Raw genomic sequence first — 71,027 nt, forward strand, 5'->3', positions numbered from 1 at the left:
CCTGCCCCCTCCAGATTTTACTTTCCCTGCTGTAGCAGTGGGAGGGGGACAACTTCAAGGCCAATAATTAGATTCTAAGCCTGGAAAATTGTAACAAATCAAAAAAATCCATATATTGAATCCAAGTATTGCAGGGTTGTCTTAGTCAGAATCATCTTCTACTCAAGTAGATATGGTAAATCTCACCATATTGTATATAGAGAGAAAAGAACTAGAAACAAAAATGTGAACAAATGAGAGAGAAATATAATTCCAAGACGATCTGAAATAAAGAACGCGGTATAGAAAGAGTGAATGGAAAAAACACAAAGGAAGAGAAAACGGGAAAAAAATGCATAAGCAGACCAAAAGGAAGGAATTAATTATGCGTGCACATGTTTGTGTGTGGGATGGAGGGGTGAGACACAGGCTGAGAAAAGGAGATGAAAGGATGAATGGAGAAGAGAAGGAAGGCCACTCACCTCTCAGAGCCAGAAACAGAAGCCAAATGAGTCCACAGTCTTTTCGAGCTTTCTGGGGCTTGGAGCTGGGATCTCAGCTCAGCTACCAGTCATCTCTCTCTGCCCAAGGTGGGTTACAGTTTCCAAGGGAGGCAAGTACAGGAAATACAACCACAAACCCTGAATATTCTCCACTTCTGGTTGAGGCTGAGTGAGCTGAGACCTAAAAATCCATTTAATGTGATTTTGTGTTTCCTTCTGAATCAAAATATTATCCCCCCCCCTTCTTAAAATTCCCATGAAATTTGAATTTTGGAAAACAATCTCTATCAACATTTATATTTTCCCCATGGGGGAATATTGTTAAAATAAATACAATTCTACGAAGTGCTGGATTTAATGCTTCAACCGGGAGAATGCCTTGAGTGAAAATTTCCCACCATCTCTTATTGGTTCCCCTGGGAAAAGCTCTGCATATATAGATGAACTCACATGGAAGCACACACTCTATCTATACCCACATATGGTAAAATATATTATTTATATTACAGTGCCATCTAGAGGACAGTTATGGAACTGAGAAACACCACAAGAGCACTAGCTACAGCCAGTAAAGGTCAATATCTGTTAATCTTTTGCATGAGAAGAACATGAAACACAGTAACACCAAGAGGCAAACTGGAACCTGAGACCCACAAACCAGACCCAAGGTATTTTTTTACTGAGAATTTGCAAATTTTTTATTAACATATGAACTTTTTTTTTACTGATGTATTTTTTTTTGCTGTCAGTTTTAAAGAACAAACAAAAAAACCCCTTTATCAGCCCTATATAGCTGCAACAGTGATTTTACACTCTGGTTCTTCCACCATAGTAGTCCCATACTCACCCCATGCCCTGAGATCCCTGACTGCACTCCAAACCATGCTGCCCCTCCAATCCAACCCATAACTGGCCCCTTTCCCCCTGTCTTGGCATGGACCCCCACTAACTGCCTCCTCCCCATCATGGCCTGTGGCTTCATCCTAGCCACACAGTTCCCTTCACTGTACTTTCAAGTTAAGCTGCTGTTAGCCATGTGCTGCTACTGGCTGCCTTGGGCCATCTGTTGCATGTAAGGAGAAGGTAGGGGTTTACACAAGCTCCAGTGAAACACAAAGTCCTGACAGAGCTCTGTGCAGGGTGCTGTGCTCCCGTTCAGACAATAGTCAGTACTCCTATGTTCTGTCTTTTAAGGCTACCTTCAGCTCTTCTCCTGCAATGGAGCTTAAAGTTCCAGTGGCTTGGTGTTTTTATGCAATATGTTTTACATATTATAATGGACAGGTGTTTGGTGGGGGGAGTTTACAAAGTGTCTGTACATATATGGACAGTTGGCACCCCTGCAATGGGCTGGGTACTTTACAGACTTCAAGGGAGGTATAGTACCTATTGTGCTATATATCTCCACTGAGATGTGGGGAATAACCATCTTCTCCCAGTGATGCACAGACCCCGACTGAAAACTGCCTCCATCCTGCTGCATGCTGCACAGACGCACTCAGAGTGACAATAGGTTTTCATCCAAGACTTTTGATCTAATAAGCTTTCCACTTGTCTAGTCCCTCTCTCCAGTTGATTTAAAGTGCGTCTGTCTCCCATTGTTACACAAAGTGTACCCCTGGAGACACTGGGAAGATGACATTTCTCTTCTATAAAGGTTGGGCAGAGAGCACACCTAAGCATGGACAGCTGTTTTTTGGTTGGTTGGTTGGGTTTTTTCCTATGCCACAAAGTTGTAGGAACACTTCTCTGCTCCAGATCTCCTAGGCCAGTATCATCAGGGAATTTGCAAGGAGAACAAGAGCAGAAGATGTAGCCCATAACCTTGGAGCCAGGTTGTGATGGTCACTGTGGGCCATAAATCTACTTTTAGATAATGGGTAGAACATTTTCAAATCAATCTAATCTTTTGTTTTAAATAGACATTGGGGATCCATATCCTTTGAGATATCTTGGAAGTGAGAGTGCTGAAATGTCCTACCTTCCCACCCCCCACCAAAAAAAAATTCTCTTTGTGCCCCAGACAGGGGGTGCATGCGCACACACACACGCATGCGCATGCACACACACACACATGGAATACATTTCCTATAGGAGAATGTATATAGAGCAGGGGTTCTCATCTCCAGCAGGGGGTAGCAGGAACACACATGCTCTTACACACACACACACACACTCTCTCTACAGGTCCCCTTCCTCTGCTTGCAAATTCCTATCGAAAGGGCCGTAACTCTCTGCCACTCAGAGATCTCCCTGGATGTGGAAACTGCTGGTTTGTCTGTTACCACCAGTGGCTTGACTTTCATCATCTTCCACTGCTTCCTTGTGAGAAAAGATAACTGGCTTTCCTTGGTGCAAGTAGAGGAGGAACACCAAAAGGATTTTGTTCACTGCTCTGGTTATCAGGGACTTGGTGCTTTCCCAGTGGAAACCCTTTGGATTGCAATTTCTCCACATGATTCTCAATCCTGGAGCAGGTGGATATTTTGGGCGAGAAAAAGTCTGAATGAAAGGTCTCATGAGAAAAGCAATAAATCAGTTTTATCTCAGCTTTCACTTAGAGCTACCTGTTTAATGTGGGATTGGGTTGCCAGCCCTCCTGGATTGCCGATTCTGGTAGACTCCTGGCCATTGATCTCCTGGTGACTATTGAAAACAATCCAGGAGATTTTAATAGGATATTTTAAGAAAATGTCATATTTCACAGATTTCATGGACATTAGGGCTGGAAGGGACCTCATAAGATCATCAGGTCCAGCCCCCTGCCCCAGGGGTAGGAAGTCAGTGAGAGTCGAAGGATTCCCAGCAAGATAAGCATCAAAATGTTTCTTTAAAATATCCAGAGTAGGTGCTTGCACCACCTCTGGGGGGAGTCTATTTCAGGCCTTGGGGGCTCAGACAGTAAAGAAGCTCTTCCTTATGCCCAGCCTAAAACAGTCTTGCAAGTTTGTGACCCTTGGACCCTGTCATCCCTTGGGGTGCTCCAGTGAACAGGTGTTCCCCCAGATACTGATGCGCACCCCAATGTACTTATAGGCTGCCACCAAGTCACTCCTGAGCCTATGCTTCTCCAGGCTGAAGAGTCCCATGACTTGCAACCTCTCTTCATAAAGCCTGTTCTCTTGCCCTCTGATCATGTGCGTGGCTCTCCTCTGGACTCTTGCAAGCTTCGCCACATCCTTCCTGAGTTGTGGAGCCCAGAATTGGATGCAGTGCTCCAGCTGTAGACATTATATCATGTTGGAAAAAAAAATTCCTGTCAGAGTTGGCAACCCTGATGTGGGATGAAAGGTGAACTTCCAGGAGAGGAGAGAAGGCCTTCTGCTTTGTCCCCACACCACGGCAATTTGTGAAGTAGTGGGGAAGCACCGAGACCCTTGTCTGAGCCACCCGTGCACTCCTTGAGGAGTGCACCCCTCCCTCCCCCCACCCAGAACTACAGTGGGGTGTTTGGGTCACTGTGGCCAGAATTGAGGGGGCAACCTTACCCTTACTGAAGCACAGTGGCCTTTGTTTTATCCCTTACACTCCTACAATCACTTGGGGCTTTTCTGTGGAGGTGTCTCTTGCAAGGTCTTGGCCAAGTTGACCTTGCTTTGCTAGTGATAACAGCATGACAGAAACCCACTGCAAAAATGGTGTGAAGTCACTACTTATTGTTGTCATTTGGACATGCCAAGATATATCCCAGAACTGGGCTCTCTGCCTCGCTGCTTATCCTTGCATACCTTTTTGCATTTATGAGTTGAATCACAAGTATAAATAACCTTGCCTTCCTGTGCTTCTGTTTCCCTACCAGTCATAAAGAAGCTATGACTGCCACCTCCCCTCTGGGAAGATTAATGACTTTTCTAACAAGGCTGTTAGACCCTGCAATGTCACTGCTCAGAAAGGGTGGTTAAGAAACTATGTGACACTTCAGATCTCACCACGGGGCTGAGATCTTACTAGTGAGAAGACCCCACAATTGTCCTGAGCAGGTTGTTCTACCCAGCTCTTGTACAATGAAGTACTTTTTCCTGAGATTTAGTCTACAGGTAGGTGCTTTACTGTAATTTGGGCAGAAGCACATTAGAAAGAGGTTGGGGCAGGTCCCCAGGATGTTTTCCTTCACTCTGGAAGGAAGCAGTATATTGTAGTGGTTATAGGCACTGGAATAGGGGTCAGGATGTTTGAGTTCTCTCTCATTCTGGAAATTGAAAGAGTTGGGTACAACAATAGAATGGAAATAGACCCTGGATTCTCTCTCCAGTTGTCACAGCAAGCTCGTCTTCTTGCCGTTTATGGGAACTCCTTCCTCTTTCTTCTATTAGCTGCATGTGGCTTTCCTAATGGTGAATCACGAGGACTGGTTAAAATAGCTGAGTGTCAATTCTTAGGAAACCAGAACAAGATCATTCCCTTAATATTCAACATATTCTGACCTGTGTTCTACGATCTTACGTGCCTAAACTATGGGTCTTGCATTTCCTCTGTTCTCAGAAGTCTTGCGACAATTCAGATTATGTAAATGCAAAGAAATCAGCAGTGAGATACTATGTCAGAAGTTATGAGTGGACTTGCAGAGAGCAGAGGAACTAAATAGAAAGGAATAACCTCATTTCTGCTCACCGTTCAGATAAAATAAGGCCCTAATTTAGGAAGTCAATGTGAATTTTATTGCATGGAGCAATATTACTTATTGCATTCAGTACCCTTAATTTGATGGATAAAATGAGAGAGTGAGAAAATGGGAAATGTGCACTTTCTCCTCTATAGGTGCCAACTCTCATCCAGACCCAGGACAAATTGATTGGCTGGTTGGGAACAGGTGTGGATAGGCCACAGAGCTTTTCCTGTAAAGGGGCCCCCAGAACATCTGGCCCCAGGGCAGGGAAAACAGTTGTTTCAGAATGAATGAGGATTTACAGATCCATGTAGCAGGGACATGGCAGCTGATCAGTAGAAGTGGCTGGATTTCAGGATTTTTAGGGCTGTGGAAAATGTTGGTATTTAAGTTGTCCAGTAATCATATTTTTTAAGTTGCTTTGGAAAAATGGGAGAAGTAGGGCTAAAAGGGACCTCCAGAGGTCTAGTCCAACCCCTTGCTTTGAGGCAGGATCATCCCTGTCCAAACTACTAGCCAATTGCCCATCATGAATGATGGATTTCAAAGGAGTGTTTATGTGACTGGCCCCGAAGGGTGACCCTACCTCTGCCCTGCCCCTGCCCCTGCCCCTGCCCATTCTGTTGCCCCTCACTACCAAGCCAGAGCCCCTCTGCCCAGCCCTGCTGCTGTCCCTCGCTCCCAGCTCACTGACCCCAGCCCTGCCAGTGCCTGTTACTCATCAAACTACAGTACTCTGCCCCCCTGGGCCATGATGGTGCCCCTCACTTTTGATCCATAGCCCCCTGGCACCGCCAGTGCCCCTGCATTCCCATCCCGCAGCCCCCCACCCCCCATCCCTGCAGGTGCCCCTCACTTCTGACCTACAGCCCCCTGGCGCTGCCAGTGCCCCTCACTCACCAAACTGCAATACTTTGCCCCCCAGGCCATGATGGTGCCCCTTACTCCTGACCTACAGTGCCCCCCCACCCCCGTTTCTGCTGGTGCCCCTCACTCCTGACCCATAGCCCTCTGGTGCTGTCAGTGCCCCCCATACTCCTGAACCCCAGTCCTGCCCCCCTGGTGCCCCTCACTACTGACCTGCAGCCCCCTCCCCCTCAGTCCTGCCAGAGGGCTTCCAGCTGTCCCCATCCTGCCCAGGCCAGTGCGCGGTGGCTCCAATTCATGCAGGTAGCAGCGGAGCCTGTCAGGCCCCAGTGCAGGCTGAGGGAAGAGGAGGGGAGGCTTGTGGCATCCTCACCCTAGGGTAGGGTTGCAGTGCTCTGCAGGAAGCCTGGCTACAGCCCCTTTCCCCCTCCCCCTCCTCCTCCCCCCTCCCTGGGCAACTCAGCCCCTCCAAGTACAGGCACTAACACCTGTGCTGCCACCTAGCCACGGAGTGTCCCATTGCCCCTCTACCCCTTTCCCTTGCTGGAGGGGCATACAACCCTCCCCTCCCTCTGCCCTGTCACAGCTGCCGCCCCACTGCCATGACCAAATGTCTGTGTTTTTCCTTTGCTCTGGGGGTGGGAGCAGGGGGAGGCAATCAGAGCCAGTAGGGAGCACTGCGTGGGTCTACTGCCTCCACAGCTGCAGGCAGGTCTGTGTGTACTCCCCACTGCCTCTGATCACCCTCCCCCCGCTCCCACCAGTGGAGCAAAGGAAAACCTCAGATATTTTGGCAGATTTAAAAAAACCTGCCTGGACGGCAATCAGAGGGCTTAAAAAGAGCCAGGATGTGTCCAGGGAAACCCAGATGTATGGTAACCCTATCTTGGTGGTGCATATACACTTGAGCAAAAGCATTACAGACAGACTAAGCCCTTTATTAGATTAAAATAATCTAAATTCTGTATAAGACTACCATCAATCCTAACACAACATAGACTTAACACCCTAGCCTGCCCCAGGTAAAACAGGAGAAACACGGCAGCCAACGTCCTGCTTCTATGAAATGTTGTCAATATGTGCTCAAGAGATCCAAAGTATAGGGCCAAGCTAGCTGCTAAAGAGGAAGGCAAAAACCCTCACAGTCCGTACCAATCTGGCCACAGGTTAAAATTCCTTCCTGATCCCAAATATGGTGATAGATCTGACCCTAAGTGGAGGGGCAAGACTCTCTAGCCAGGAACCTCTGGCTTTGGTTCCAGCAGCAGCCAATTTGTTACTCTTGGGTATGTGGGCATATGTTCTTGGGTACATGGGCATATACGTAGGGCCACCACTCGGTGGGCAGCGAGAGGCAAAACAAGAGCAGTGACTGATTTCAGGAGACAATGAATGGGAAAAGGGTGTGCACATGGACTACAGGTTTTTTAAAAAGTGTACCGTTGGGGGACACCAAGCAGAGCGCCTGAGACAGTACCCACCAACTCTCAAAGGCGGCCAGAGAACCAGTGACTACTGCCCAGTAGTGCTCCACTCAGAGACAAAGTCCCAGCAGCAGCATTAAAATTAAAATTGCCAGCCTTGGCCGTAGCCAACACCCAATGCCTTTGGGAAGACATAAAAGCATGCTTTGTTTTATTTATTTAATTATTTATTTTGGTGTGATTGTTTTGGTGGAACGTTATGTTTGATTTTCTTCCCCGTCTTTTGGGGTGTTATGGAGTGGCTTACGCATTGTTTTTTAGTAAATCAAAATATGCTTACAACAACCTACTGACTGAAAAGAAACTACCAACTGAAATGACACACTGGTTTTAGTGTCTTAGGGCGCTTGTACATGCCACAGCATTTAATTCTCGATAATTCAACGAGCTTTAAACATTTTAACCTGGGTTATTTTGGTGCCTCACATTCACGTTTGCATGCCACAGTCTTTTGGACAAGTTAAGTCCTGTGTGTGATTACCCACAAATTCCAGCACAGGAAGCCAAATACCAATCTAGCTTGGATCACCTTCCCCCTGCTCCCACCAGCCAAGTAAAGCAAAATCCTTGACATTTGGTCAGGATGGGGGGGAGGGGGCAGGGGTGAAGGCTGGGGCTGCTACAGGGCAGGAGGGGTGGGGGTTGCCTCTGAGGACAGCCAGGAACTCCATGGCCAGCAGGGGCCAGTGCTTGTGCTCTCAGGGGCTGAGTGGCCAGGAGATGCTATCTGGGGGGAAGAGGGACTGTAGCTAGGCTGCCTGGCACAGCACGGCAGCCCCATCACGGGGCAGGTGGTGCCACAAGCCTCCCCTCCGCTTCCCTCCAGCCTGCGTGGGGGCCAGACACACACTACCACTGTCTGCATGAGGTGGAGCCACTGTGCTCCGGCCCAGTCAGGACGGAAACAGCTGGGGCCCCTCTGGCAGGGCTGGGGAGCAGGGGGCTGTGGGTCAGCAGTGCGGGGTGGGCACCGGCAGGGCTCTGGTGGAAAGAAGCTGCAGGTCAGGGGCAAGGGGTACCAGCAGCGCTGGGGGGGGGGGAAGAGGGCTGTGGGTTGAGAGTGAGGGCCAGCAGCAGGGCTGGGGGGCAGGCTGTGATTTGTCAATAAGGAGTAACAGAATGGGCAAAAGCAGGGCACCTGCATGTCACTGCCCTCCCCACCATCATCTTCCCCCTGTCTGATAGGACTACAGTTCCCAGCTGTCCAGGGTTGGTGCAGTTTCCAAGGGGACCCATGGATTGCTGTCTCATCTCCGGGACTCTGGGTGCATAGTGGAAATGCCTGCCTCTGGGTGGGATGGAGGTTGGGGGGAAAAGGAACAAAAAGCTCATAGCCTCTCTTGCTCCAAGAGAGGAGAACAAAAGAGATGGAGCTTGGCATGAAAGAGGTGATAATTGCCCTCTTTGAAATGTAAAGGGTGCCTTCCCTGCTATTCTGGTCTTACAATGAACTAACAGGGTATCACAGAGCATTACAGACTCAAAACGATGTAACCAGGCTACTGAAGAGCTAATGCTTCACAGCACTTGTAAAGTGCTTGGGCAAATTTTGATTTCATACGTAGAGTTCAATCCTTTGGCAAGGACGGATCCCATGTACAGTCACAAATTTTTGTTAGGCATGGTATACAACCGATTTCCTCCCTGCATTCAGCCACAAGGCAGGGCTACTGCTGTATGATTCAGTCAGCACTGACATTAAAAATACTGGAAGATGGACTGTCTGACCATCAAATCCAGTCTGTTCCTGAAGTAAGAAACAATATCAGATGATCCCTATTATAGGTGGATCATACTGTACCCCTAAAAGAAGTTGCATTTTTTTGCTCCTTCTACTGGAGTCTGCTCTAGAACTTCACTGTTTTGATAGAAACTTTCTTCCACTCCCCAGCTTAACTTTATCCATAGCCAGATAATACCCATTTCTCATTGTGCCAGTATTGGAATGCACATCTGAAACAAAGCTTTGTTTGGTAGTATCCTTTACTGGATTAGTCTTATAGTTGGGAGGAATGTTAGGCAAACTTTTGGGCCCAAAATGCTTGTCCTGAAGCTTGGGAAAGAGGTAGATAAAATGACTATAAATACTAGGTAAAACAATGACTTTAGTTTAATTGCACTCTGTAAATGAGAATGTGCCCTTGATAAGGACTGATATATACCTGGCTTGTGTCACGGCCTGTCCATGATAAGAGGAAATCTTCTAAGTACAGGCATACCTCGGAGATATTGCGGGTTCGGTTCCAGACCACCGCAATAAAGCAAGTCACACAAATTTTTTGGGTTCCCAGTGCATATAAAAGTTATGTTTACACTATACTGTAGTCTATTAAGTGTGCAATAGCATTATGTCTAAAAAAACAATGTACATACCTTAATTAAAAATACTTTTTTGCTAAAAAATGTGAAGTGAGCAAATGCTGTTGGAAAAATGGCGCCGATAGACTTGCTCGAGTCAGGGTTGCCACAAACCTTCAATTTGTAAAAAACCGCAATATCTGCAAAGCGCAATGAAGTGAAGCGCAATAAAATGAGATATGCCTGTATGGGCCTTGCAGATGTGGAAAGAAGGCAACAGAAAGGTATTTTCAATTCACATGTGGCTACCAGAAAACCCCTAGCAAACAAGCTAACATCAGGAGTTCTTTCTGTTTATTTTAGTTTAGTTATATGCAGTGCTCTTTTGGGGTTTTTTCAGTGTAGGAAGGAGTTATTCATGACGGAGATAATATATTTGTTCTCCTTATGTCAGTGTTTTGCATAAGACACAGGCAATAGATAGGGCTGGCTGGCCATGGAGTTCGCCTGCTGTCCTCAGAGGCACCCCCCGCCCCTCCTGCCCTGGAGCAGCCCCATCCTCCACCCCCTGTGGCAGCAGGGGGACAAGGGAGGGATGAGCAGGAGCCAGAAACATAAAATAAAAATGACAGCAGGAAATAACAGCCACACCTAGTGGCCAAAGGCCTGAACTACAGAAATAACACAGCACCACCAGAGCGCCCCAAGGGATGACGAGGTCGAATGGTCATAAACTACTGTGAGACCATTTCAGGCTGTACATAAGGAAGAATTTCTTTACTGTCCGAGCCCCCAAGGTCTGGAACAGCCTGACATCGGAGGTAGTTCAAGCACCTACATTGAACACCTTCAGGAGCAAACTGGATGCTTGTCTTGCTGGGATCCTATGGTCCCAGCTGACTTCCTGCCCTTTGGGCTGGACTTGATGATCTTCTGAGGTCCCTTTCAGCCCTCATGTCTATGAAATCTATGAAATCTATGAACCACCTGATGGCAAAAGGAGGTAATTGCAAGTCTTTGAGTCACTTGGTGTTTACACACCACAAATCTATAAATATGACAACGTAATTGGTGGTGCCACAAACCAAACTATGTCTGAGCAGTTTGAGTTTAACACACTGAAAAGACTTTTAAAGTGGTGGGAAACCCTGCTTATGCAAACACAAACACAGTTGTGGTGGCAGAAACAGGCAATCTCATGTTGTGTACAAATGCCCATAATGTTAGTAATTTCAGAGCCATTGGCTGTATGCCCTTTAAGAACTCATGGAGGTTGATTTCCTGGCTGGCTAGAAAAGTGAAAATAGTATCCATCTTTAAGAAAGGGAAGAAGGAGGATTCAGGGAAATACCGGTCAGTCAGCTTGGCCTTGATATCTGGAAAGATCATGAAGCAGGTCTTCAAGGAATCCATTTTGAAGCACCTACAGGAGGACACGTTGCTTGGAAACAGCTAACGTAGATTCACCAAGAGCAAGTAATGCCTCACCAACATGATTTCTTTCTAGTGTGATGGGCTGGCTGGCCGTGACCTGTCCCAGGGGGTTTGAAGGGGCAAAAGATGATTGGAGAACTTGGAATTCCCTTTCCTCACCAATCTGGTAATGATTTGGCCCAGGAGTTTTGAAGGGGTAAAAGATGATTGGTGGATTTGGGATTCCCTTTCCACACCAATCAGGCCCCAGAGACTCACCCCCACCCTCCGTGTCCCGATTGGCCCCTTGGGTCACCTGGAGGGGGATAAAAGGGGCAGCGTGGGCTGACTCAGGAGAGACCAGTGAGGGACAACAAGGAAGAAGCTTCACAGAGCTGGCAAGAGCTGAGCCAGTGGGGCAGGAGCAGTGCCCCAGAAGATCCTGAAAGAGAAGGTCCTGCAGGCAGCAGTGGGACCCTCAGCACTGCAGCATGCGGCTGGCAGGAGAGGCTCCCCACTGGGCTCCAGGATCCCCAAGGAGAGGCTGCAGCCAGCAGGAGAGGCTCCCCAGCTCTAGCAAGGATCTGAGCAGCAACCTGAGGGGTTCCCAGCTCTCCAATCAGAGGCCAGGTAGCTTGACATGAGGCTGGGGCTCCAGGAAGGTCAATACCCCTAGCAAGTTGGAGTAGTGGTGGCTGGGTGGCAGTGTTCCTGCTCACCATGTGGGAGCGCTGAGTTCAAGTCCCAGCTGAGGGGACTTGGGAAGAGTGAGATGATAAGAAACAAATCTTCTTGCAGTGGAAAGGGGCCATTGTGTTTTTCTCCCTCTCCAGGTACCAAGGGCCTATATTTCCTTGTCATTTGATATTTTGCAGTTTGTGCCTTTTTATATTTTACCAACCCATATTGTTTGTTCTGCTGTTCGTATTTTATATTTTGTTAACCCTGTTTTTTGTCAATGATTGTAAGTGTCTAACCTTTGTTGAATCCTGTCTCCTTGGAGCATTGTAGTGTCCACTATACCTTCTGATTTATGCCTGTTATGTTCCCAGTATTAAAAGGTATATGGTTAAGTCCCCAGTGGTGGTCTGGCTCTGCTCTGTAGGGGGAGGAGAGTCCCTACACCTCCCACAGCGCTTGTGCACTTGCTCTGATCCCTTCAAATGGAGAGGGGGTACCTCTTGGAGTACCGCCCGGGTTATACTAGTATACGTTGACAGGATCTGCAGATGGAAGCAAAGCATTGGATATGATATATCTTGAATTTAGCAAAGCTTTTGACACTGTTTTCCATGATAGTCTTATTAAGGAGCTATGGAAATATGGACTATATGAAAGCACTGTAAGGTGGATATATAACTTGTTGGATGCTCATACTCAACAAATATTCATCAATGGCTCAATATCTAGGTAGAAGGAGGTATCAAGTGGGGTTCCCCAGGGATCTGGCCTGGGCACAGTATTGTTTAATATCTGCATTAATGATTTGAATGATGGGATTGACTGATCAGTTAGCAAATTTCAGGCCAACACCAAATTGAAGGATGGAATGACCTGGATAGACTGTAGAAATGGTCTGCAATCACTCAGATGAGATTGAACAAGGGCAAGTGCAGTCCTACACTTGGGAGAGAATAACCGTTCCCTAATCTTAGCATCAGACTTCAGGTGGTAGCCCTGAAGTCATGACAAATGTCTTGGACAAGAATAGTCATTTCTTTGAAGACAGTATTTATTGAGTAGAACAATTTGCAATTTTAAGCATAAGACAATGAAACAACAGAAAACTTTGCCTAAGCTAATATTCAACAAAATAATACAAAGCAACAACATACAGCTTTGCCTAAGTTAAGACACAACAAAAACCTTGCGTAAGTCTTATGTAGGCCCAAGGACAGAGTGTCTCCCTGCAGCCAGGTCTTCAGAAATTTTCTTGGGAATCCACAATTTTTCTTGGCAGGTCAACAGAGATCCCACAGGTTTCATCTTTGCCTGCACTTTTATGGGTGATCTTCTCCCCTTCTCCTCTTTGGTTGCCTTGACAATTGCATGTCCTTTGCCCCTCTCAGGATGTTTTCCTGGTCTGCTGGTTATGCATTCATCCTATAGTGTCCCTGGTTTTCACAAGTTTTATCATGTTTATGGTATGGGTGGTACTGTTTACAGGGTGCCAACTGCCAACCTTGAAATCTAACCTGTTGGAGTCTCCTGCTTTCTTAAATCACATCAGCATGTTTAACGCCCACTTAAGCAGTTGGGCACCCCCTTAGATTATTTACTGGGGCTGTGTGAAATTAAGGCACCAGTTTTGTTTCAACACTGTTTTGACCCGTTTTGAGGTCAAAACAGCAAAATTGAAATGAAACTGCTATGGTCAAAACAGCTTTGAAACAAAATGAGGCAAGTCGAAATGTTTGCTGTTTCGACGCTGTTTTGCTGTTTTGCCCATAGGCTATAATGGGGAAGGTTGAAAAAGCCTATAACTTTGTCACTTCTAGACATATTTGGATGAAACTTGCAGGAGTGGTATCCCCTTCTGAGGGCATAAAGCATGCCAAGCTTCAAGAAGATAGGTGCAGGGGGTTCAGAGAGCCTGCACCCCAAAATCTTGAGAGTAAAACTTGTGTCATATGTTTTTGTTATTCCACAGTGGGGTCACAATCACAGGGATGGTAGCCCCTGGTGATTCCACAAAGCCTGCCAAGATTCAAGGAGATAGGTGCAGGGGATTTGGGGAAACTGCACCCCAAAATCTTGAGAATAAAACTCATGTTGTGTGTGCGTGTTAAGCCACAGCAGGGACAAAACTGCAGACATGCTAGCTCCTGCTGAGGCCATGAAGCCTGCCAAGTTTCAAGGAAATAGGTTCAGGGGCTTCTAGGTTCTGCAGCCCTGCACCTCTAGCTGCTGACAGGCAAAACTAATGACATGGGTTTTTGTGCAACTGTGTCTGTCTTGGAGTACAGGGGGTGTGGAGGGGACACCACTGCAGGCCTGGCTGCTAGGCCCTGCTGTGGCCATGAAGCTTGCCAGCTTTTAAGGAGATCAGTGCAGGGGGCTTCTGGGGCCCAGCACCCCTATCTGCTGACAGGTAAAACTCCCGCCTCTGCAGGGGCTAGCATGCCTGCAGTGTTGACCCCACTGTGGCTTAACATATACACATGACATGAGTTTTGCTTTCAAGATTTTGGGGTGTAGTTTCCCCAAGCCCCTTGCAATATATCATATATCCTATGAGTGAAATGTCAAAACAGGGTCGAAACAGCAAAACATTTTGTTGGTCCAGGACGGAACAGCCGTTTTGACTCAAAGCAGAAGTGGAAACAGAACACCCCTCCGTCAAAACATCCTAACACTGGTCGAAATGGCACACTGCCATTTCACACAGTCCTAGTACTTACCCAACATCCACTACAAAATTAGTTAGAGGGCCAGAAACTGCACATTTGTCAACATAACCACATGCACAAATACAGTCTAGGGAAATGGCTGGTAAGGCTGCAGTACTACATAGAAGGATTTGGGGATTGCAGTAGACTATAAGATGAATATGAGCTAGTAGTGTGCTGCTGTTGCCAAAAAAAAGCCAATAGCATCCTGGGTTGCATTAACAGAAGTGTCACTTGCAAATCAAGGGAAATGATTCTTCCATGCTACTCAGCACAGGTGAGGCCTTACCTTGAGTACTGTCTACATTTTTGGGACCCACACTTCAAGAATATTGTGGACAGTTTGGAAAGAGTCCACTGTAGAGCAACAAAAATGGTGAGGGTCATAGCAGGTATGACTTGAGGAAAGACTGTATTAGGGTTTTTTAGTCTGGAGAAGAGAAGACTAAGGAGGGATTTGATAGTAGTCTTCAAATACATAAGGGTGATGGACATTCATTTGTGGCTATACAAGATAAAATTATGAGCAAGGGCCTCAAGCTCAGCATAGAAAATTTAGATTGGAGATTAAGAGGAAATTTCTGACTATGAGCGTGGTCAAGCATTGGAACAGGTTATCTAGAGAAGTTGTGTATTCTCTTCTACCCTTACAAGTTTTCAACAACAGGTTAAACTATCTCTTGGCTCTCTAATCAGGGAAGATACTCCCTTGCACATGGGGGCTGGATCATATGACTTCATGAGGTTCCTTTCAGCCCTATTTTCCTGTGATCTTATGAACAACAAGTGTTCCATCTGCTGGATTCTGTAGCAATACAAACAGAATAAAATTTCTCCAAATTTACCCTGCTTCATCAGCAGTCCATAGTAAGGTAGTTTACTTCACTTTATCATTGCAGACTCAAGAGATGTAATAGTTGCAGAGTGTTTGTGGGCTTTGGAGTAAATGCTACCCTCCCCTTTGGAAACCACTCTAAATGGCCATTTGTCCTTATCTTAAGACACTACTGCAACACTATTGTAGCATGACAGTTATCAAAATTCACTGCTTAAAATGGAAATGCACAGCACAAAGGGGCACCAGAAAGTCAAACTAAACAGTGACCTACTAGCTAAGCTCATGGCAAGAATCAAGCCTTCACCCCAGAAGATCTACCTTCTCCAACAGTCGGGCTAACACCCGTAGCTTTAAATACACTACACAGCTCTATAGAAGGATGTCAGAAAAGCTATATAGTTTCATAGTTTGTAGGGTCGGAAGGGACCTGAGCAGATTATCTACTCTGACCCCCTGCCATGGCAGGAAAGAGTACTGGGGTCAAATGACCCCAGCTAGATGTTAATCTAACCTCCTCTTAAACACCCCCAGGGTAGGAGCCTGCACCACTTCTCTTAGAAGCTGGTTCCAGACCCTAGCCGCCCTGACTGTGAAGTAGCGCCTCCTGATATCTAACCTAAACCTACCCTCTGCCAGCTTGTGACCATTATGCCTGGTCACTCCTGGCGGTGCTCGGGGAAACAGTGACTTCCCCAATGCCTGCTGATCCCCCCTGACTAGTTTATAACAGGCCACAAGATCCCCCCTCAGCCTTCTCTTTTGGAGGCTGAACAGCTTCAGGTCCCGCAGCCTGTCCTCATAGGGCCTGCCTTGTTGTCCCCTGATCATGTGAGTGGCCTCCTCTGGACCCTCTCGATGCTGTCGACATCCCTCTTGAAGTGCGGCGCCCAGAATTGGACGCAGTACTCCAGCTGTGGCCTGACCAGTGCCGCATAGAGGGGAAGGATCTCCTTGGACCTGCTCGAGATGCATCTGTGGATGCATGCTAAGGTGCGGTTGGCCTTCCTGACTGCCTCCCCACACTGCCGGCCCATGTTCATCTTGGAGTCAATGATGACCCCAAGATCCCTTTCCGCCTCCGTGCTGACAAGAGGGGAGTTCCCTAACCTGTAGGTATGGTGCCGGTTGTTCCTCCCAAGGTGCATCACCTTGCACTTGTCTGTGTTGAAACCCATCCTGTTCTCGTCCGCCCACCCTTGTAACCTGTCTAGGTCTGATTGTAGCCTGTTGCATCCTTCCAATGTTCCCACGTCCCCTCACATCTTAATGTCATCAGCAAATTTGAACAGGGTGCTTTTTACCCCCTCGTCCAAATTGCTGATGAAGATGTTGAACAGTGCGGGCCCGAGGACCGAGCCCTGGGGGACCCCACTGCCCATGTCCTTCCAGGCTGAGAAGGACCCATCTACTACCACCCTCTGGGTGTGGCCCTCCAGCCAGTTGGCGACCCATTTGACTGTGTGGGTGTCTACACCACAGCCCCCCAGTTTCTTAATGAGAACAGGGTGAGAGACAGTGTCAAAAGCCTTCCGGAAGTCCAGGAAGACTATATCCACTGCTACCCCTGCATCTAATGATCTGGTGATCTGATCGTAAAAGGCCACCAGGTTGGTCTGACAGGACCTGCCACTGATGAGCCCATGTTGGTTGCCCCTAAGCATGCAGTCTCCTGCTGGCCCCTCCTGGATGTGTGCCAGCATAATTTTTTTGAACAGCTTGCCTAGGATCGAGGTGAGACTAACCGGCCTATAGTTTCCCGGGTCTTCCTTCCTGCCTTTTTTGAAGATGGGGACCACGTTGGCCCTCTTCCAGTCCTCCGGTACCTCACCAGAGCACCACGAGTGCTCGTAAAGCCGTGCCAGGGGACTTGCAGTGACCTCGGCCAGTTCCTTTAGAACTCTAGGGTGGAGATCATCTGGGCTGGCTGACTTGAATACGTCCAACCCCTCCAGAAGCTCCCTAACTAAATCCTCGCTAACCCGTGGCCCAGGTGTGCCTCCCCCGGGGCCCGAGGGGGGCCCAGCAGGGAGGTGGCTGTTTTGGTCCCTACTTAGGAAGACGGAGGCAAAGAAATCGTTAAACATGTTAGCTTTGCCGTCTGGTGTGACGACCACGTTACCCATGTCATCCTGCAAGGGCCCCACATTACCCGGGACCTTCTTTTTACCCCCTACATATTTAAAAAAAGACTTCTTATTGTCCTTAATATGGGAAGCCAGTCCCAGTTCCATCTCTGCCTTGGCCTTCCTAACTGCCCCCCTACATCCCCGAGCAACTACAGAATAGCCCTCCCTGGTGATGACCCCTTCTTTCCACTGGGTATAAGCCTCCTTTTTAGCAAGGAGACCTTCCTGGATTCTTTTGGTGAGTCACAGAGGCTTGTGTGCTCTCCTGCTCCCTTTGATCCTCGTTGGGATTATCTTCCTTTGGGCTTGGAGGATCATCTCCTTAAGGAGCGACCACTCTCCTTGGACACCTGGCTCCCCACCCCCCCGGGACCTCAGCTCTTCTCCAACTATCCTCCTTAGCTCACTGAAGTCTGCCCTCCAAAATCCAGGGCCGCTGTCTTACTGCATGCCTTTGCCACCTTGCACTGGATGGTGAATCCCAGCAGGCGATGATCGCTGTCGCCCAGGTGGTCGAGCACTTGCAGCCCCCTCACCAGGTCGTCACCTGTGGCCAACACTAGGTCCAACAAGGTATCCCCCCTGGTGGGGCTGTGCACCTCCTGGGTTAGATGGAGGTCCCGCACTCTGGCCAAGAACCTATGTGAGCGTTCAGACCTGGCTGACTGCTCTTCCCAGCAGATGTCCGGGAAGTTCAGGTCCCCCATGACTACCACATCTTTAGCCTTCACTACCTCTGTGAGCTGACCCAAGAATTCCTGGTCAAGCTCTTCTCCCTGGTTGGGAGGTTTGTAGTAGACTCCCACCATTAAGTCCCTTTCACCTCGACTATATGACACTACCCCACTCAGGCATCATGAGAAGCCAACTGGCTTGGAACTTTTGAAGTCCTTGGTCCTTAAATCCTGTGACAGTTTGCCCAGAAAGGCTGCTTCAGACGTCTGGGGACCCTGGACGCTCTGAAAACCATGGACTTCTTGGGTTGCTCTACTGGCCCTTAGAGACTATCCCAGTTAGAGCTGGCCTTACAGGGGTTCTAGACTCCATGGCTTAGAGCCTAAAGTCATGGTATAGCAACATTGTCCTGGAATTGCATAAGCTGAAAGATCAGGTTCCTTTTCAAGAAAACAGTCAAAGTTGTCAGAACCCTGAGTGTGAGTCAATGGACAGCCTTCACAATGAAGATGTTCCTAGGCTCTGCCAGCTAGCAATTTCTGAGAAAACTTTTGCTTACTCATCAGATCTCTGACTTCTTGTCTTGTCTGTCATTCCCATTTCTTTGGAACCTGAGAGAGATGTGACATAACAGAAGTAGAGAACAACTGCATACAATGCTAAGGGTTGCAGCTTCTTTTTTCTGGGTCTGTGGCACAGGGTAGTTGATGTCTCTTCCTATTCTGTGGCTTCTTTTTGCATCTTTTCCACCAAACCCTGCTTTCACACAGAGAAGGCATTCTTTCCTCCCATAAACCAAACTGTTCCCACAGAGGAAACAGACATGCTAATGTCTCAATTTGCAAGAGAATAAGCTTTGTGGATGGCTCTAAGAGCAGCAGGTCTACATGATCAGCATAGACGGATGAGGAATGAGCTGTTCTGACGCAAGATGCAGCACCACTTTCAGGTGCTAAATTAGTACCTAATTTATTAGCATGTCATTATTGTTAGATGTGATTGAAATTGTTTACAGCAATTCCATTGGGTTTCAGTTCTGTGTTTGTAGCTGTATTTTATTTTCTGATCAGCAGCAGCTGTCCTGGTCTGCAGCCTCTTGTGACAGCTTTTACCATTTGTTTACACCCTAACTTCTGCTTCCGCCTTCTGCTTTGCCAGCATAGGACATGAAAACATTACCTCCCCTGAGAACCAAGGTCAGAGCCTGGAGGTATATCTTGGCATGGACTTTGCCCTCCATCTGCTTCAGATGAGTGTGTGACCTGCTCCTCTCTGCATTTCCTGAGCACCCTACCCTTTGCATCCTATTTTCTTTTTCACTTCCGGCACATTCCTAGAGCTCTCATTTCTCTTTCAGCCGCCCTCCAGATCTTTCTCTGTGAAAGATCATTGGCAGGTAACCCTGACTCCAGTCTTTGCTGAAATGCTGCTGGTGGGCTGGGGGTATCTCTGGGAAGCCACAGATGTATGTTGGTTTCTGGTGTCTGTGCTCAGTGTCTGCCTTGGGAACTAGCAATGGACATTTTTCAGCTTCAAATATCTCATCTGGAGATATATCTTGGGATCTATGGGTGCCTCTGGAAATGACTTTGTCCTGTTTCTTGGAAGGTATGGGAGTCTTGAGCTGAGGTATATCTCAGGGACTTTGGGTGCCTATGGGATGGGCTTGGGGGTTATGGGTGACTTTGGGCTAGGAGTGTATCTTGAGAGCTAGAAATATCTTTACTCACACTGCAGCTTCTACATCCCAGCCTTGGGGTGTGGAGGATGGCATTCACACATCCATTCATTTATCAAGGTCAGTGGATTTGTAGACTCATGCTCTCTTTTTTCTCCAAGAACGAGAGCTCAAGGTTTGATCTCAAAGCTTCTCTTTCTTTCTTTCCCCCATCTGCTCAGAGAAAAATGGCTTGTGACTTCAGGAGCTCATTGTATTTAGCTTAATAAAGGTAGAGAGCCATGGGTTATAGCCACAGAGGTACCTACATCCAAGATCCATTTAGGCCTAGCAGCTTATCAGGAAAGGACACATAGCCAGTGACATGCAAGAGGGACAGTGCAGCTAATATTATGTCTGAACAGCCTTTGATCTCTCCCAGTTCCAATGAGTTGAGCAGGGGTTGCCCTGAGCATAACACTTAGGGAAGGTACTTTTGGAGGAGCTACTGTCCCTGCCCCTGCCCCAAGGGGGAAGACCCAGCTCTTTGGGACCCGATCCAGCCCGCAGCCTTGTGCCTCCCCAGACCCCACTCCTGGACCTGTCTGTGCCCTTCCACTTGTCTAACTTTGCCCCCACAGCACAGAAGGTTGGGGGAAGGGACACTGATCCTGGCATGCTGAAAGACTGCAACGTGGGTGGCTCATCTGTGGAGAGGGGGCCACACATTAATGGAACATGAGCTGCATAACACTGATCAGAGATAAACCTGTCCTGGAGTGGCATAACTTTAAGCCACCTAAAATGTGCTTCAAACTAGTTTCAGGTGTTAATGTGTGGATAATCCCAGGGTTAAGAACTTCAGGAGCTGCCTAAAATGAATGTGTAACAAGGCCCTTAGGCATCAGGTAGAATAGCATCTAGCCAACTGTGGTCAAGTTACTTCCCTTCTTAGGCAAATCCTAATACAGGGGTGTCCAACTCTTTTGGCCTCGGGTGCCAGATCTGGCCACACATTAATGGAACATGAGCTGTATAACACTGATCAGACATACACCTGTCCTGGAGTGGCATAACTTTAAGCCACCTAAAGTGTGCTTAACAGTAGTGTTGGCTGTTAATTGGTGCATCTACTCATTCTCAATTAAGGCACATTAACCATTTTTAAGGCTCATTAAGAGCACAGGTCTACACGTGTGTGCCTTAAAAATATCAATTTTAGGCTATTCATGCCTAAATTTGATACCTGCAAAATCAGGTATCAAATTCAGGTGCAAATAGCTAAAGCATCTTAATGCACGTTTAGCCGTGCTAAAGTATATTAATACTGTATATGTCGAGTGACTTGGAACTAACTTTAGCACGCAGTAGGCAAAGTTTAGGCATGTGTAAAAACACATTCATATACACCCAATATATGGACAGTCTGGGGGTTAAGAGCTCCAGGAGCTGCCTAAAATTAATGTGTAACAAGGCCCAAATGCTACAAGCATAATGGGGCAGGGGATGGAAAGCCTAGTAAGAGGAGACATGGAGAGGATTGGCAAAAAGAAGGCTGAGAAAGGGTTATAGTTGCTTTCTAAAAATTCATTTGTTGGAGGGAGAGTGGAGGAGAAACAGCAGGGAGGAGGAAGAGGTGCCTAAATTAAAGGGGTGCAGTAGATTAGTCTAATGGGCATTGAGCATCACACAAAAAGCATTCATCTGTGCTAATGCGCAATAGCTTTAGTCCAATGGGCATTAAGTGTCACACAAAAAGCGTTCATGTGTGCCAATGCTCAGTAGTGCCAATTACAGAACATTAACTTAGTACCTGTTGTTATTACAGGTACTAAACTTAATGCACTGAAATTGTGATGTATTAACAAACATGTAAATATGCCACGCTGTTAGGAACCAAGTGGATTAGAACTGAGGTTTTTTGGGTTTGTTTTTATGAAAAGTCCATTTTCCAAAAAATGGACTATTGGAGGGATTCGAAGTTGTTATGGACTTTGTGTTGAATCTGGCAAATATTTTCAAAGTTAAAAAGATACCCAAAGGAAGTTTATTTTTTTTTCCAGATGAACCCATGGCTCCATCGCTGTCCATGAGTCTCTGGCACCAAGCACACCTTCCTGGAGACTCTGTTGGGCTTGTGCGTTCTGTTCATCCTTCCACAGAAGAGTTAAAGAATTTTACTTCTTTGGAGGCAATGACATGGCTATCTCGGCTCTGGTTTCATCCAGAAGCAGCTACATCTACAATGTGAGTATGTCAGGGCCAAAGGCCCTAGGATTGTACACTTGTGCATACTGTGTATGGCTTTCTGGATGGACTGTCTGATCCAGGAGGAACAATTTAGTTTATATCCATGTAGTAAGTGAGTCCTGCATAGTCCCTGTGCACTCCATCCATCCATTCTCTTTGCCAGTCTGTTGATCCCTCCACCTCTCTCTCCTGTCCATCAGTCCTTGTGTCTATTTATCCCCATACAAACCATCTCTCTCTGTGGCTGCCCATGGAGCCCCTTCCCTCCATCCATCCAGAAATTCCATTACTCTGTTTCCCAGCTGGTGAGATCAATCTTACATCAACACAATTTCCTCAGCACCCTGGAGGGTGCCATTCTCAAGCACACCCAGCTCATTTGCTCCTCTACCAAACCAAAAAACAAAGCAATGACACTGGGAGTGAAACAAGTGCAGAGGAAATCATCCATCATCCCTCCTATGAACCTGGATGCAGAAGTCTCAAGAGCAGCAGTGGGGAACATTTTCAGTGTGGCATCACTATCTCACTTCTGCCTTTGGTCCATGTGGAGCTGCCAGCTATATAGCTCCCAAAGATGGCCATCCAACAGCCAAAAGAATGATAACTCAGGATAATTGTATAAAGGCCAACCATCTAGTGAACAAAAAGCACTGCTTACCTGCTACAATGGCTTCCTGGATAGACTCACAGTTGCCTACTGTCAGCCTGGCAGCTCAGCTTTCTACAAGGTGGCCTTAAGTTATGGCCCCCTTAGAAAGCATCCCAATAGCCAATGTCATAGTAGCCAACGTGGTGGCCTGAATGCATCTAGCATGGTGAGAACATGGCTGCATTCTCACTGACTGGAAAATGCTAATGGGATCATCTTGTGATCAGTTAGTTTTACGAGAGCATGGGGGCTCAGATACTCAGGCCCTCAGTTAAAGGAGGGGACGCTTAGTCAAAGGTTCTTTCTTCTCCTCAACTCTAACGCTAGACTAGCCATGACTTAGTATTTTGTTGTCGTCTCCTGAGATTACTTAGAGCAGTTCTCACTTTTCCCGAAGGGTGGAGCAAATACACACATAATTCCAATTATTAAATCACCACTGATTCATTCTTGTCTCTAGCCCACAAAATCAATTGGAACTGGAAAGTGCTGGTGAATGGCTTTTTCTTCAGAATTAATGGCCTCATCTTCCTTACCTCGCATTTCTGAAGAAAAGAGAAGGTAACTAGCTTATTTTGTGGCAAGCACTGAGGTGACTAGTCATGTCTGTCAGACAAAAAGTGGAGCAGGGTGGCATCTTAGAGATTAATTGATTCAGAGGGGCTTGAACTTTCATAAGCAACAACCTACTTCATAAAATGTAGCTGCCAAATAGGTTGTTGCTTATGAAAACTTATGCTTCTCTGAACCAATTAATCTCTAAGGCAATAATTCACAACCAGGATGCCATGACACCCTTGGGTGCCTTGAGATACCTCTGAAGGTGCTGCAGTGCCACACAATATTAGCGCTGTTAGGTGGGCAAATACCTACATGATTCACAAGATAAATCTAAAGATTTCAAATAGGAATCTATAGGGCCAAAATGTAGCCTTCTTGAATTCTTTGCAAGAGAAGAATTATTCTATTAGCTTTTACTTTATTTTTCTGTAGTAAAAAAATAATAAAGCTAAGATTTGACATTTTCTTGAGTGCCTTGATTCTAAGAAGGATGAGGACCATTCCTTTAAGTGGCCACTCTGCTCTACCTTCTTCTGCATTTATGGCAACAGGTTCCAGATTCCTGTTTCCATGTCCAAAAACTCACTTCAGGTGAAGTTTCTCCTGGTTGATTCAATATTTGCATGGTGCTAATGCAGAGGGAAGGTCTGAGATATATAGACTGGAACTTCTTTGGAGTGAATAAGCCAGATCTCACAACTGCTGCTAATCAGATATCTTCTCCTATTAGGTGTAAATTGACCATGGTTTCTTTTGAGCCATGGGCCAAATCCACACCGGCCCACAGTGCTAGCAGAATCAGTGGTCCTGGACTCCCAGCTGGATCATTATCCTCACTGTTCTGCTGGAGTGAATGGGGCCAGATGTTCAGCTGGCCTGGTGGAAAGCAGAACCTTGCATAATACAGCAGCCCAATCACTGCTTGACAATTTGGAGGATAATCTCACCAGGGCTTGTGACAGCAGTTGGTTCTGTCAGTAGCTGCAACCTTTTCTATCAATCTTCCATGTAACATCCACAACATGTCTTTGACCTTTCCTTAGGACATGTAGGAGACGCTTGGTTTGTATGTGCTATGGGGAAGTTCCCCATGTAGCTCTGTGCTTGAAATGGGGCCAGCCTTGATGTCCAAGGGGTTCACCTCAGTATGAATCCCTCTGTCCTTTTGCAGATATGTATGTGCTGTAAAAGGACACAGCATTCTTTTGGCATCCTTTGGCTCAGGTCCTCCACGGCAATAAACTGGACCTGATCCCAGGATGTAAATCAGCTCTATTTTCAGTAATATTAATGGGTATGTATCTCATGTAAACAATCTTTATTATAGTACAAGTCCAGTTCCCCTAGTGGGTATAGGGAAGATGGAAACTGCTGACCCTTCACATCTCAAAATTGTATGGCTATGAGGCATGAGGCCAGCCACTAAGACTGTGACACTGTCAGGAGCTGCAGCTGTTCTCAGCTGCTTGTTGTACAAACACCCCCTCCACCTTCTTGGCCACGTGATGAAATCGCTGGGTCGGCACATGCTATGAGGAAGCTCCCAGAGCAGAGAGAGGCTACAGGCTGGGCAGAGAACACAGAAGTAAATGTCAGTGTGATCAGGTCAGAATGAAATTCATTTTCTTCCTGTCTTTACTGGGTAAGTGTCTTTCCTCACTAACTTTGGAGTGCGTAACCCTACATCCAGCATCTTGTCCTAGCACCACAGCTGACATCAACTCCTCCATTCATTCATATTTTGGGTGGGCCCAGCCCCAGAGGTTCTCACATTGTATTTTCTGTCTTTCAGCCTTTTTCCAGACTTTCCCCAGGCTGGCATGCCCCGCAGGTAAGGCTGGTTCAAATCAGAGCTAAGATGCTGCTAATTCCTTTGGAGGTAATGCTGAGGGAGGGGGACCTGTGGGTGTCATGGGAGGAGACATCTTCTGGAAGTTTGCGTAACTTTCTGGGCTGTGCATAAATCTCTTTGGGGGTGGAACTGTGGGTGTACATGAACGTGAATTCTTTTCTAGGGAAATCTTGGTGCTTGGAGACAGGAAGGGGACTGTGGGAAGGAGAATCTGGTGGTATCCTGGTGGTCCTGGATATCATTATGTGGGTGCCCCTGGGGTGGAGTTTCTCTGCTCTTTGCTTCCAGGGTATATCTACATGGCTTCTCTCCCAGCCAGTTTATGGCTGACAAAATTTAAGCCTGAACTTTGTGCTCCCATGACAAGTCAGCAAAGACCAGCAGTTAGAGTAGATGACTCAGAAGTTTTAACCCTCTGGGTTAAAATTTGTGGGGAACACAACACAAGGGACATAATGGTGGACGTATACTACAGACCTCCCACCCAAAGTTAAGAGCTTGACCAGGAGTTCGCCCGGGACCTGGCTGAGGCCACATGCTCCAGGGCCATGGTTGTCAAGGGTGACTCCAACTACTCAGATATCTCATGAGAAGTGGTCCCAATGCTTCCTCTCATGCATGGATGACCTCTATCTGAAACAAAAGGTTGGGGAAGAAATCAAACTTCTCATTGTGTTTCAGTATTAGAAACTCAGACTGGGTCTGTTCATTATTGGAGCGATTGCAGATTAGAGCGATTAGATTCCTAAACAGAACTCCTCCCTTCTACAAGTTATCATACCTTTTTATACCTAAGACTGTGAAAACAGACACATGATTTAAACAAAGCAACCTTGAAAAAAAAAGACAGAAAGAGGTAGATCATTCGGTTGTTACACATAACAGTTGCTTGCTCAGCAACGCATTTTGTTTTGAGAACTGTTATCACCTTCTTGTTGATTTTAGGAAAGGGGGAAACATTTGTTCACAAAGATTTGTAAAAGACATAATAAAGCAGCAGGGTTTTTCTCATCTTAGAGTGTTCTTAAACATACAGCATCAGCATCTTTTTCAAAAAAATTTTCCTCACTCTCTTTTCTTAGTCAAGTTAGAGCTCTGGATAAATTTATTTCCACAAGGTCTACAGGCCAATGGGAGGTAAAGTGCTGCTTGACCTGGTACTGGCAACCAGGATGACCTAATCAGCAACCTAATGATCAATGGGAAACTGGGTGACTGTGACCATGAACTGATCACCTTCATTATCCACTGTAAATCTGGAAAGTCAATCAGCAATACAGAAGTCCTTGACTTAAGGAAAGCTGACTTTGACAAGCTCAGGAGGCTTGTCAGTGAGGCCCTAAGTGACCACAGCCCCAAGGGGAGGGGGGCTCAGGAAGAATGGTTGCTTCTTAAGGGAGTGATCCTCAATGCACAAGCTAACTCTATCCCATCTCGGAGGAAAGGCAGCAAAAGGACACAGCAGCCTCCGGAAACTAGCAGACCTCCTGCAGCTAAAAAGAAAGGCCTAGAAGGATGGAGGATGAGATCCACCTCCAAGGTAGAATATTCCACGCTGATCCAGACCTGCAGGGAGCAAACCAGGAAAGCCAAGGCTGTGACAGAACTCCAACTAGCTACAAGTATCAAGGACAATAAAAAGTCCTTTTTTTTAGATATGTGGGGAGCCAGAGGAAAAGCAAGGGCAATGTTGGACCCCTGCTAAACCAGATGGGGCAACTGACAACTGACGCCCAGGAAAAAGCCAACCTATTAAATGGGTACTTTGTGTAGGTCTTCCATCAGTCCCATGGGATGCCCCTGCCCATTATGGGACAGGGAGGCCTGGGTGATAGAGATTTCCTGCTTTCCATCAATGCTGACCTTGTGAAGGAACACCTTGAGAGGCTGGACATCTTCAAGTCAGCCGGCCCTGACAATTTGCACCCCAGGGTGCTCAAGGAGCTGGTGAGCATCATAGCCCAGCCCCTGGCACGGATGTTCGAGAACTCCTGGTGCTCTAGTATAGTGCCTGAAGACTGGAAGAAGGCCAATGTGGTGCCTATCTTCAAGAAAGGGAGGAAAGTGGATCCGGCAAACTACAGGCCCATCAGCCTGACCTCTATTCTGAGGAAAGTCTTAGAAAAGATTATTAAAGAGACCATTCTTAACAGAGTGTCTGACGGCAACATCCTGAGGGATAGCCAGCACGGGTTTGTTGCGGGTAGGTCTTGCTTGACCAATCTCATTTCCTTTTATGACCAGTTAACCTGTCACCTGGACAAGGGGGAAGAGATTGATGTCATATCTTAACCTTAAAAAAAAATTTTCAAATTTGGTATCCTATGATCACCTCTTGGCAAAACTGGCCAACTGCAGCCTTGGGTCCACCACAATCCGCTGACTGGGGAATTGGCTCTGTGCTTGGACCCAGAGGGTGGTGGTTGACGGAAGTCAATCGTCATGGTGCCCTGTGACCAGTGGGGTCCCCCAAAGTGCTTATAGGCTCAGCAGTGCTACACTGGTTAGCACTACAGATGAAAGAGACTTGGGGGTCATGATTGACCACAAGATGAACATGAACCTTCAACGTGATGCTGCAGCTAGTAAAGTGACCAAAACGCCAGCTTGCATCCATAGATGTTTCTCAAGCAAATCCTGGGACGTCATTCTCCCATTGTACTCGGCCTTGGTGAGGCTGCAGATGGAGTACTGCATCCAGTCTTGGGCTCCACAATTCAAAAAGGATGTGGAGAAGCTTGAGAGAGTCCAGAGAAGAGCCACGTGCATGATCAGAGGTCAGGAAAACAGACCTTACGATGACAGGCTGAGAGCCATGGGGCTCTTCAGCCTGGAAAAGTGCAGGCTCAAGGGTGATCTGATGGCCACCTATAAGTTTATCAGGGGTGACCACCAGTACCTGGTTTGTTCGCCAGAGTGCCCCAAGGGATGATGAGGTTGAACGGTCGTAAACTACTGCGAGACTGTTTCAGGCTGGACATAAGGAAGAAGTTCTTCACTGTCCAAGCCCCCAAGGTCTGGACCAGCCTGCCACCAAAGGTGGTTCAAGCACCTACACTAAATGCCTTCAAGAGAAATTTGGATGCTTATCATGCTGGGATCCTATGACCCCAGCTGACTTCCTGTCCATGGGGCAGGGGGCTGGACTCAATGATCTTCCAAGATCCCTTCCATCCCTAATGTCTATAAAATCTATGAATTCCAGCTGTGGTGACCCTAGCACGAGTGAATGAGAGGGATTCATATTGCCAGCAGTGGACTCAAGGACAGGAGGCACATCATATTATAAACATTCCCAGTTCAGGTGGCAACCTAGCTACACTCTCGGTTCAGTCCTCATCACAATGGACTCCAACCATACTGTCCAGTGCCTGTCTCAGCAAAGAAGCTGAGAGATGGAGAGGCCCCAAGTCACAGCCTACACATAGACAGTGGGTTCTGTGTCTAGCACAGGGAGGGGAGTGGGGCCTAGTGGGTTACAGAAGGTGGAGAATGGGAGCCGGGACTTATGGGTTCTACTCCCAGCTCTGAAAGAGAAAAGTGTGTTTTCCAGAGCAAGGAGTTCTGTGTGGGCTGCCACATTCTCAGCTTTGGTTTGCTGGGATGCCACTCTTCAGGAGCTCTTCTGAAATCTATAACGAATAGTCATTGTGGCTTGTAAATGCTGCACAGACCCCTCCACAATTGTCCTTGTCTCCTTCTCTAACTGACATTCTCCATTTCTCTTTTAATTCTTTGGCAACCAATAACCATGCTGGACTAAGCATTGGGGCCTTTCCCTGCACCTTTCTGGAGAAAGAGAGCTGTTAGCTATATTATGTCCCCTGAAAATTCCTTCTAAGCTATGGAGGGAAGTGTCCTAATGCAGTCCCTCAGCTCCCTTCTTATCCTTTTTCTTGTATAAGGCATTCAGGGCCCAACCAGCTAGATCAGTGGAAGGCCAATCTTTTTTGGCAAGCATACCACAAATTAGCCATTCTGATCCCCTTCCATTGCTCAATAGGCACATCTACAAGAGACATTTACTGCATTGTAGACTGTTTAGCACAGTAAATACAAGTACTATCCTGCTGCAGTATAAACAAGTACAACAGCAGCATATGTGTAGATGCTGTCCCAGATGGCTGGGACACAAGGATGCTACAGTTCAGGGGATGCCTGATGGTTAGCCCCATGCTGAAGCTCCCTCATGCTCCATCCAGCCCTTCTGCAGGAGATTTTGCTTGGGGGAGCAGTCCCAGACTGTTAGGCTGACCCCGGGGCCCCTCTGCCAGCTGTGGCTGCTCTGCCCAGGCTCCATGTGCTATGCCTAAATAAACTGTGGAGCTTACAGCTCCAGAGTTAATTGCTCCCAAGTGCATTGTGGCCATGTGGGGGTGAATAATGAAGTCTCTCTGCCATACCTTGGAATAATGGAAGAATAAGAAGTAGGTCTGTGAGAATAGGGAACTATTCGATTCAGGTTCAGATTCAGCTGATTTGGATGCCAATTATTCTATTCAGAGTTCTGAATTGGTTTCCCACTTTTATTTTGCTGAATCGGCTCCGAAGCTTCAGAACCAATTCAGAGAGATTCGGCCATAGGGTATAATGGGGAATCAATGAAGTATCTATAAATTTGTTGTTTTTTGTCCAATTTGGATGAAACTTCCAAGGATGGTAGCCTCTGATGAGAGCATGAAGCCTGCCAAGCTTCAAGGAGATGGATACAGGGGTTTGGGGGAAATTGTACCCCAAATTCTTGAAAGCAAAACTCATGTCATATGTATGTGTTAAGCCACAGCAGGGTGAAAACTGCCTGGGTGGTAGCTCCTGGTGAGGCCACAAATCCTGCCAAGTTTCAAGGAGATAGATGCAGGGGCTTGGGGAAAACTGCACCACAAATTCTTGAAAGCAAAACTCATGTGATGTGTGTGTAATACCACAGCAGGGTGAAAACTAGAGGGGTGGTAGCCCCTGCAGAGGCTACAAAGCCTGCCAAGTTTCAAGGAAATAGGTGTAGGGGCTTCTAGGTTCTGGGGCCCAGCACCTCTAGCTGCTGACAGGCAAAACTCATGACATGAATGCTTGTGCAACTGTGTCTGTCTTGGGGCATGGGCAGCAGGGCACAGGGGTGGAACTACTGCAGGTCTGGCTGCTAGGCCCTGCTGTGGCCACAAAGCCTGCCAGCTGTTAAGAAGATAGGTGCAGGGGGGTTCTGGGGCCCTGGACCCCTAGCTGCTGACAGGCAAAATTCATGCCATGGGTGCTTGTGCAACTGACTGTCTCTGTCTTGGGGCAGTTGATTGTCTGTATTGATTCTTTCCTCTCCTTAGTCTGTGGTTTTGTAGGTGTTAATCCTTGCTCATTAACTCATTATCTAGTAGCTAGCTACTGTGTATTGAGCTGGTCTCCAAGTAAACTGTGATTGATTGGTAACACAGTAGCTTAGTAGCCAGACCTGTAGTAGCTCCCCGCCACCCCCTGCCCCAAGATGGGTGCTTGTGCAAATGTGTCTATCTTGGGGCAGGGGGTGGCGGGGAGCTACTACAGGTCTGGCTACTAAGCTACTGTGTTACCAATCAATCACAGTTTACTTGGAGACCAGCTCAATACACAGTAGCTAGCTACTAGATAATGAGTTAATGAGCAAGGATTAACACCTACAAAACCACAGACTAAGGAGAGGAAAGAATCAATACAGACAATCAACTGCCCCAAGACAGAGACAGTCAGTTGCACAAGCACCCATGGCATGAATTTTGCCTGTCAGCAGCCAGACGTGCAGGGCCCCAGAACCCAGAAGCCCTTCACCGAGCTCCTTGACAGCTGGCAGGCTTAGTGGCCACAGCAGGAACCAGCAGGCCCGCAGCTTTCACTTTGCTGCGTTTTAACACACACAGTGTCACCCATGTCACGAGTTTTACTTGTCTGCAGCTTTAGGTGCAGTTTCCCCCAAACCTCTGCACCTAACTCCTTGAAACTTGGCAGACTTTGTGGCCTCACCAGTGGCTACCATCCCTGCAGTTTTCACCCCACTGTGGATTAACACACACATATGACACGAGTTTTGCTTTCAGAAATTTGGGGTGCAATTTCCCAGAAACCTCTGCATCTATCACCTTCACACTTGGCATGTATCATGCACTCAGTAGAGGCTATTATTTCTGCAAGTTTTGTCTGAATCAGCCAACAGACAACAAAGTTATAGCTACTTAATTGATTCCCCATTATACCCTATGGCCAAATCTCCAGATCTTTTCCATATTGATTCGGAAGCTCTGTATCAATTTGGAAAGCCTAAAGCTTCCCATGATTCAATTTGGATTTATAGATTTGGCCTCTGAATCATCCCAATCATCTCTGAATCATGAGCCAAAGCTTTGCACAGCCCTAATAAGAAGTTAATTCCCCAATGAGAGAGGGTGTAGTAAATCACCCCAGAAGTGGGATAAAAGAAAATTGGTTTATTAATTAATTTGCCATGGGTTGTGGGGAACCCTGGCTGTTCTCACAGCTCATGGTCTCCCTTTCACCCTCCACCATTGTGCAACCTACTCACCTGTGGCAGTCAGCTTGACTCCAGGCTCTCTCTCTTTCCAGAGGATCAGTACAGTAAGTCTCTCCTCTTTCTCCCTCACCTCTTTGCTTTGCCGGTCACTGTGGTTACCTCCACCTGGTCAGCTGGTCTTATCAGCAGTCTGTTCCAGCACTGGATTTGCCACTCCTGGCTTTCCCCACTGAATCTCCTAATGCTGTGCTCTAAGGGGCAAAGAAATCCCCCCTGGCATGGACTTTAATAGCTGCTGGCACCTAATTAGGCAACATTCACGCCGGATGCAATCCCTCTTCCCAACTGTGGCTACTAAGTAATTATCTTTACCGGGTCCCTGACTCTCCCCTACACTCGCAACTTTGTAATACCAAAGGAACAGGGCTGCCCATGCCCTGTTACAAACATGTTCAAATGGCATGACTGGGAGCAATTAACTCCAGAACAATAAGCTTCACAGTTTATTCAGGCACCACAATTGCATGTGTAGACTTGCCCAATCTGTTCCTTTGCTTTCTGCTCCCTGTCCAGTCTTCTACTGTGCCCCTTCCTGATCTACCACATGCCACATATAGAGGTTTCCTGTGCCACTTGTGGCATGCATGCCACAGGTTGGCAGCTTCTGACCAGTCAGTGATGGAGTGAGGTCTCCCCACGGCCAATCTCGCTGATTAGTGGTCCCCCTTGGCCGATCCCACCGACTGGCAGATTGCTATGGCTCACCACTGAGGCTGGTGCTTGCAGGGGGACCACTGGTGCTCCCACCTGCTCCCCCTGCCTGTTGCTTAAGCAGCAAGTGCAGCTAATCAGGGGGTGTACTGTTGCTCTCAAGAGGTGCATGTGCACCCGCGAAATGTCGCCACTGATTTGACCCCAGCAGTCTTTCCTGCCCAAGTTCAGGGGGGCTGGATCTGATGATCTCAAGAGGTTCCTTCCAGCCCCTAACATCTACGAATCTATGAATCATGGTTAGGAAGGAAACACCTTTGGGGCAGGGTCTAATTTCAGGATCTAAAGATTTGGTCAGGGGAAAAGCCAGGAGGCAGAGCTGGGATGAGTGTGGGGTCTAGTGCATCAAAAGAGGAGGATGCTAGTAGTTAGGACTTTTCTTTTCTTTTCTTTTTTTACCACAAGTGTGTAGAAGACCCATCCACAGCTGGTTGAACATGGTCTTTAGGAAAATTATATCCCTTCTCCTCAGTCTCCCCATGTGTGAAATGTGGGCAGTGAGTCCATGTGAACCATTCCTAAGTGATTACCACCACATATGTACCAAGCTGAAAGGCAAATCACTGTATGTTCCAGGCCTCCTACCTGCCCCTCACCTCTCCCTGGAGCCTGTGTTCCCAATTTACCTTCAGTGGGAAGAGGTCTCCCTCATCTGCTCCCCTCCTCAGGGAGAGAAGGCCACAAGTTACAGATTCCTCAACAGCGAGATGGGAGAAATCTCTGAAGAAGTCTGCAGTCAGAGTGGGAAAGGCCAGCTGGTGACAGCAGTTCAGGGTGGGAATGCCGGAGTCTACACCTGCCAGTACTCAAGAGAGGAATCTGGGGAGCAGATCCTTTCTGGAGACAGCAACTCCATCCAGATACCAGTAGCAGGTGAGTCCCTGGGAGATAATTGTCCCTCTTCAAGACCACACTCTCAGTCAGATGGTTTCCTTGCAAGCTCCTCTGTCCCCTTTCTCCTGTGTTGAAGCAGGAGAATATATGCCCATGAACAAAGGCAACAGTCAGGGATGCTGATCCCTGTGTAAATATCATGAAAAGTCATGAAAATATGGAGTTGGTGGATTATGCTCTAACAGTTCCCTCTGTGCACTTCCATTGCAGTTCTTGTATAGCAGAACTCTTAAATTCACAGTGAATTAGCTCATCTGCAACATGCAGACAAGACAGTTGTGATGTAACAGCTGAAGTGGAGCAGCTCCCCCTTGCTCATTAAAAGGAAAAGAAAGCCATTAAAAGGAAAGAAATAGCTCTGCAACCTTGCAGACACAGTATTCTATGGATTGAAACATTGCTTTCACTATAAACATATGTACTGGATGCATCTACATATGCATTAATGCACCTTTTCTATTGCACATAAAATTTAGTACTTCCAGGCATTTATGCATATGCTCCAGGAGTGAGGGAGGGGGCTTTAATTACAGAGGCTCCAAGAGCTAAATTACTAAATTAATGTGCTCCATGAGCTAAGGTACTAAATTAATACGCATTAGGCTGTGCCAATACACAGCAGAGGATTTGTACTTTTTTTTAGTGATGCTCAATGTGCAGTAGACTATTTTATTGTGCATTAGCATAATGTATTTTTTTACGTGACACTTTAATGCACAGTAAAATAGTCTACTGTGCATTAAAGTGCATGTATAGGTGCACCCACAGGGTGTCTTTGGTCTCTATCTCTATAAGTACCAAGAGTCAAAACCAAAGAGGCTGTAAAAATAAATAAATAAACCACATGAATTGAAACAAAAGCAGAGATAAAGGTTGGGGGGAGAGAAATGACTGACTCACCAAATGGGGAAGAAACTAGAAAGTTTATATGGAAGTTCCACACTTACAGAAAGTTTCTGCTTCTCTGTTCACATGGGTCTAAAGGTATTCAGAATCTTCCAAACCCTAGAAAAAGGCCTTAAAAAGTCAGGAGAAAAGTTTTCAGAGAAAAAAGTGGCATTACCACAGAGAAAGGAGCTAGGTGGTCCCAACTCAAAGATTCAGGACAAACCAGACCTTCTTCAGCTATGTACAGAAAGTCTGAAATTAAAGAAGGAAATAGGCATTTAGCAGAGCGGAGTAAATAGTTGGTTTTCTGGTTGTCTGGACAACCCAAAAGGAAGGATTTAAAGACTGGAATAGTTTCAGGATAAGCCACAACAAAAGCTTTTCAGGTTTTCCTTTTAGTGAAAGAAGTTATAATTTAGAGATGCTCCCTAACAGGAAATGAAGAAAATTGGGACTTGGGAGATGGTCTGTCAGTCAGGGAGCAGCTACCTAGTTAGTTAGAGAAGGACCAAAGGTTAGTGGGGGTTGCCTAGTGCTCCATGATAAAGATCATTGTTTAATTCTTCTCATTCACTTCTGTCCATGTTTATTGAACCTGGTGATCACTACATTTCTTACCAAAAAAAAACAAAAAAAGAAAAATCAGGACAGTCATTCCATTTTAATATGTTTTTTAACACTGTGCTTCAGCATTAACTTAATTAGATGTCAAAATGAAACATCAGTACAAAAGAAGCTGCTGAAATGCTCTATTTGGCAGATGAAACATTTAGATTTTTCCAACGTTTTTATTTTGATCAACTGTTGTCACAAGCCTCTTAATCAAGTCTGCTTTGACTTGCTGTAGTTACAACACATTGGAGCACGCTTGCTGCACATGTATAGGTGCCCAGGATGATTATGTCAAAAGCAGTTCCCAATCTGAGTGGTTTTATTTCCACTCCTAGATGAAAAATTTCAAAATAAAATGAAAGCATTATTTTTTCTCTCATTTTTGTCCATTCATAGCATAATTAAAAACAAAGAAAAGTAAAGGAAATGGAGAGAGGAAAGATAGAGAGTTGGGTTAGGGTGCTATGTGGAGCAATGAAGGCTACAATTTAAATTCTGGTGTGGAGATTTCTTTTGGTATGTATCTGCTATGGGGTTTGTCACAGGCTGGGGAGGTGGGAGCTAGGCAGGGTAGCGAGGCTAAGCCTTTCAGCATGTTATGGATTCACTGTCCTGCCCTTAATTCTGCCTCTCTGCCACTGTTTCAGAGTCTCTGCTCCCCCCCAAGCTCTTGCTGGACCCTCTCTATGCCTTCTATTTCCGAGGGGAACAAGTGACCTTCAGATGTTCAGCTCCTCTGGGGCAGAGGGCAGAAGGATACAGATTCTTCAAGCAAAGTGGGGAGCAGATTGTTGAGGTTTTTCCAAACCACAAAAGTAATGACCAGTTCTTTGTGACAGCTGAGATGGGGGATGCTGGTATCTACATCTGTGAGTACTGGAGACGGGAATCTGGGAGAATAATTCCATCCGGGACGAGTGACTCTGTTTCTATATCAGTGTCAGGTGAGGCATCATTTGTCATGTGCCTACATGATGGCGGTGGGAGAGGTATGTCTCATTAGTAAGACAATAAGGAACCTCTTGATATCATCTAGAGATACTGGCAACGACCTGATCATTTTCCAGGACTTGGAGAAACATTGCCACAGTTGCCTATTAGACAGTGACAAGGGCACTACTGTAGGAAAGCTCACAGCACTGGCATTCCCAACTGGTTAAAGACAGGGCATTCCTTTGGCCACTGAAGTCCCTTACTGGGCATTGGAAGGGTACTGCTTTTGAGCAGTTTACGTTACTGGAGATCTTGGTTGGATGCTTACAGGGCACTGTTTTGGGGAAGTTCATGCTGAATGACTCTTCTCCATAAATACTTTATGACACCCTATATTAGTGTTTGCCTGTTGATTACCAAGGAGTGGTTGCCCTGAAGAAGAGAATCTGAAAACAAAGATGGGAGACTCTGAATTTGGACCTAACCCCACATTACTGAGGTTCAGTCCCTCACCAGTTGGGTATGGACTACTAAAAGCCATTTCACTCTTTTCCAGACTCCCCAGGAAGACCCCGGCTCACTGTGACTCCAGACCATCCTATCTACATGACAGGAGAATCCATAACCCTAATGTGCTCAGCTCCTACAAATGCTACTGTGTTAGGGTTTAGATTTTTCAGGGATGGACAAACCACTGATTCACCTCTGGGCAGTGGCTCTGCTCAACTACCTCTGTTGAGAATGGAGACAGAGGATGCTGGATCATACACCTGTGGCTTCTGGGGACCAGAAGCAGTCCAGGAGATCCCGCTGGAGCAGAGTGCTCCTGTACGAATCACACTGCTAGGTAAGCTTTGGCATCTCCTTGGTGGAGTGTGTAAAGAGATCACAGACCAATGGTTAACTTAAGTCTTTACAGATGCCTCTACAAACACACACACACACATTTGTGCATGTGCATACACACACTCACACACACACACACACACACATCTCTTGACTATCATGAGGACTTCCTCAGTTATCTAGGAAAACTAGATGAAAAACTGGGGGGTGGGGTTGGTTCACTGGTGGTTAAAAGAGACAAAAATAAGCATCTGTTTTAATCAATCCTAACGTTCTAAAAATGCAGGAAAAATGTATGTTGAAAGAAGTGTTAAGTCCAAGCAAAGTGCTTGGCTGTTGATTTTTTATAAATATATTTTTAACTTTGAAAGAAATGAAATTGAAGGACATTTTGAAATGAAAAAAGTATTTCATAGGGAAAGCCCCCCCCCCCCATGTTTTGAGAGTTTTGTTTTTCAGCATATTTTGGGGGTTTTTTTCAACTCAGACATTTGGGCAAAACTAAAGAGAATTTGCTCAATGTTTCATTTTTACCAAATATGTGATTTTTCTTTAAGCTCTGGGTCTTTCCCTTAGTATTGACCACTTCTGCCTCCATCATGGATCTTCCGAATTCCCTGCATTTCTCAAGATCCCTTGATCACTTGTGATCCCAGAATCTTTTGGGACCAAATGGACAAAATTATAACTGAGAGAGGTAGCTGGCCATGTTAGTCTAAATCCAGGGAGAAGGCAGGGTAGATACTTACTTTATAGTAAGTCTATAAGGTGCATATTTACCTGCCTTCTCAAAATTATAGCCACCATCATTGACCAAAAAAACCTCATGTCTACCCTACATGACTACCCAGTCATGCTTCCAAACTGAATAAGAACATGGCTATCTGAAATACCACTCATTGCTCACTATAGTTATCCAACATAATGAGGACAATACTGACCTAATACCACACATTATGGCTGTTCTACATGACCTATAATAGTATTATCCATAAATGACTATGTAGTGTACCCAAAAATACAACATGGTCTGCCTGATGGGGTGCGAATGTAGTTTTGCACTCTGGTGTCCCAAGATAACTAAGGATGTCACAACTCATCATGGTCATCCAAACTGGATACCTAGCCTGGGTCCCAACAAGAACTATTATATGGCTACTCCAAGAGACACCAACAATATGGATGGCCACCCATTACACACCTATCCATGATGGAGGCCCACTGTCTACCACCATCTAATAGTAGGGTCTTGATCAGTCTGACTGCCGTCTTTGTTGTCTTTTGGTCTTTCAAAGGCTAGACTTCCTTTGATTCCCTTTCCATTTCCCACCCATGGAAATTTCCATAGCTATCATGAAGCAGAGCCATGGAGAGGACCAAATAAGGAAGACTGGTGGGGTCCCCCCATTGCCTTGCATGCCAAGTTTCTTGAGAACCTCCATTAACCCAACCACCTGAATATAATCAGAGAAAAAACAGACAAGGAGAGTGTCTGAATGAAGTGGTCCCAACAACCTGCAGAACTTGGGGGAAGGTAAAAGTGCTGGAGTAAATTCAGCTCAAATTCAAATACATCAAGTTCTGAATCTCTCCACTGTCCTGCCCCTGTTAATGCTGTCTTTCTGCTACATCCTAGGGCCCATTAGGCAATATAGCTGCCCCTTCCCCATCCCTCACTCTCTGGTGCCCTCCTGTGCTCATTAGGTGGTAAAGCTCCCTCTTCCCCTTGTAGTTCCCCACCTAACCTCTCTCATTTGCTGCTCCCTCTCAGATGCCCCTACCCCACCACTGCTGATCATGGATCCTCCATCTAAAGTGGTGAGTGAAGGGCACCCCCTGTTCTTCACTTGTGTAGCTCCTTGGGAGACTGAAGAGACAATTTTTCACTTCTACAAGGATGGAACCAAGATTGTCCCTGGAAATATAAGGTCTGAAATGAGCAGCACAGAGCCCTGGCCCATAAATTTGTTTAGCATCCCTGAAGCAGGTCTCAACTTTAGTGGAGAATTCACCTGTGTGTATGAGGTGAACATGAGTGGGAGATGGATCTCATCACCCTGGAGCCCAGCTGTAAATGTCACTGTGATTGCCTCCAGCAGAGGTGAGTAATTCCAATTTCCCCGCGCTAAAACAAACAAACTAACAAAAACCCACCTCCCTCTAACAACGTCATGTTTCCATGGGAACACCTCATTTCACTGAAGAAATTAAAGGGAGGTCACACTTGCTAATGACCACTCCTGTCCTTCAGAGGGAGACATACATGTGTATGCACCAACACACACATACACAAACACATGTCACTTAGCACAGTACAATTTCATAAAAGTGTTTCCTCTCTTTGCAGTGCATGCACTTTTCTGGCTTCAGTCGCTGGTGGTGGGAGCATCTTTCTTCATTATCAACAGTTTCATCTTCCTCATCTTTCACTGCTGCCTATAGAAATAAAGCCACCAGTGAACTTGAGGACAAGAAGTTCCCTATCTTGGAAGTCCAAACGTGTGGGTGTTCCCCACAGAAACCGGAATCTGTGGCCTGGAAGATTCACATCTTAGAGCAGCTGGTTTTGAATGTTTTTGAGGGCAAGGCTTGTTGCAGTTCAGCAGCTTGAGTACTTTTAGTGACTTGTTGAATGGTACTCATCTCTGGGATGGGTGGTGGAAGCTATTTATAACAAGACAAGAATGCTATACCTGAGAGCTAGGCAGAGAATCCTGTTAACTGCTGAAGTGGCAGAAGCTCAGCTCTGTGATGGGGTACTGGGGTCAGCACTGACTTCCAGGGGATACCACCTTTTATTAAATCCAACCCTGTACAGCACAGGGCCTCCTGGCACCACTCTGGTGCATTTGGAATCAGCACTGACCCTGAAAGCACTAACTACTGAGACCTCTACCTGGTGCCCAGCAAAAGAGTGCTCCCTAGGACCATGCCAGGGTACTTGGGCCAGCAAAGGTCACTCTTAGACCCTCCTCGTTCCCCGCCCCAGCCACGTAGCATCCCCCAGTATTGTACTGAGGCAAGGGGGAGCCCTGAGTGCAAGGGAAGAGTGCCCCTTACTGAGTCACTTCAGTTCCATGGGACCTCTTTGATGTTCCATTTAGTGACTGGAATCAAATCACTGCAACCCACTGGAATGGCTGAACCCTGGGAGGTTCAATTTGTCAGATGACATTGTTTTTAGAGCCGGGTGCATCTCTATCAATCGGGCTTGACTGAATGGGCATTGCTTTTTGTTGTTTTAGGTTTCCAAGACCTGTTGGAAATGTTTAGCCAGCTCCTTTCCCTATGGTAATAAGGCAATAAAGCATTCTAGAAAATACTCTCTATCTAAGCATGTGCCTTGTGTTGCCTTGTAAGTGACAGGCAGAAAATTTTCTCCCCTGGAGTGTGTCAACTGAAGGTTATAATGTGGCAGTCACCAGAAGAAGACAAGTTGCGAGGATGCCTGGATTCTGTTCCTGAATCTTAGAGGACGTTGACATCTACCAGACAAGGGCTGGGGACAGGACTCCTATGTTCTCCCTGGATTAGGGGAGGGGTTGTTGGTTAATGCTGGGAGTCAGAAGTCCAGGGTGCTATTTCCTTCTCTGTTACTGAGTTACTTTTTTGACCTTAGGAGAGTCACTTGGTAGGACTCTGCTTTCACCTTAATCTTTTCTTTAACTTGTCTAATTAGCTAATCAGCTCTCCAGGGTGTTCAGGACTTCTCCTCATTCTACATTTTTAGAAAATAGGGGTAGAAGGGAACTGTCTGAGTCATCGTGTGAGTCCCCTGCTAACCCCAGCAACTGCATCACAGGATCCTTTTGGTGAGCAGTTCCACATTAAAACCAGTAAGGGTTGATTCCACCCCTCCCCCCCGAGTAGTACTACATGCCAGGAAAATACCAAAAACAGTACTTACATTACAAAGGAGAGGGAGAAGAGACCCAGAAAACTAGATGCCTGTTAATCTAACCTCAAAATTATGGAAGGCAAAAGGAAAAGGAGAAATATGATGTGGATTCACCAAAGGTAGCTAGTTCCAGACTATCATGATACTTTTCCTAGAGAAGGGAACTGAGCAATCTAGACAAAGGAAAAGTGGTAGATCATATCTCTCTGGGCTTCAGTAAAACATTTGATGTGATGTTATATTGGGTAAGATGGAGAACATGGAAATTAGAAGAAGAACTGGAAGGTGGTCAAGGAGCTGTCTAATGAGGAGACAACAGCATGTTGTGCAGAATGAGGAAGCAGCAGCTTGGTTAATAATAAAGTTCCTCAGTTGTTGGTCTAAGGACTTGTCTTATTTAATATTTTCACAAATGACCACACAAAATCTAGGAACCAGCTAAAGAAATTTTCATGTAGATACAGAGTGAGGAGGTATTGCCAGCACAAATGAAGACTGGGAGAAGGCTCAAGAGATGTTGAAGGAACTTAACACCTGGACTAATAGACATGGAATGAGATTCAATGAGACAAAATACAAACCTATGCTATGCAGGCTGGGAAAAATACCCAGAACTCCTACCCTTTTGACAGGAGGTCATCAGATGGAAATGATGGGGAAGAAGGAGGACATTAGTGTCCTACTTTACTATAAGACAGCTGAGCTACATGCCTCACCTTGCTGTCAAGCAGGTAAACGTAATCTTAGGCTACATAATTAATAATAGGCAGGATAATTATTGATTATTAATCTGATTGTATGAAGCAGAGGTGGGACCTCATATGTGTATCATTTTAGTCACCCATGTTTAGGGAAGATGGATTAATATGAAAACAGGTTCAGAGAAAGGCCGACAGGGTCACCAATGGGGTGGAGAACCACAAAAAGAGTGGGGCTCTGTTTGTCTTAGCACATGGAAGGCTCAGGAGGGGATGGGAGGGCCATCTATAAATAGACCAAGGACTGACAGTAAACACAAGAGAGAGAATAAACTGTGTATGCAAAAAAAAGTAATGGGGAAAGGAAGGTCATGCATAAATCCTGGAGGCTGGAGAAAGTACCAGGTTCTGGAACAGGGTCCCAATAAGGAGCCATGAGAGCAAAAGCGAGTGGAACTTGAATGGTTCCTAAAAGGGATTATATGAGTAGAAAGGGCTGGAGTAGATGAACTATGGGAGCCCTTCCACTCCTTTGTCCATATATTCCTCACCAGAGGAGGAGTAGATGTAAGGATGCTTTGGTTCTATCCAGTGGCAGATATAGAGTTAGTGGGACCCTGTGCACAGCTTCATTTTTGTCCCCCCACCCCTGGGGGCCCAGCCAAGAAAAAGAACATTCAAGACAGTGAAAAAATGATGAAGGAAATTCTTTGCTAGACTACTTCAAAAAAACATGTTTAAAGCACAGTGTGGAGCAGAAGTTTGCAGAATGCAGAACATCTGGACTGGTTTGCAATGTGCAGCATTTATTAAATTCAGTTATTTGTCAGATTTGTCCTGCGTTTTGGGGCCCCCTGTCATCCACATGGTTTGTCTCATGGTAAACCTGCCACTGGTTCTATCCCTCTGGGAATAAAGTGGTATCTAGTAGGCTGGAGCACTGGGGCTGGGAGTCAGAACTCCTGGGATCTGATGCTGAGTGTGAGGAAGGGGTGGGTATTCATTGGTTATAACAGGGGGTCTGGGATCCAAGAATCCTGAGTGCTATTTTTGGCTGCAGAAGGGGCACAGGGTCTATAGGATGGCAACAAAACAGCTGGGAGTTAAGATCCAGTGGGAGAGGGGCAGGGAGTAGAGTCCAGTAGATTAATGCAGGAAGGACTGGGACCTAGGGCTCTCCATACCAACAGAGGGAATCGTTTGGAAAAGGTATGTCTGTCTAGCATTTTGCAGTGGTCTTGATAGCCTTGCAGTGTGCCCTATCCACCTGTACTTGTTCTGCCTCTGCCAAATCTGGAAATGGGGAAGTGATGCCTTTCCAGGGCTTCCTGGGTGGGGAAGGTTTCTCAGTGGCTGTTACAGATAGTCATAGCTTGCTTATGGGTAAAGCACATCAAATGGTATTTCCATAGCAGCATGAGAGTACCTCCAGGTAGACAGAGTTTAGATTCTTTCAGATGAGGACAAAGAAGAATCAGCATCTGGAACCAGGATCCGAACCAATGCTCCAACAAGAATTTAGTCACACATTAACAGTGAGGGTGATTAGCCACTGGAAGTCCCCCGGGAAGTGGTGGATTCTCCACCTCTCCGTGTCTGGACAATGTGGCCAATGCCTCCTTGGAAGAGTTGGCCTCCAGATGGGAGGATGTTTCATGGCACTTGAGGACCCATTCTATACTCTGATTGTGTAAGAAATGGGTTTATCCACATACAAGGATTGATGATGCTGGCATTCCAATCTTCAAATGTTGAAAGAGGATCATGGAGATGGAGCAGCCAGAGAAGGTAGACAAAAAGGCTCTGGCTGAAGCAACCAGGGTGTGTGGTCTAGGCATGGCTGGTTATGCCACTGCAGTCAAAAGTGCAGGAAGGAACATGGAAGATGGAGTCATTGTGGCATTTCTTGACACTTATGAGTCTGAGCCTGTGTCATCTCCCAGCTCATGTGATGGAGGGAGGAGGCACTAAGGATCGTGGGCTTGTCCAGTTGCTGGTAAGAGCAAATAGGAAGGGCCAGTTTGTGTTGGATACAGACAGAGCTGGCAGCTCTATTTCCAACCTATTTCTGAGTCCCACGGGTCTGCTTATCATGGAACTAACTCTTCTTCTGCCTCTGCTGGGTGAGTGACAGACCATTTCCCATCAGTGCTTTTCTTTCTTTTTTTTGCCTTCTTTCTTTCCTTATCCCAAACTCTCTCTTTGTCCTCTCTCTTTTTCTGGGAGAGGGGGTTTCAGTCTTTGGTGACATAGTGTTTTTTGTTGCTAACAAGTATTTCATGCTTGGCCCCTGGGAGAGCCACATACCTTTGCATTTTCACCATGTGTTTTTAATACGTGTATTATAAAGGTTCTTTTAAAGTCAAAATGTCTCTTTCTGGTTTAGCTCCAGATTTTCTTTTGCCGTGTTTCTCTCTTTGGTTCATTTCTCTATATGTAAATTTTTTTTTTATCTTAAACTTTTCTTCTTTCCTTTCTATCTCAATCATGTTCTTTCCCTTTTTTAAAGCTTTCTTTCCATCTCTCTCTGCTTCCTTCTAGGCTGTTTATCCCTGCCTTACCCCTATCTCTTCCCTCTCTCTCTTGGTCTGATCAACCTCAGCTGCCTAGAGAGTACTCTCTTTTTTGAAAGCACCCATTTTTTCCACAGATTCCGCCCTTGCCCCCACCCCCTGCTCCTTTTTGCCCCCATATCTCTCAGTTCTTCTTTTTTTTCTTTCAGCCTCTCTCCAGATTCAGCTACAGCTGGTGTCATCTGCAGGTAATGTTGCTGGGAAGGCATGGGCAGGGCTGTGCTGGAGGGAACTTTTCCTCCCTGCTCTGGCTATGGGGTATGGCAGCATTGGGAACAGGTCTATATCAAGAGCCCTTTGTAAACCCCATCCCTAACAGAATCAAATATCTTATTTGCCTCTTACGGGTTAAAAATATCAGCCCAGGTCACCCATAGTCCAAGGCCATGCCTATGCCAGAGTGGAGGGCACAAGACAGCAGAGTTTTGGGCAGTCTCTTTAACTGGGTAGCCCCTCACCCATGACTCCAACCAGAGCAGAAACTTATTAATAGCATGAGTTTGGCAGGGTCTTGGCCATGGCCCTCCTCCTTGGATCCCTCGAGCATATTTTAACAATCCTTGCAGTGGGGGCATACTGGCAATCTCACCCTCCTGCTTTACCTGTGGCAGGGTCAAGTGATTTTGTTATCTTTGGGGATTGTGTATTGTAGCTGTATGACAGAGTTGACTGTGGCAGTTTTAGGAACAAATTAAGCATGATCCTATGTAGGATTGTTCAGACAGAAATAGCAAAGGGGTTGGATTAAATGACCTCCAGAGATCTCTTCCAGCCCAACCTTTCTATGATTCTGTGTCTCACCACAGAGAGCTGGAACAGACCATGAAAACATAGCTCTCTGCTCCCTATCAAGCAGAAACATAGGTGGAGGAAGCAGACGTTTGTGTACCCGGCAGGATAATGTGGCCAATCACAGTTAACAGGAACATCTGCGGTATTAGAAATTGCTGAGCCAGCATAGGAGGAAGGGGGGGAAGTGGAGAAACCATCAAAAAACACTTAATGCGGAGAAACCACCCTCACTTCCTCCTCTCTCCCAGTCCACATCCTTCTGCAGTTTCTCATTCCCCTTTCAGAGTTAAGCCATGTTCTCCCCATATAGTGGACAGATGTCAAAATGGTAGGTTTAAATCTAAGCCCCATGTCCCTGTCCCTGTCCCCAACTAGCCATACTTTTACTCGACTTATTCCTTGTCCTGAAGAGCCCAGCAGCATAACTGCTCCCAAGCAGCAGTTTCCATATTCTCTGAGCAACAATTTCAGGCTCTCTGAAGACTTAGGCAGCATTGCACCACTCAGAGAAATTCTCTCGAGCTCCCTGAAATTATGGCTAATTTTGCTGTCTCAGTTCCAGCCAGAGCTCAGGGTTTTTGTGAACGTAGGCATGCATCACTGTCTCATCACACCCAGGTCATGTTCCTGATAATTTCTCCTTAACCACAAAGGACAGAACCACCCCTCCATCTGCCCCCTCCCTGCTTTTTAAACGCAAGCTGAGTTCCTGCTGTCATCACCAGAGCTGTAAACATGGATCTGTGGCCTTGGGGTTAAATGAAGGGCCAACTGGAGTGTCTCTATTGGTTGCTGGGTCTGTATGAACAGTGCTTGATGCTAATGGGTGTTTTTGTTTCCCAGGTCCTCCCCCAGCACCCTCCCTCTCCCTGAGCCCTGTGAAGCAGGAGTACCTCCTTGGAGATACCATTTCCCTTGAGTGCTCTATCCCTGCATCAGCTGGGTTGGTTAAAGGATTCCAGTTCTATGGAACAAATGGATGGGCTGTTGACATAGCAATCGCCACCAGGAGATTTTCCTATGTATACAGATTTAACCTCACAGGGCTGAAGGATGGAGGGTCACACACCTGTACATATTCAGCCCGCCAAGCTGGAAAGCTGATTCGATCCCAGATCAGCAACAGCATCACCATTAAACTTAAAGGTGAGCTGTGAGTTCTCTTTCCCTCCCCCACCTCAAATTCTTTCCTGAATCTTTCTTCACAATCTTTTTCTCCACAAATCTCCTTTGCAATTACTCAGTTCTAGCCATTCATCTACACCACACTTTCCATCCACCTGTATTCATCATGCACCTCTATATACCCATCCATCTCAAATGCGCATCTTCACACACAACTTTGCTCCATCCCACAAAACATTTATTTTGCTAGCTAGCTATCTCTCCTCATATGTATTTGTATATCCATCTATTGCTCAAGGTATCATATATTCATTAAGGGTATGTACCTTGCATCAGTTGTTGTGAAACCTTTTAAACACATGCACATACAGAGCTATTTTTTGAAAGCTATACTGACTGACTCAAGGATGATACTGTGGAAAAAGCAGTATCTTCCCATTTTGTCCAGCAACTTCTACACCATAGTTTATTTGCCAGAAGACATTTCTCAGTCATGCTACTCTCTAGAAATGGGCCACTGAACATTGTTCTACAAAATAATTGCTCTGCCATTAATATGGTCACTTGTCATGGCAACAGGGTGAGCATTAAGCATGGCTTCCCAGTTGCCCATTCAACATGACTCCTGACACCACCTTGGCTACTGAAATGAATAATACAGTTAACTTGCATGGCACTCAGCTACTAGCAAAACCACTCAATATGGCTGTCTAACAATCAACAACATGATAATTCAATTTGTTTAATCAAGTGTCCACAACTTATCAGTCCAACATGGCTTCCCAACAACTCACAACTGCCTGCCCAGTATGCCTACTAAACTTTTAACAATGCCCAACATGGTTACCCAATAGAAGCTGGGAGATCACATCTAGGAACACACTGCCCAAGGTGGTAATACAAAGGATAGAAACACCTCAATTTAGCACCAAAGACAAAAAGAATTAACTTGAGGTCTTATTTAGTGTTCCCTCCATAGCCTGGCATTATTAAGTCTTTTCTTTTTCTGTCCCCCTCAGATCCCCCTCTACCACCTAAACTAAGTGTCGATCCTCCATCTAGAGTGGTGGCCAAAGGGTACCTTCTGGTCCTCACCTGCACAGCACCAGAGAATGTGGCAGAGCGGCGTTTTTACTTCTACAAGGATAGAAATGACTTTGTTCCTGAGGATACAGGATCTGATATTAGCACCATGGAATCTGGAACTGAGTCCTTGAAGGCTGCAGTGCTCAAGATCCCACAAACCAGTCACAACATTACAGGGCAATTCTCCTGTGGGTATGAGGAAAAAATGATGGGGAGATGGATCCCATCCATCCACAGCCAGGCTCTAAATATCACCGTGACAGGTGAGAGACCCCTTTTGTTTTTTCCACCACTTATCTCTAACAAAGGATGCCAAACACAAGCACACACGCATGCATATATGTGCAGCTTTCCTTTTCAAGGTTCAGTAACCACCCAGATGATGCAAATAATGAGGAAAAGATGTCTCTCCATGTGGGTTTCAGAGCTTTATGATTTATCTTAAGATTTATCTGCCATGTGGCACTTCCATCCCACTGAAGGTAGAGAGTTAGATGGCGAGATGTTAAAAAATATGACTACCATTAAGCCAAAGACACATTTACGAGCTTGCATCCCATTTCCAAAACTCTGTCATTCAGTGTCAGTGTCTGTTATTCAGTGGCTGCCCAAAAGCCAATAACATAGCTTGCCAGTTCCCATCCCTCCCAACTCTATAGATGCCCTGATAAGCTCTCCTGTGTTCTGCTCTCCTCAGATCCCCCTTCCCAGCCAACACTGAGCATGGATCCTCCCTCTGGTGTGGTGAGTGAAGGACATCCCGTGCTCATCACTTGTATAGCTCCCGAGAAGGAAGGAAAGTTTCACTTCTATAAGGATGGATCTGAGATTGCCCCTGAAGATGCAGGGGCAGAAATCAACATCACAGACACAAGGACTAACCCTAAGAACAGCTCTGTGCTCAGCATTCCCGAGGCCAGACACAGCAATGCTGGAGAATTCTCCTGTGGCTATGAGGCTGATGTGGGTGGGAGGTGGATCCCATCCCCAAAGAGCCAGCCTGTGACCGTCACTGTGAAAGGTAAGGCTGTCCCAGAGTCTAAATTCTGAAATACAAAAGGTGTCCTGAATCTGGAGTGAACAAAATAACACACACACACACACACACACACACACACACACACACACACGCACAGAGCAATTCTCAAGTCCTTCAGGAACAGCAGGGAACAACATAGACATGACAGTGTCTATTGGAAGACAAGGAATTTGCATGCCATACCATTGCCGTACGATGGAGGTTTTTTCCACTGAGTTGCAAAGGTGTAAGCCATAATTCACATGCTTTAGGATTATCCCCACATGAATAGGTGGGAACTCACAGCAGGGAGTGGGTTGGTCATTGAGTAGGGCAATGGCAACCAAGCAGCCAACAACACAATTGTCAAGTCTTAATGCCCATCCCTCTGCTACTCCCCAGTAGCTCATTTTGCAATATAGCACATCCTTCTCCATCTCTTACCTGTTCCTTCCCCTAATGCCCATTATATAGTACAAGTGTAAGAAACTCAGCCTTGTGTTTCATTCTGCTGACTTCCTCCTGCTGGGTCTTTCCATCAGATGCCCCTCGACAGCCTACACTGACAATGAATCCCCAATCTGGAGAGGTGAGCAAAGGGCAGAAGCTGGTTATCACCTGCCTGGTTCCTGGGAATGCTGAAGAGAGGAAGTTTCACTTCTACAAGGATGGAACAGAGGTTGTCTCTGGGGGTGGAGAAAAAGAGAGTGTCATGGTGCTGGAAGACAGCTCCAGGAACAGCTCTGTGCTCAGCATCTCCCAGGCTGGGACAAGCAGCACTGGAGACTTCGCCTGTGCCTATGAAGAGAATGTGAGTGGGAGGTGGATCGCATCCCCCAGGAGTCAGACTGCGACTGTCACCCTGACAGGTGAGTTGTCCCCAGCAGAAGCCTAAAATACCTGCCCCCTTCCCTCCCCATACACACATGGAGAGACTCTGAAGCTAAGCCAGAGCTTTGAGGAGCTTCTAGGGACTGACAGAGGGACATGGTATCTTTGGCAAAACCTCCAATTTACCACTGGGTGGCAGCATAAGCCCCCATTTAACAAAGTACCTGTACTTGCAGTTTCAGAACATGGGCAGTGCCCTCACGTCCCTGCTTTAGCTATGGCCAGCTAGGGTATTCTCTGTGTTTTGCGGCATTGTGCTTAGTAGTTGCATTGCAAGGTTGCCTGTGCAGGTTTAAGATCAGATTAGACAAACACATGCATTGGATGATTTAGACGGGGTGGGGGGGTGTCTTGGCTTGAGCAGGGGGTTTCACAGATTCACAGAAGTTTAGGGCTGGAAGGGAGACCTTGTGAGACCATCAGGTCCGACACTCTGCACTGGGCAAGAAAGACTGCTGGGGTCAAATAACCCCAGCAAGGTGTGCACCCAGTCTTCTTTTGAAGATCCAAGGTAGGTGCCTGCACCACCCCCATGGGGAGTCTACTCCTGAGTCTGGTCACATGAACCGTGAAGAAGTTTTTCCTTATATCCAGTCTGAAACCTTCTTCCAGGAGTTTATGACCACTTCCTCTTAGGCACTATTTGGTGAATAGTTGTTTGCCTAGCCCCCAGTGCTCACCCCTGATATACTTGTAGGCTGCCACCAAATCTCCCCGAAGTCTTCTCTTTTCTAGGCTGAACAGTCCCATATCTGTCAACCTTTCCTCAGATGGCTTGCTCTTCAGGCCTCTAATCATATGAGTGGCTCTTCTCTGGACTCTCTCAAGCTTCTCCACATCCTTTTTGACATGTGGCACCCAGAACTGGATGCAGTACTGCAGTCATGGCGTCACTAATGCCAAGCAGAGCAGAATAACTTAGTTTTGCATCAGTTGATGCATGCCAGGATATTGTTTGCTGTGCTCACTGTAGCACCACATTGATGATTCATATTCATTTCATAGTTAATTATGACCCCCAGGTCCCTTTAGGATATAAGTTTGTTACAGATTTTTCCTCCCCAGATGGAGCGTTGGACTAGATGTCCTCTTGTGGTCTATTTCAGCCTTACTTTTCTGTGATTCATGTGGTGCCAAGCAGTATGGCATGCAGAAACTTCTGCCTCTTAAAGGGGAGAACATAGATTGTCCTCCACCTCTGGCTGGATTAGAGGGGCGGTAGTATGTCTCTTATGCACTGCCCCACCCCACAATAGTTTATAGCTAGTAACACATTGCATTTTGTCCCTTTCTCTCTAATAGTCTCACCTGTGCCAATTGCCCTGCTGGCTGGGTGTGCTGCTGCTGTGGCTCTGCTTCTTCTGATCCTGCTGGTCGTCTATCTTTTCAGGAGGAGATCAGGTGCATGGGGAGGGGAAGGAAATGAGAGTCTGATGTCTGGGACACTAGGACTCATTCTTAGAAAGTCCCACAATGATCCTAGCCCTGTGAGGAGTTACCTGGAACAGCAGGACCATACTGAAAAGATGTGTGGATAATTTAGCTGAACAGAGTAACTGTGCAAGGAATGTGTCAGCTGGTTCGCATCCCCCAGAGCAACACTGCACAGGGGCTGCTCACCTGTTTCTGACATGCACCTCCCTCCAGTGTGGGGTGGCCATTAGGGGTGCACAGGGGCCTTATCCTAGGGTTACTTACCCCAAGGCAAGATGCAGCCACCTGTGGAGTGCAGCATGATACTCAACAGCCTCATATAATTTGTGATACAATGTAGGGCAGGATCAAAGGAGGATTCATAGATCTTAGGGGCTGGAAGAGACATTACAAGATCATCAGGTCCAGCCCCGCTGCACTTGGGCAGGAAAGACTGCTGGGATCATATGACCGTAGCAAGGTAGGGATTGAGATACTTGTTGAAGATCACCAGGTTGGGTAACTGGACTGCCTCTGGTGGGAGCCTGTTCCAGACCTTCAGCACTCGACTTGTAAAGAAGTTTTTTCCTTATGTCCAATCTGAAGCGATCGTCAGTAAGTTTGTGCCCATTGTTTCTTGTCTTCCCCTGGGGCGCCTGGGTGAACAGATGCTCCCCAGTAGGGCTGTGCAAAGCTTCAGGTGCCATTTTGATTCGGAGGAGATTCAGCCTGATTTGGTGGCCGAATCCCCAAATCCAAATTGAACAGGGGACCAAAAAAGCTCTCCAAATCGATTCAGAAAAGCTTCGGAGAGCTTTGATGATTCGGGCAGTCCCTAGTGGCTGCAGCAGGGAGCTGGACCCAGTCTCTGAGCTGGTAAGTAGGGGGTGGGGGAGGGAAGGCTAGAGAAAGGGGGAGGGGACCATGGGGGGGACCCCCACCAGGCCCCATCCCCTGCTTGCTCCCCCAGCCCCCCTGGTCCCCCCAACCCCCACATGCTCCCCCAGCTCCCCCCATGGCTGCCCCACCCACCCCAGCTCCCTGCCCTTTAAGAAAAAAAAACATTCCCCCGGCCCCTGGGCTCACCGGTTGCTGCAGTGGCCTTGGGGCGTCAGGGGGCTCGTGCAGAGCCCCTTCATATAGCACAGGGCAGTGGCGCAGTGGGGATCGCCCCCCCCCCGACACACACCAGGCAGCAGCCAGAGTCAGGGTTTTTGTTTTTTAAAGCGCCAGGAGCTGGGGTGGGTGGGGCAGCCATGGGGGCACTGGGAGAGCTGGGAGGGGTCAGGGAGCTCATAGCAGAGCCCTCCACGTGGTGTGGGCCAATGAGTGTGGGCTTTTTTTTTTCAAAGAGTTGGGAGCTGGGGCCGGGCAGAGCAGCCATTGAGAGTGGGAGGGGATGGGGCCTGTGTGATTCAGAGATTCCGCTGATTTGACAGCAGACAAAGCTCCAAATCAGATTAATCCAAAATGATTTGGGACAGTGATTTGAATCACCAAATCGAATCACTGTCCCCTGAATCGGCCGAATCTGAAGCAAATACTAGCCATTTTGCACAGGCCTACTCTCCAGGCCCTGACGTACGCTCCTAAGATACTTACTGGCTGCCATCAAGTCCCCTCTGAGTCTTCTGTTCTTCAAGCTGACATGTGAAACTGTATAGAACTGTTAAGGGTCCTGGAGAGATCTGAAGGGCGAAAAAGAAATCAGTAGAAAAAATAGTCGACCTGTGGTTTGGGTACAGACTCTAGGGCAAATTGCTCAAGGGCCTTCAAGGAAAATATGGGGCAGAAAAGGAGCCCCCACTTCACTCCCTGTAGCACAGAGCCCCTTTGGAGCCATGCTGGAGCTCTGTATTTAGTACAGAACGCAAGAACCCTTTATAGAGCACCCTGCTGCAAAGGGAGAAAATTCCCCTATTGAATCTCAACCTGCTGTCCCACTTCTCGTATCCAAATACTCCCTGTAAATGACCGATTTCAGCAGATGTGTGAAACAGAAACAGACTGTGTGACAAACTCAGTATCTGGGTGGGAAAATTCATTGCTTTTGTTTTTTCTTATTGCCAGGTGCCCGGTGGAGAGGACTCCACAATAAAGATGATCCCAGCAGCTACTCACCTATATTTATGTCTCAGGTTAATCAAGTCACCCAATAAGCCACTCAGGAGCAGGTCAGCTTCCCTCCTGCTGACAGTGACAGTGACAGTGACATGCCCCATTTTCTTCCTTGGTCACACAAGGATCAGGAATATGAGGAAGAGCTCTGAAGTCTAAAATGTGTGCTGTGACTGCTCTATTCAAGCCTGTTATTTGCCCATAGACTTGCTCAATGACCGGTCTACCAACTCTTCAGTCGAGTAGGGGTTAGCAGAAAAAAAAATATTACCAGGAAAATAAAAAGTATGTTTCATGCATGCATAAATGGGTATGTTTATACATGCATTAATGAGCATGTTTGCAAAAGAAAGAAGATAGAGAGAAAGAAGGGAAGTGTAAGAGAGGTCAAGGAAAGAAGGAAGTATGTTTTTATTCTTCTTACTTCTCAGAAAAATCTCTCCTTTGCCTTGCATGTTTAAATCAATGTAAATTTCTATAATTCCATGTCATCCCCAGTTTTTTATTCAATTCTCCTAAAAGTCTCATTTCCTTCACTATGGTTGTTTCATTCTCCACCTGGCGTGAGTCACTGGAAACCTTAAAACTCTGAATAGTCAGGCCTCCCCACACTGAGCACAGCTATAGCTGACTATTTCCATGAACTACTTGGCCCCTTTGGTCATCACCAGGGATCCTGGTTTTCTCTGTTTAAAAACTGCAAGTTTCATAGTTTCATAGTTTCTAGGGTTGGAAGGGACCTGAGCAGATCATCAAGTCCGACCCCCTGCCATGGCAGGAAAGCATACTGGGGTCAAACAACCCCAGCAAGGTGTTCATCTAACTTCCTCTTAAAAACCCCCAGGGTAGGAGCCTGCACCACTTCTCTTGGAAGCTGGTTCCAGACCCTAGCTGCCCTGACTGTGAAGTAGCGCCTCCTGATATCTAACCTAAACCTACCCTCTGCCAGCTTGTGACCGTTATTCCTGGTCACTCCTGGCGGTGCTCGGGGGAACAGGGACTCCCCCAATGCCTGCTGATCCCCCCTGACTAGTTTATAACAGGCCACAAGATCCCCCCTCAGCCTTCTCTTTTGGAGGCTGAACAGGTTCAGGTCCCGTAGCCTCTCCTCATAGGGCCTGCCCTGCTGTCCCCTGATCATGTGAGTGGCCTCCTCTGGACCCTCTCCATGCTGTCCACATCCCTCCTGAAGTACGGCGCCCAGAACTGGACGCAATACTCCAGCTGTGGCCTGACCAGTGCCGCATAGAGGGGAAGGATCACCTCTTTGGACCTGCTCAAGATGCATCTGTGGATGCATGACAAGGTGCGGTTGGCCTTCCTAACTGCCTCTCCACACTGCCGGCCCATGTTCATCTTGGGGTCAATGATGACCCCAAGATCCCTTTCCGCCTCCGTGCTGACAAGTGGGGAGTTCCCTTACCTGTAGGTATGGTGCTGGTTGTTCCTCCCGAGGTGCATCACCTTGCACTTGTCTGTGTTGAAACCCATCCTGTTCTCATCTGCCCACCCTTGTAACCTGTCTAGGTCTGATTGTAGCCTGTTGCATCCTTCCAGTGTGCCCATGTCCCCCCACATCTTAGTGTCATCAGCAAATTTGAACAGGGTGCTTTTTACCCCCTCATCCAAATCACTGATGAAGATGTTGAACAGTGCGGGCCTGAGGACCGAGCCCTGGGGGACCCCACTGCCCACATCCTTCCAGGCTGAGAAGGACCCATCCACCACCACCCTCTGGGTGTGACTCTCCAGCCAGTTGGCGACCCATTTGACTGTGTGGGTGTCTACACCACAGCCCCCCAGTTTCTTAATGAGAACAGGGTGAGAGACAGTGTCAAAAGCCTTCCGGAAGTCCAGGACGACTATATCCACTGCTACCCCTGCATCTAATGATCTGGTGATCTGATCGTAAAAGGCCACCAGGTTGGTCTGACAGGACCTGCCACTGATGAACCCATGTTGGTTGCCCCTAAGCATGCAGTCCCCTGCTGGCCCCTCCTGGATGTGTGCCAGCATAATTTTCTCAAACAGCTTGCCTAGGATCGAGGTGAGACTAACCGGCCTATAGTTTCGCAGGTCCTCCTTCCTGCCTTTTTTGAAGATGGGAACCACGTTGGCCCTCTTCCAGTCCTCCAGTACCTCACCAGAGCACCGTGAGTGCTCGTAAAGCCGTGCCAGGGGACTTGCAATGACCTCGGCCAGTTCCTTTAGGACTCTAGGGTGGAGATCATCCGGACTGGCTGACTTGAATACATCCAACCCCTCCAGAAGCTCCCTAACCAAATCCTCACTAACCCGTGGCCCGGGTGCGCCTCACCCGGGGCCCGAGGGGTGCCCAGAAGGAAGGTGGCTGTTCTGGTCCCTACTTAGGAAGATGGAGGCAAAGAAATCATTAAACATGTTAGCCTTGCCGTCTGGTGTGATGACCAAGATTCCCAATGTGTCCTGCAAGGGCCGCACATTACCCGGGACCTTCTCTTTACCCCCTAGGTATTTAAAAAAGGACTTCTTATTGTCCTTAATCTGGGAAGCTAGCCCCAGTTCCATCTCTGCCGTGGCCTTCCTAACTGCCCCCCTACATCCCCGAGCAACTACAGAATAGTCCTCCCTGGTGATGACCCCTTCTTTCCATTGGGTGTAAGCCTCCTTTTTAGCAAGGAGACATTCCCAGATGCTTTTGGTGAGCCATGGAGGCTTGAGTGCTCTCCTGCTCCTTTTGATCCTCATTGGGATTACCTTCCTTTGGGCTTGGAGGACCGTCTCCTTAAGGAGCGACCACTCTTCTTGGACACCTGGCTCCCCTCCCCTCCGGGACCTCAGTGCTTCTCCAGCTATCCTTCTTAGCTCGTTGAAGTTTGCCCTCCTAAAATCTAGGGCCGCTGCCTTACTGCATGCCTTTGCCACCTTGCGCTGGATGGTGAATTCCAGCAGGCGATGCTTGCTGTCGCCCAGGTGGTTGAGTACCTGCAGCCCCCTCACCAGGTCATCACCCGTGGCCAGCACTAGGTCCAACAAGGCGTCTTCCCTGGTGGGGCTGTGCACCTCCTGGGTTAGGTGGAGGTCCCGCACTCTGGCCAAGAACCTACGTGAGCTGTCAGACCTGGCTGACTGCTCTTCCCAGCAGATGTCTGGGAAGTTCAGGTCCCCCATGACTACCACATCCTTAGCCTTCACTACCTCTGTGAGCTGACCCAAGAATTCCTGGTCAAGCTCTTCTCCCTGGTTGGGAGGTCTGTAGTAGACTCCCACCGTTAAGTCTCTTTCCCCTCGACTGCCTTGTACTCTAACCCAAAGCACTTCAGAGTGCCCCTCCCCTGACTCCTTGCTAATTGACGAGGATGTGTATTCCTCCTTAATATAGGGTGCCACGCCCCCACCTCTCTTTCCTATCCTGTCCCTCCTGTACAGCCTATAGCCCTTGACATTCGCTGCCCAATCATGCGTTGAGTCCCACCACGTTTCCGTAATCCCCACTATGTCCGGGCTGGTGTCATTCTCTCATTCAAAACCCCAAAATCTCCAGTTAAAATAAAACACCACTATACATATAGGTATCAGTTGAACACAATACTTTAGTGATATATTTACAATTTTAATGCAATTTGGAAGCCTCCCAGTGTTTCAATCACTATAATAAAATCAATTCTAAATACCTATACATTTGGACGTTTGAATTTTGGGGTTTTTTACATGGAAAATCAGAGCTCTCCCTGCCTCCTTTGCTCAACAGGATGCGGGTCCAGCTGTGGCTGTCCCACCCACTGCTTTGTGGCAGTGAGCAGCCCCGACATGACAGTGCTCTGCTTATGCCATTGGCCCTCACTCCCAAGCCACAGCCCCCCAGCCCTGTTAGTGCCTCTCACTCCTGACCTGCAGCCCCTTTCCCCCAGCCATGCTGGTGCCCCACACTCCCAACCCACATCCCCCTAGGTCCTGCCAGTGCCCTTCACTCCCCACCCAGAGCCCCCCACTCCTCCCAGCTCCACCAGAGGAGGCCCTCAGCTTCCAGAGTGATGGGGCCAGGGACCCGGATCCACAGTCCTCTGCCCCCCACAGCAGCACCCAATCCCCAACTGCCACCCACAAGAGGTAGTGGCTGGTGTGGCGGAGCAGTGTGTAGAGCCTGGCTCCCCCCCACCCACAGGCAGCATGGCTGGAGTGAAACCTGTTGTGGGGGGCAGGTGTGGGCTGCCCACTGCGGGGTCAGAGCTCCCTGCCTTGCTGTTGGGAACTCCACAGCTCAGCAGCTGGAACCCAATTGTGGCAAGATGGAGTGGGGCTGCGGGGGAGGCTTGTGCTTCTGCTGAGAACCCTGCACTGCCATGCTGAGGTGCCCCTTGCCTGACCAGTAGCAGCGAGGGGCACAACTCCACGTTGCCATCCCCACTACTGCTGGGCGGGCAGGGGGTGCCTTGCCGTAGCTTCACAGGGCTCCCAGCAGCAGCACAACCTTGTGCAGGCACACAGCCATGTGCAGGTGTATGCATGCACATGCACATGTAGCTCCCTGCTGATTGCCCTCCTCCCACTCCTTCTAGCCCCTTGCAGGCTAGAAGGGAAAACCCACAGTTTCCTGCAGTTTTCTCCTTTAAAGGAGAAAATCTGGGTTTTTCTGCTTAAAATGAGAAAAGCTGCATTTTACTGCATTGTTCCATGGTGAATGGAAAACCCGGATCCCTGGTTATCAAGAAGAAACTGTCTTGGACTGAATCCATGAGGCTAAGGAGAGACGGTGAACGCACAGGATGTCACCACAGCTGTACTTCACCGACTGTAGTCATCAAAGCTGCCCCCTGATGTCAATTGTTCTGCCCCTGAGAGCTCAGCCACTTCCTCCCTATTATCCTACCCCAATCACTGGTTTAAATGGGTGATAATATACACTAGTAGAGTGATTCTTCAACCTGTCTGGATAGTCCTCTGATTCCATATTATGGGTATCAAAATAGCCAAACACATTGTTACTAGGGCTTAGGGCTATGTGAAGCTTCAATCACTAATTCTATCTAGTGGAGATTCGGCTCAATTTGGTGGCCGAATCTCCAAATCTGAATCAAATCAGAGGACCCTTTAACCTCTCTAAATGGAATTGTAATTCTCTGGATCAATTTGGAGAGAATTGGAAAGACCTGGCCATTCAGACATAGACACAGTTTTAAATGTTTTTTCTACATACCTCAAGGTAGCAGACAGATTGTGAACACTGCGATGCTGGGGCAGATGATGTATCCCACAGAAACATGGGGGCCTCCCCAGCGCATTTGGCAGCAGACCCGGAAGTGGACCTGGAAGTGGACCAGAAGCACTTCTGATCCACTTCTGGGTCTGCCAAAGAGTACGCTTGGCCCCCCACCCCCACCTGTGAGCTCAGAGACTGGTACCTCTTGGGTCTGGGGGAACACCGAGGGTCCCCGCAGGGCCAATTGCTAAGCTGGGAGAGCGCAGGGGCTGGGCCCAGAGCAGTTCCCGGAGAACTGGGAAGTGGACCGGAAGTACTTCCAGTGCTCCTGTGGGATGCTCCATCCGCCCCAGCATTGCAGCATTCATGAGCTGTGCCTGGTACTTTAAGGTATGTAGAAAAAACATTTAAAGCTGTGCCTATGTCTGAATCGCTGTGCCTATGTCCAAATCACTGATTCTGCGAATCAGCATCAAATCTTCAGATTCCAATTTGGTCAAATCGAATTAGAGACAGTGATCCAAATCAACAAATCGAATCACTGTCCCTGATTTGAGCCGAATCTGAATCTGAATTGAATAGGGCCAGTTTTGCACACCCCTAGTTGTTGCTTAAGAGATGTTGTGTGTATAGTTGTTCTTCAAATTTATTTTTCTTCCTTCTCTTCTGTTTACACTTCCCTTTTCCTGTTCTTTCCTTTCAATCCCTTTCCAAAAAAGTTCACTATATACCACCCGAAGCGCACACATTCTATTTTGAAAAACACAGCACTTGTAAAATTAAACTGGAAGGTATCTGAGCCAAAGAAAAGTTGTTGAACATACTAAAAGGATAAACAAGATAAATTAAAATGGCAGTGGCCTACAGTAGACCAGAAATATAGTGGAGCAAAATATTCAGACCAAGACATTTTTTCACTAAAGAATATACATTCAGCAATTCCAAAATATTTCCTAAATTTATGTCAATTTTGCTAACTTGTTAATTTGGAGGAGACACTTGAAAAAATATATTTATGATTTGACATTTTGTAAAGAAAATGTTTCATTCTTTTCAGTCTGAAGTAACTTTTCTGCTTAGGACATTTCTTTAATTATTTTTTTTTAAATAATGGTTGATGGGTATCAAAAAAAATGCATTTACTTTTGCCTGGAATGCAACAGTTCTTTCTTTTTGATGAAAGTGAAACAAACATTTTTGTTTCTCATTAGTGCAAAGTGGGTGATTTCTGTTTTTTAAAAAAGGTTTCACTTCCTGTTGACCAAAAACCAAATACTCTTCATTTTTCAAACAGCTGAAAACATGCTTTTAAACAGGTTTCCTTCCTTTCCAAAATAAATGTTTTAAATTTATCTCTTTATATTTGAATTTATTTTTAGATGAAACCAAGATGAATATTTTCCCTTATGGTTTTCTAAGATTGCTAGTGAATCAATGAACTATAATTCTACCAAATCTATTCCCATGTAGCTTTGTACTCTTTGATTAAAGTTGGAGAGGGTCCAGAAACAAGAATTTGATAATGGGCTAGGAATGCAAACCATAAAAGGTAGGAATGAAGGAAGGAACTAGCTATGCTTATCTGACATGCTATGGTAGTGTTCATAATATTTTGAGTTTAAATGTGTTTATGTTGTAATTATATTCCTTAACTCCATTTCTCTGATAAGCTTGTACAAAAGGAAATAGTTTCTGTGGCTTGGCTGCTGTCTGGTTGTTGACCAATAAATGTTATTTTGTGTATGAAGAGCTGCTTGTTTTACTGTAGGCGCTGGCAGAAGTGATATTTGTTGTGCACTTGTCCCCTTGAAAGCACTCTACAGCCATGCCCTGACAGAAGTTCATAGCTGCAGAGTGCTTTAAAAGTGCACAGTCATGCACCAAATTAACTCTCATTACATAAGGGTTCAGATGAAGGCACACCAAAATGGTGCACCTTCATTAACTTCTGTCTGATTGGGGCTGGGCTGATGCAACCCAGTCCTGTCCCCCAGGTGCTGAGTTCAGGATGGGAGGGGGAGAAGGAAGGGGAGGGGAGGGGAGGAAACCTACCCACTCCCACTCCCTCTTCCACTCTCACTCCAGTGCAGTTTGGACAAACCCCAGCTCAGGCTCCCTCCCCTCCCTTCTCCCGATTCCAATCCTGTAGACAGCATCAGAGCGGGGGGGAGAGGGGGAACAGGGCTAAGGGAAAGAAGCTGCAGATGCGCAGCTCCTCCCTGATCAGCTCCAAAGTGGAGCTTGATCCCTCACCCTCCCAAACCAACAGTGAACCTTTATTGAGTGTGTGTGTGTTGGGGTGGGGGGGGCTCACTGTAACTCATAGAACTTTTTGTAAAGCACCATGAGTTACAGCAGGGAGCTGCACATCTGTCAGCAAAGTTCTTGCATATATCTTGTGTTAGCTTGGTATTTAAAGGTTTTTAAATATAAGGGTTTTAAGAATGGTATTTAAAGGTTTGCCTTTTGGGAATTGGCTTATAGGTATGTATGTATATATATACATTAGAATGGTTCAGGTTTGGAAGCAGGGGTTAATTGATTTTTAAGAGCCTACACATACAGAGTTGCACATAGCCTTTGAAGCAGACAGGCTGTCTAACACAACAAGGCCAACAGACACTCACAGTCTGGGAAAATGGGGCCATGTACCATACTGTTCCATAACATGAGATAAGGTGGCACCAGCTAACAAGGCCCCACAGCAGGGGCTGGGGGCTAAGTCCTGGTTTTGCGGGAACAGACCAAATTAGAAGACCAAATTAGTACGTGTGCATGTGATAAGCTTCATGGACATGTGACAAATACAGAGAGAGACCAATCAGTGATAGCCATAAATGAAGAGTCAACAGGCATCATCAGGAGGGAAGGAGAATACAAAAGAAGGACTTTGAAGCAGCAAAGGGGCTCTCCTCATCCTGCCCAGGTCCTCCTCCTCTCCAAGAGGGGTCCCTGTCCCCCAGGAGCATCCCTGAGGCCACCATGGACAGAAGGTATACTACCATCCTATCTCATCCACCACACTGGGGGGGGGGGGTGGCTTTGGCATCCCACCTCCAGGCTGATGACATGCTGACATCTGACACCTAAGAGAGACCCTCAGAGTGTAGCATCCATCCTGGCCAGATGTACTTTGGCTCTGATGACAGTCCTTTGGTAGATATATAGAATTGCTTGAATGTTTGTATTGTGTTTTTTTTTTCTGTTATCACTGTGTGATGGGCTAGCTAGTAATGATTTGGCCCAGGGGTTTTGAAAGTGCGAAAGATGATTGGAGGGCTTGGGATTCCCTTTCCTCACCAATCAGGCCACAGAGACTTACCCTCCGTGCCCCTGATTGGCCCCTTGGGATACCTGGAGGGGGATAAAAGGGGCAGTGCAGCTGACTGAAGAGAGAGCAGTGAGGGACCACAAGGAAGGCGTTTCAAAAACCTGGCAAGAGCTGGGCCAGTGGGGTGGGAACAGTTGTCCCAGAAGAAACTGAAGGAGTGGGAACTGAAAGCAGCAATAGGACCCTCAGCAGCACAGTGTGTGGGTGGCAGGAGAGGCTCCTTGGCTGGGCTCCAGGATCCCCCTAGGAGAGGCTGCAGTCAGTAGGAGAGGTTCCCCAGCTCCAGCAAGAGGTCAGAAAACTCATCATGAGGCAGGGACTCTTGGAGGGTCAAAACTCCTAGCAGCTGGGGCTAATAACAGCCCTGGTGGTTGTGTGGTAGAGTTTCTGTCTACTACATAGGAGGTCTGAGCTGGGCTGAGTGAAGTAAGAGGGAGAAGTTCTTGTTGCAGTGAAAGAGGATCATTGTGCTTTCCCTCTTTACCCACTCCAGATACCTAGGCTTTATATTTCTTGTTATTTTACATTTTGTGCATTTTATTTTTCACCAACCGTATTGTTTGTTCTGCTGTTTATGTTTTATATACTGGAGGAATATGTGTATAATTGTAAGTGCCTAACCTTTATTGAATCCTGCCCCTTTGGGACATTGTAGTGTCCCCTATACCCCCTGGTTTATACATGTTATGTTCCCACTACAGTTTTCTCATTAAAAGTATATGGTTAAGTCCCCAATGGTGGTCTGGCTCTACTCTATAGGGGAAGGACGATTCCTACACGTCCCACAGCACTTGTGTACCTGCTCTGATCCCTTCAGTTGGATAGGGGGTACCTCTTGGAGTATCACCCAGGTTACAACTGTGTATCAATAACTTTGCCTATTATCAAATGGAAAGGTCCTGGTCAGTCTGAGGGTGGGTCCCTCTGGGTCCTAAATCCAGAGCTAGCATCTTGGGGCAGACTGCATCCCCCTGAAGAGGTAAAGTTCCTCCTTAGAGCTAAGCCAAGAGGTTGTTCTCTAAGTGGACCATGGAGAACCAGGGGAGACCAAAAGACTGGGTCTCAGAGTCAAAAGAAGTATTGTGTCATACTCTCTAGAAGTTATGCCTGGGCTGGCTTCAAGGGGTACACCAAGAGACTATTAGCCTGGGGGTCCCAAGCAAGTGTTCTTCTGAGGAATCTGTGACATCTTAGTCTGGAGCAGTGATTTTCAGCCAGGGTGCCATACAACATTAGCCATGTTAGGAGTGGCAATATGATTCACAAGACAAACCCAGAAATTTTAAATAGGAAACCATCATGTTAAAAACATTTTGATCCGTTGTGGCTTTTCTGAGTTCTTTGCAACAGAAGGCTTGATCTAGTACTTTCGTCAAAAATCAAGTGAAAGCTAAGAGATGACATTTTCTGAGGTGTACCATTAGTCTATCAAAGGGTGCCTCAAATCTAGAAAGGCTGAGAACCACTGAGTTGGATAAAAAAATAAAAGATCACTAATTAAAATTCATAATAATATGATTTATATGGGTTGTCATAGAGAGGATGAAAAACTGACTCTTTTTTGCCTCAGAGGGCAGAAGACAGGATAGTAGATTTGAAACAAAGCAAAGAAAATTAAAATTAAAATTTAATTTAAATGAACTCTAAATGAACCTTCCTAACTCTAAAAACAGTATAAAGCTGGAACAAGCGTCCCAGGAAAGTTTCAGTGAGTCCTAGATAGGAATTGTGCAGGAGGCTTGGATTAGAGTTTGCAGTCCCTGCTAAACCCATAAATCTATGATTCTAGATGTAGTTTCTATTCTTGGACTTTCTGGGAAAGGTTGAGAAAGAACTTTCTCTTCCCCATTTCTAAGAAGGATGATACTGATTCTCACAAAATGTGCATAGAAGAGATGTGTGTCATTGCTGGGTGGGAACCCAGAAAGCATGCTGATGGTTGCTGTAGAACAGTGATTCTCAACCAGTGTGCTGCAGTACCTTGGGGTGCTATATAGTCATTTGAAGTGTGCTATGGGTTACTGCAAATATTAGAGCTGTTAGGCACGCAAACCGCTAAGTATGATTCACAAGATAAACCCAGAGATTTCCAATAGGAATCTAGAGTGAAAACCATTTGGACCTGTTGTGGTCCATAAGCTCTTTGCAATGAAAGAATTACTCTTTTTTTTTGATAGTCCAACAACCATGTGTAAGCTAAGTATTTTCTGAGGGGTGCCTTGAGTCTAATGAGGGGGAGCATTAAATCTAAAAAGGTTGAGAATCACCGCTGTAGAAGAACATAAGTATGGTACATGGCGTTTAAGGGCTAAAGCGAACCAATTTCTAGTTCCTGAACTGTAGTATTTTATAAAACTCTTCCAGCAAGCACACAGTAACAGAGAAAACACTGTGGTCAGTGATTCTTAGGAAATACTGCATTTCCTCCATGCCAGGATACAGTCCATTTCAGCACATGTGATCTTGTCAAATGACAGGGGGAGAGAAAACACATTGCCCAGCATATTCAGCAGAGTGCAAGGACCTTGTTTCTTTTGAGAGAATTAAGAGCCCAGTTCCTAGCCATTCATGATTCAGGCCATCATGGAATGCACTGTCCTCTCTCTGCTAGGTAAGTGAGTTTCTTTTATTTTTCTTTTGTTCATTCTTTTGTTTTTTTAATCAACCTCATCCAATTTCCAGGGTATAGAACCATGCTCTCCACCTTTCCAAAAGTGTCCCTGACTCTTCCATGCCATTCCCTTCCCTCCATTGCATTCATCCTACTCTGAGGTACTCATACCTTCTTTTCTCTCTTCCAGTCTCTGTCTGGATGGTGCCCTGGCTGGTGTCAGCTGAAGGTAATGATGACTGTTGCCCTCACTGAGATATCGCTTTGGGAACCAAGTGTACCTATGAATTGGATTCTTCTTTTCTCACACTCCAGTAATTAGAAGGCCAGGGCAGGGATATTTATAGGAACTCTCTGGACAAGACCCACCTAAGTTGTTGCAGTCACTTCTTAGTTGTCAGTTGTGGCAGAAATCACTCCAATCAAGTAGACATTGGCAGTCTGTTGGTGAAATGAGCTGGAAGGTCTCCACCCTCATCCCAACAGAGGCACCATGGCTGAGAAAGACAGGGTCTAAGGAAGAGCAGGTTGGGGTCCCTTTCTGGGGAGCTGAGTAGGGCAGGAGGGTGTTTTTACAGCTCTAGATTCATAAATCCGGAGCTTCTCAGCTCAGCCCATAGCAGCAGTGAGTTTTAAACCATTCTGGGAACTTGCATAGCCACTGTGGAAACATGAATTTCTATTACATAATCACCCCTCTTCTCCTTCCACCCCTCATCTGTTAAGGATTTCTGCTTCTCTTTTCTCTCTTAACCTTTCCTAGAAAATGAAGGTGAGGGCATCTCACAGAAGCCAAGCTATATATATCACTGTGAGGCTGCCCTGAAATCTCCTGAAGGAGAACTGATGATCTCCCCAAAGTTAGGTAGCTTCTGACACCTTAATACCCCTTGTGTCCTATTGAGGATTTAGAAACTTGGGGCTCTGAATGGTCTCTATGATGTCTCCAGTGCATGCTTTAACTTCCCCATTTTTCTTTCTATTCTCCTTGAGGTGGCGTCCTCTGAGCCTACTTCATGGACACCCTGGGGAAGTTAGGCAGATAAGATGGCTGGGAACCAGATCAACAATAAAAGAACCTCAGTTAACAATGAACTGAATCCACTCTCAATCTGTAACCTCATTCCACCCTTAAAATGCACCTTGTGCAGAGGCAGTGGAAGAGGGTAGGAGTCCTCCTGCCCTTCCAAGAGTGTAAGCAAGTGTGTCATCCTCAGTGCTTTCTCTAAGAGCAAGCGTGTGGGGATGGACTTCCCCTCCTGCCCTACTCATGCTTTCCCCAAGAACTGTGATGACTGGAGTGATTCACAGTCAGGAGATTTACAGTTCTGAGGATGAAGGGCTGTTTCAGATACCATCATTGACTTAGTTATACTAATGTAGCTCCACTCTACCAAAGAAGAGGTTACATTTCCAAACGCTTCATCCCAACTGGAGTGTCTCAAAAGTTCCTTTTAAAAAACAAAGAGTTGCATTAAGTGTCACCCTCATGACCCTCAAGTCCAGGGCCTTAAATCTGGGTGTATGGTGATGATTCCTTCAGCCTTTCCTGCCTGTAGCCCATATCCGGGAGTTCAGTAAGAGTAGGCATGGGTTTCTTCATTGAGTTCTGATTCTTCCTTCCTTATGACTTGGTGATAATGGAAATTTTTCTTTCCCAGATTTCACTGAACCCCCATACCTCTCCCTGCACCCTAAGTATCAGATGTATTTCACTGGTGAGACTGTCGGCCTTAACTGCACTGCTCCTCCATCAGTGGGTTTGATTACTGGAATGGAATATTACAACAATGTCTCCTGGGCCACAACAATAGCTGTTTCTTCTGCAAGAAGCTTCACCTGCAATCTGATACTCAAGGGGCCACAGGGCACAGGATCTTATACCTGCACATATTCTAGATCCCGTACAAAATCCCCACGTAGCAATCCTGTGACCATCCAAGTTACAGGTAAGCTGAATGTTATTTCTTTTTCCTCATAACCTGTCCCCTGCCATCTGTCCATCTGCCCATCTGTCTGTCTGTCACCCAGAACTTCATAGGGACTCCCCTCCCTTTAGCCACTTTTATGATCCTTCCAACACTTGCTTATATACAATCTTTTGTAAACTTGATTGTATAATTGATGCCATTCTAGATGAGGGCCCATCTTTCCTTGCTGATTATCAGAAACACATTATCTACACAACGTTGTATATGCCATGGGATACTCTCCAGCCATTCAACTCTCAGCAACATTGTTGTCCAGCAGACCACATGGTTATCCAACACGACTGCCAACTAGTTACAACATGGTTGGCAAACATAGCATACCGATATGCTGTGGCTTCTCACACTCAACAAAATGGGCACTAAACATGGCCAGGCAGTAGGGAACAGCACTACCTTTTAACATAACCACCAGACAACTAAAACGCTGTACCCAGAAAAATAACTACTCTGAGTTAATAGCATAGTAGTTCAAAATGGCTACTGTATTGGCAACACAGTAGCACAGCCACTCTATTTTCAAAGTCTCATCAGTCTTTTCAGTGACTGCTCAGTTGACAATAATATGATGATTTCATATGGTTGTCCAAAGGCCAAGAACATGACCATCCAGCATCTCTCTCCAAATGCCAACTACATGACCTCTAAATGTCTAGAAAAATAACTGACCAAAGACTCAGGAAAAGATAGTGCCAACCTCTTGTGGTCTTAAGAAGAAGAATTAAATCACTGACTCTCAATAATTACTGCACAAAAGAACTCAGGGTCCAAAGAGTGGTTAGAGGCATTGGTTCAAAGTACCATGCTGTGTTTTAAGCATCCTCTCCATGTATCTTCTATACCCTTCCCTGTTCCATCGTTTCATAGTAATTAGGGGTCAGAAGGGACCTGAGTAGATCATCTAGTCTAACCCCCTGCCACTGGTTGGAGCACACACTGGGATAACACAACCCCAGACAAGTGTTCATCCAACTTCTTTTTGAATTTACCCAAGGTAGGAGTGAGGACCACTTCCCTAGGAAGTTGGTTCCAGATCCTACCTACCCTAACAGTGACATAGTGCCTCCTAATCTCTAACCTGAACCTATTCTCCAGCAGCTTCTGGCCATTGTTCCTCGTCACCCCAGGTGCTGCTGGGGGGAATAGGACCCTTCCTATTTGCTGCTGATCTCCCCTAACAAGTTTGTAGGCAGCCACCAAATCCCCGCTCAGCCTCCGCTTGCTCAGCCTGAACAGGTTCAGGTCCCTCAGCCTCTTCTCATAAGGCCTGCCCTGTTGCCCTCCAACCAAGTGGGTGGCCCTCCTCTGAACCCTTTCAAGGCAGGCCACATCCTTCTTAAAGTGCGGTGCCCAGAACTGGATGCAGTACTCCAACTGAGGCCAGACCAGTGTCACGTAGAGGGGGAGTATCGCCTCTCTGGACCGGCTTGAGATGCATCTTTGGATGCACAACAAGGTGCGGTTGGCTTTGCTGGCTGCAGTCTGGCATTGGCGGCTCATGTTCATCTTGGAATCAATAATGGCTCCAAGATCCCTTTCTGCCTCTGTGCTCACAAGGGGGGAGCCCCCCGGCTAGTATGTATGCTGTGGATTCCTTCTCCCCAGGTGCAGCACCCTGCATTTGTCTACATTGAAGCCCATCCTATTACCATCTGCCCACTTCTGTAGTCTCCTGTTAACCTCTCTACTTTTCTGCCCACCCTGTAGATCTACCTCTACAGCCTGAACTGATAGTGGATCCCTCCTCTGGTGTGGTGAGCAAAGGAAAACACTTGGCTATTACTTGTAGATCTCCTGAAGACATTGAAGAGAAAAGGTTTTACTTTTACAAGGATGGTGCCAAGATTGGTCCTGGGAACAAAGATTTTGTGTTCAGCCCTGTAGAGCCTGGGAGTGGCTCTAAGAACTCTGTGCTCAGCATCCCAAGTGCAAATCCCAGCATCACTGGAGAATTCACCTGTGAGTATGAGAAGAAGGTGAGCGGAAGGTGGGTCCCATCTCAAAGAAGCCAAGCTGTGAATATTACAATAGCAGGTGAGGCTGCAGTACGTTCCTGTGTGTCAGACAACCAACCCAGCTTGCCTGCTTGCCCATTTGCCTGCCTGCCTGCCTGCCTGCCTGCTATCCTCATACAAAAAATACACACACACACACACACACACACACACACACACGGTAGAATATTCTTATGTTATAAATGTTATGTTATAATGTTATTCTTATATATTCATTTAACGTGTTCATATATTTAACAAACATAAAAGTTGTATAAACATGAATGTTATTCACAGATTGCTTTAGATACATCGTCATCCCAAGTGCTGAATCTGGCAGCTGAATTGTTGAAAACTTGTGGCCATATGGAAAGCAACAGCTTTTTAGTAAAAGGATAGACAGAAGGACAGAAGGGGAAAGTCCTAGGAGTGTCCCTGTAGTCAGTTAGCTGTTTGTGATTTGTGCAGGAGGAGAGTAAAGAAAAATGGACAACATATTTCTGTAACAGAATGCTTGATAGGCTGTATACAAGTAAGGTATTATGACAGGTGGTACTTCTCAAAGGCTTAACTAACCATTTCAACACCCTGGGCAGATATGTCCAGAGGTACTAGGACTAGATGTGGGGAGAGAGAGGGGGGAGGCAGTTGTTCCTTGTACCCCCTTCCCTGCCATACCCATGTCCCCTCAAAGCTTTGTGTTTGTACCCTCTGGCTCCTAGCCTGTCCTTTCCATGATCTGATAGCAACAATCTTTGGGCTGCCCTTGCCACTTAATACTAGCCTGGAGAGCAGGGAAGGGTCCTACCCCCCCAGCCCTGCCCTGCTCTGAGAGACCATGGGGGACTGTGCATTTCTCAGCCATGCAGAGCCAATTGGAGCAGGAAAAGGAGACTCCTGAAGCACTGCATCCCCCAGATGCCCCAGGAAAAAAAAAAAAAGCTTATAGGGTGATGGTTGCTGCTGGTCCCCCCTCTATATCAGCACCTAGGACTGGTGTCCCACTTGCCTTGTCCTAGTTACGCTGCTGGCGTTGGTTTCCCTTCTCATGTCTGCAGCTCCCATAACACTCTATTGGGATAGGGAATGTATAACTCCATTATGGCCTGCTTTAAGCAGGAGGTTGGACTAGATGTGACCTCCTGAGGTCCCTTCCAGCCCTAATTTTCTATGATTCCATGAGTCTATGTCTTGCTGATGGAACATAACTGTAATCACTGTAATAATTGACTTGGTCATTTTGGGCTCTCTTCTCAGTCCTGAATGAAAAATAACCCTTATTAGAGGCAACAAGTCTGAGGTATATCTAATGCTTCTAGCAGGAGGGGATAATATGGATACATCCACACAGTAGATTATATTTCCCCCCCACCCCACAGGAGGCTGTAGGTACACATACATGCATGTGCACACACATACACATGCTTGTGCACACACACACACACACTGATAGGATCAGGTGGTACAATGACAAGAAAAGATGTAGGATGTACTATTCTTAACCTATGTCAGATGACTACTAGGGCTGTGTAAAGCTTCAGTCCCTGATTCGATTTGGCAGAAATTCAGCCTGATTTGGTGGTCAAATCTCTGAATCTGAATCGAATCAGAGGACCCTTTAATCTCTCCGAAACAAATCAGAACTCTTCAAATCGATTCGGAGAGATTTGGAAAGATCTGGCGATTCGGATGGCAATTCAGATATAGACACAGCTTTAAATATTTTTTCTACATACCTCTAGGTGGCAGGTGGCTCGTGACTGCTGCAATGCTGGGGCGCAGGGAGTGTCCCACAGAAGTATGGGGAGCTCCCCAGCACACTCAGCAGCAGACCCAGAAGTGGACCAGAAGTGCTTCCAGCCCACTTCTGGGTCCACCGGAATGTGCACAGGGGAGCCCTCCGCGCCCCCCTGGCTCAGCGACTGGTGCCTTCTGGGGGGGGCACCCGGGGTCCCTCCACGGCCAATCACTGAGCTGGGGGGGGTGCAGGAGGGCCCCTCATGTGCTCCCCGGCAGACCCAGAATTGGGCCAGAAGTACTTCTGATCCGCTTCCAGGTTCACCACCAACCATGCGGGGGCTGGGGGAGGGGAGGGGAGGGGGGGGGCCTCACTCCTGTGAGACATTCCATCTTCCACAGCACCTCAGCATTCATGAGCGGTATGTACCTCCAGGTATGTAGAAAAAACATTTAAAGCTGTGTCTATGTCCAAATTGGTGATTCTTTGAATCAGCATTGAATCTTCAGATTTGGATTCAGCCTCAAGTAATTGAATCACTGTCCCTGAGTCAAGCCGAATCCAAATCTGAATTGAATAGGGCCTGCTTCGCACACCCTTAATGGCTAGCTATTTTTCCCTTCTTGAAAACCTCTAAAGAGGGAAATCATATGATAAAATGACAAGTTGCAATGCCTCACAGCTTCCTTGGGCAGCGTCTTCCATTGTCTTACGAGTCTTACACTTGGGAAGGTTTCCCTGAATTTGAATCTAAATGTGCTTTGCTGCAGTTTAAATCCATTGCATCATGTCCTGTTCTCTGTGGTAGGATGTCTTTATGACTCTCTGTCACATATTTGATAGTGGCTATTGTACTCCCTTGTCATGCTCTTTTCTTCATACTAAACACACCCAGTTCATCTTTGTCTTTTGCCTTCGGATCTTTTCTAGTTTATCTGCTTCTTTCTTAGAAGTGTTACATCAAGAACACATAATACTCCAGCTGATGCCTAATGAGCACTGATAGACCAACCTTAACACCTCCCAAACCGTGTATGTAATACTTCTGTTAACATAACCTAAAAATATACTTGCTTGTTTTGCAATATCATCATGCTGCTGGTTTATGTGACGGCTTAGTCAGAAACTATTTGTGCATTTGGATTTTCTGCCCTAAGTGTGCAAAACTCTAGTTTTGTGTTTTCTTTTTTGTCTTAGACCAACATGGCTATCAGATACACCCCTTCCCTAAGTAAAATACACCACATTTGTTTTTGCTGAATTTAGCATTTTGGTTTATGTCTCAATTTTCTGGCTTAGTGAAACCCTTTCCTAATCCCCCCAAAGTGTCTGCAGTCCCTCACAGTTTTGCATCATCTGCAAATGAGACCAGTAAGCTGTCTTTCCTATATCCTTCCTTTTATCCTCTGTACCCATGCACATACCCAGAACAATTCTCATCTCTTTCAGCAAGGGGAAGCAGTCACTCACTCTAGGTATGGACAAACACACTTCATAGAAAGGGGAGGGAAAACTGCAGCTGGTGAAGTCATATCCAGTGTACCTTTGCAAAGGCAACACAAGTTCAGTTCATGTCATTTGAACTTTGAATGAAATAAATGAAAATTGCAATAGTTTTGCTGAATTTGTATAGTTATAGAAACATACAGATGAAGCAGGTGCACTCTTACAACTTTTACTGCTATAATTTGATATTGGTATGATTTTTACAACTTTCTGTTTCAGTGATTCTCAACCAGGGTATCACAAGTTCCTTTTGAAGGTTCTGAGGGATGCTGAATAATATTAGCAGTGTTAGGTGTGCAAACACCTACATATGATTCACAAGATAAACCCAGAGATTTCAAATAGGAATCCATAATGTCCAAAACATTCTGACCTGTTGTGGTCTTCCTGAGTTCTTTACAACAGAAGAATTATTCTATTATCTTTCTGTAATACAACAAACAAGTGAAAGCTAAGAACTTGCACTTTCCAAGGGGTGCCTTGA

General features: G+C 46.6%; 3 protein-coding genes across 5 annotated transcripts in view; all 3 read left to right on the forward strand.

The window, feature by feature from the left end:
• Positions 1-24,871: 24,871 nt before the first annotated feature.
• On the forward strand, positions 24,872-39,996 carry LOC149862167 (Fc receptor-like protein 5). The gene is made up of 7 exons (XM_090052164.1): positions 24,872-24,940; positions 25,091-25,129; positions 32,988-33,284; positions 35,453-35,749; positions 36,295-36,585; positions 38,356-38,685; positions 38,932-39,996. The coding sequence occupies exons 1-7, from the start codon at positions 24,910-24,912 to the stop codon at positions 39,024-39,026; spliced, it is 1,380 nt and encodes a 459-aa protein (XP_089908290.1). The 5' UTR covers positions 24,872-24,909; the 3' UTR covers positions 39,027-39,996.
• A 3,190-nt stretch (positions 39,997-43,186) lies between these two features.
• Positions 43,187-53,152, forward strand: LOC149862168 (Fc receptor-like protein 5). The gene is made up of 8 exons (XM_090055226.1): positions 43,187-43,303; positions 43,903-43,941; positions 45,389-45,691; positions 46,690-47,019; positions 47,454-47,777; positions 48,317-48,643; positions 49,968-50,066; positions 52,149-53,152. Exons 1-8 carry the CDS (start codon positions 43,273-43,275, stop codon positions 52,235-52,237), a joined length of 1,542 nt encoding a protein of 513 aa, XP_089911352.1. The 5' UTR covers positions 43,187-43,272; the 3' UTR covers positions 52,238-53,152.
• Positions 53,153-63,183: 10,031 nt separating this feature from the next.
• LOC149862169 (uncharacterized) overlaps positions 63,184-71,027 on the forward strand; it is a 10,340-nt gene continuing 2,496 nt past the window's right edge. For 2 of the 3 annotated variants that reach the window (XM_090055251.1, XM_090055253.1), the window contains exons 1-4: positions 63,184-63,317; positions 63,508-63,546; positions 64,979-65,266; positions 67,013-67,339. In XM_090055251.1, coding sequence (XP_089911377.1) covers positions 63,275-63,317; positions 63,508-63,546; positions 64,979-65,266; positions 67,013-67,339 — 697 coding nt within the window. In that variant the 5' untranslated portion in view covers positions 63,184-63,274. The remainder of the gene's footprint in view (positions 63,318-63,507; positions 63,547-64,978; positions 65,267-67,012; positions 67,340-71,027) is intronic. The other variant, XM_090055252.1, reaches the window with a different exon arrangement.

The sequence above is a fragment of the Crocodylus siamensis genome, chromosome 6 (assembly GCF_052110815.1).
Source record: "Crocodylus siamensis isolate JL-2025a chromosome 6, ASM5211081v1, whole genome shotgun sequence".
Lineage (NCBI taxonomy): Eukaryota > Metazoa > Chordata > Crocodylia > Crocodylidae > Crocodylus > Crocodylus siamensis.

Bases quoted from the DNA above. Each gene is read 5' to 3' on its own strand.
- LOC149862167 (XM_090052164.1), top strand. From the start codon at position 24,910: ATGAAATTCATTTTCTTCCTGTCTTTACTGG. The intron at 25,130-32,987 runs GTAAGGCTGGTT...TGTATGTTCCAG, and splicing joins CAGGCTGGCATGCCCCGCAG to GCCTCCTACCTGCCCCTCAC. The intron at 38,686-38,931 runs GTGAGTAATTCC...CTCTCTTTGCAG, and splicing joins TGTGATTGCCTCCAGCAGAG to TGCATGCACTTTTCTGGCTT.
- LOC149862168 (XM_090055226.1), top strand. From the start codon at position 43,273: ATGGAACTAACTCTTCTTCTGCCTCTGCTGG. The intron at 47,778-48,316 runs GTAAGGCTGTCC...TCTTTCCATCAG, and splicing joins TGTGACCGTCACTGTGAAAG to ATGCCCCTCGACAGCCTACA. The intron at 48,644-49,967 runs GTGAGTTGTCCC...TCTCTCTAATAG, and splicing joins TGCGACTGTCACCCTGACAG to TCTCACCTGTGCCAATTGCC.